Below are 61,849 nucleotides of genomic sequence, written 5' to 3'. Positions count from 1 at the left end.
TCCAATTATGAATAATCCTGAGATGAATGTTATGCCCAAAACTTTTTTCCCTATTTTATATATTTCCATCTGTCCGGATAGATGCTCAGAAGTGGAATTATTGGGTCAGTGAATACCAACGTTTATAATGTTATTGGTGCTTATTGCAAAATTGTTTTCCAGGAAAATTATTCTAATTTGCATTCCCATCTGCGTGCCTCAAAGAGACTGAGCAACATCCTTGGTGACTAAGTTGGGTTTTTTATGTCCCATAATAGTAGGTAGCGCAAGGGGCAGGCTCTAGACATCATACCTGAGTTTTGAGGGAACTGGCAAGGTAGCTCCTCCCTAGAACAAATTCTTACATTATGTTCCAGACTCAGAAATCTCTCCAGTAGTGGTGAGAACTCCTAACTTTGGTTCTAGGCTCTACTCTGTCACCTGCTGGTTATGGGACCCTGAGAAAGTCACTTCTCCTCTCTCAACCTTCCTTTACTTACCTGCAAAATGGGAACAATAATGCCTACTTCTGGGGAGGACTGTGAAGAGCAATTGAGGTCATGTATGTTCTCAGTGTGTTATAAACTGTAAGCTCCTGGGTTGACTTTGCCCTGTCTTGTCTGTGTTTGGTTGATCCACTCAGTTCCTAGAACATAAACATCTCTGAGGAAGTTGATAAGATCAAGCTTGGGAACCAAAACAGATGAAGATTCTTAAAACCAAAAAATAGCTTAGCTTAATTAGTAAAGAAGGCGGTGCTCTTTTGAAGAACTATCTGTATGGGATCAAGCTGACAACAGCAACTCCGAAAGGTTACCTAGTAAGCTTGGAGGGGCAGTGAGTTCATGTTAATGTGGGAGCAACAACTGGGAAAAGGAGGGTGAGAATGGTTGCACAACATGGAAAAAGTAATGTCACTGAATTGTACGTGTAGAAATTGTTGAATTGATCTGTTTCGCTGTGTATATTTTCAACAATTAAAAAATAAGTAATTTTTAAAAAGATGAAGACTTAACCCTAGACCCAAGGGTGACCCCAACAAAGGTCCAACACTTTATCAGTTCTGAGAACAAACACTCCAAAAGCCTGGGCCCTATGCTTCAACCCTGTTTTCTTAGTGCAGTGATTCCAACCATTGCCCACCCCAGGCCCCACCCAGGATTCTCCGATAGGGCTTGTGATTTAGTGTTGGTACCTTTCCTCCATTTCAAATTGTGCCCCCTCAAGCCTGCTGGGAATGAGGAAAATGCCACTGCTAAGCCATATGCTCTTCCTAACAGAAGCCCATCAGCCTCAGTAAGACCCAGCCGGGAGATCTAAGATGAACTCTTTTACTAGCGCTTCCCCTCTGTGGTCTTCCTCACAAAAAGCCCTAAACCTGGGCTAATCAAGGGATGAAAACATCAGACGAATCCCAGCTGAGGGACAGTCTACAAAAGAGCTGACCCGTGCTCCTCAAAACTGTCAAGGTCACCAAAACAAGGCAAGTTTGAGACACTATCACCATCTAGAAGAGCCTGAGAAGTTGCGACAACTAGATTTGGTATCCTGGATGGGATTCAGGAACAGAAAAGGGACATTAGGTCAAAACTAAGGGAAAGGGGTGCTGAGATTCTGTTAAGGATGATGAAAACATTTGGGAATGGATAGTGGTAATGGTTGCACGAAATGGTGCGTGTAATTAATGTCACTGAGTTGTACACATGAAAATGATTGAAAAAGCAAGTATCTTGAGGTATACGTATATATACATATATATCCGGGAAGTGAGAGAGCAGTGAAGGTTTCTGTGGCCAAAGAATAGGACCAAGGAGAAGCGCACCATTGTAGTCTTTTTGAAGCAGATAATGAAGGGTTATATTTGACAGCTGCAGTGTGTCCAGAAAAAAAAAAGCAATGGTAACCATGGTGACCATCATGGTGACCATCATGGGCTAAGGATATATATATAAAATAATCAGAACATGGAATGTATGAACATGTTCCTTACAAGCAAGGATGGCAAACTACGAGACTTCGTCCCACGTACTTGGAATGTGTTATCAGGAGGGACCAGTCCCCAGAGAAGGACATTATGCTTGGTAAAGCAGAGGGTCAGCGAAAAAGAGGAAGACCCTCAACAAGATGGATTGACACAGTGGCTGCAGCAACAGGATCAAGCATAAAAACGATTGTGAGGATAGGGCAGGACTGGGCAGTGTTTTGTTCTGTTGTACATAGGGTCACTAGGAGTCAGAACCGACTCCATGGTGTTAACCGGAATAAGGTTCTTGCCTCTCACCGGTCAAGAATGAGCAGGTAAGGCACATAGTTTTCCACACAAGCAAAGCTTTATTGAAGAGGCTTGCAAGTGGAAACGAGGAGGGCCTAGAGCAATGCTTACCCTCATCTCACAGAACAAAAGACGGGGCCAAGTTTTTAAAAGTTCTTGGGCAGGAAAAGATTCATGTTATTCATAGGCACAGGCGGGGATATGTTAACTAAGGTGTGTGTAGCAGCTTTCCAAGATGGCTTCTGTCCTGGAGGCCTCTGGGATCCGTAGCAGGACTTATTATGGGGTGTCGCGCCTGTGCAGTCTCTCGCTCCCTGGGTTCAATTCCCCAGCTGCCCTTGGTGGAAGGTCACATAGTGGTCACAGGTGGATGTTCTGCCCATGTCCCTAGGCCTGGTTTTCTCCAGCTGCTTCTGAAAGGCAACTTTAAAGAAGTTTGCAGGCTAATTTTTTAGATACCCTGCCCCATTGCTTTGTGGGATGGCTTTGTTTCTGTGGCCCTGGCCCATTTCTTGTTACTTTGTGTGCAGATTTGGGGGCCCCTCTGTTCCTTGTCTTACTAAGTCTCTAGGTTCCACACTCAAGCCCCTATTACCTCCCTTATAACATAGTCGATTTCTCTTTTACTTGCTTCTCCCCTAACCACACCAGTCTCTTCGCTATTTTTCAAACAGGCACCCTCTGATCTCAGGGCCTTTGCTCCCTGTCTTAATGGCACCTAACAACAATTTTATATATATATATATATATATATCATGAAAATAATTTTTTTTTAACTAAGGAAAACTGAATAAGGCATGGACTTTGGTTATAACAGTGTATCAATACTGGGTCATTAATCATGACAAATGTGCCATACTAACATGTCAACATGTAAGATGTTAACAATAGGGAAATAAATGTGGGGTATATGAGAGCTCTCTGTACTATCTTCACATCTCTGTAAATCTAAAACTATTCTAAAAAAAGAAAAAAAATTTTTTATTACCTCTTGACAGATTCAGAGCCCTGCCTGCACAGTGGTTAAGAGCTCAGCTGCTAACCAAAATGTCGGCAGTTCGAACACACCAGCCACTCCTTGGAAACCCTATGGGGCAGTTCTACTCTGTCCTGTAGGGTTGCTATGAGTCAGAATCGACTCGACAGCATCAGGTTTGGTTTTTTTGGTTTACAGATTTAGTTAAATTTCTTAGCCAAGGAAACAAGTCTTTTGGAGCAGAACTCAAGAGAAGGGAACTCAGGGTTGAGAAGGGAGAGTGTTGACATGTCACGGGGTTGTTAACCAATGTCATACAACAATGTGTGTTCTAACTGTTTGATGAGAAACTAGTTTGTTCTGTAAACCTTCATCTAAAGTTCAATTAAAAAACAAAAACTCTCAAGAGACATGTCCTTAAAAAAAAAAAAAAAAGTCCATACCTACTACTAATTCCTTTCCTCCCATCTCTCTGACATCTCCAATCAGTCTGCCCTCCACCACTGTCACATCAGTCCACTGACAGTGCGTTCTTGTCTAGGTCACCAGTGGTCTCCAGGCCACTAAACCTAACAGCCAGTTCTCAGCTGTCATCTTAGTTGACCCCTTAGCAGCATTTCCTTGATTTACTCCTTCACTTGGCTTCAGGACATCAAAATCTCTTGGTTTTTCTCTTCCTCACTGTTCATTACTCAGTCTCCTTTGCTGGTCCCTCCTCTTCTCCTCAACCAATGAATGTTGGAGGGCCCAGAGCTCAGTTCTTGGTCTTTTTCTTTCTCTTTATCCATTTTCTTTCTTTTGTGACCTCATCCAGTCTTATAGCTTTAAGTCCCAGCCAAATGCTGATGGGAGTCTCTGGGTGCTACAGTTAACACACTCAGCTGCTAACCAAAAGGTTCATAGTTGGGGTCTACCTGGATGTGCCTCAGAAGAAAGGCCTGGTGATCTACTTCTGAAAAATCGACCATGGAAAACCCAGCGGAGCACAGTTCTACTCTGACACACATGGGGTCACCACGAGTCAGAGTCGACTCAACGGCAACCGGCTTTCCTAAATGCCGATGGCTCCCTAATTTCTATCTTCAGCCCAGACCTCTCTCCTAAATTCCAAACTCATATACCCAACTCCTCCCTGAGGTCTCACCTTAGATGCCTCATACACATCTCAAACTTAATAGGACTGAAGCTGAACTCTGATCCTAGCAGCCAAGCTGTGTCATCCCCAGTGATTCCCATCTCAGCAATGACGACTTCATTCTTCCAGTCATTCAGACCTTACTTTTACACCCTCTATCCAATCCATTAGGAAATTCAACGCATTCTACCTTCTAAATATGACTATGAAATTGTGTATAAGAAGTACCTGTCACTTACTAAATTATTAATTCACAGTGGGGGAGGGGTCCACCTTTCCTTCCACCTCTTGATATTAGGATTTGACACAGACTGACCCTGGATTCCATCCCAGTGAGGGCGCTGCTCGTTCCAGGTGCAGGGCTGCAGAATATTAGCCTCCAACTCTGAAAGCTCTACCTCTACCCCACCTAGTTCCTATTTTCTCTAAGCACTGTGATTTGGCCTCCATTCCAGCCTAGGGGTCCCCCTTCCCCTCTTGCCACTGCATCCCTGCTCCTTTCCTCTGGCCAACGCTGGCTCCCTCCTATCCCCACAGTGTGCATCTCTTCCTGTATACTTCACCCCTGGTGTAGGAAGTCCCCCCAGTCGGCCCCTAGTCCCAGGTTATATGTCAATCTGGACCAGCCTCCTTGCATCCTTCCCCATTGCAGGGTCCTAGAAAATCCCTCTTAAGATCCTATAAGCCATAGAGGCAGTCCCTGTCTGTTTTCCTATCTCACTACCATTTATTGAGGCAGCACTATGAAGTGCGTTCCCAGTCCTTACCTTCATCCCTTCCTGGCCGTCTGATGGGGAAGATAACACCTACTTCATGAGCCAGGGAGCCCTGGTGGAGCAGTGGTTAAGAACTAGTCTGCTAACAATAAAGGTCAGCAGTTCAAATCCACCAGCCGCTCCTTGGAAACTCTATGGTGCAGTTCTACTCTGTCCTAGAGGGATGCTATGAGTCAGAATAGGCTTAATGGCAGTGGGGTTTATGAACTAACTCAGAGGATTAAATAACATAATGAAGGTCAAGGGCGCGGCGTGTGGCAATCACGGAATAAGCCTTCGTTATTGTTACTCCTGCTCTCTGAACCGGCTTCACATGCGTACCCTCGTTTATTCCTTGCATGTGGGGCTGACTTGCACAAATAGGGATATGCCACCATGATCTCTAGGTGACAGGGTTTGCACTAAACTACTAACCTAAGGCGGCACAGTGGGTAAGAGCTCAGCGGCTAACCAAAAGGTTGGCAGTTCGAATGAATCCACCAGACGCTCCTTGGAAGCCCTATGGGGCAGATCTACTTTGTCCTGTAGGCTCGCTATCCCTCAGAATGGACTCAACGGCAATGGGTCAACTAACCTAAAGGTTTGAAACCACCTAGCGGTGCCATGGAAGAAAGGCCTGTCGACACGCTTCCGTAAAGATTACAGCCGAGAAAACCCTATGGAGCGTTCCATTCCGTAACACTCCGGGTTTCCATGAGTCAGAACAGACTCTCCGGCAATAGGTTTGGTTTTTCTCTACTTTCTCACCCATTGTGTGTTTTCTGTGTCTGATATAAATATTTAAACAGGTAGGAGAAGGGTGGTACACACTAGGGATTCTGTAACCCTTGGCCCTGGTGCCCAGGGCCCAATTGCAGTCCCCGTCAGCGGCAATGCAAGCACATATTAGCTAGTGATTTTTTTTTAATTATTAGAGCAGTAATACAAGAACCTCTGATTACAGGTAGCCCCACCTTCCTCTCTGGAACCCACAGAAAACAAGAAAGGAAAAAAAAAGACAGCATTACATATTTAATGAAATTAGAAACAAGTGTCATTCCTGAGGCAATTGTTTTTGTTTTTATTTTTTTTTATGTGGCAGAGAAGGTGATGGGAAAAACAAAGCCCACCAGGAAGGGTTCAGTCCCAGCTTAAATGAAACCTCCCAGCACAGATCCTAGCACATCATTGGTGTTCAACGGACATTATTCATGACGGAGACTTATTTTCTCCAGAGAGAACGGCTGCTAAACCTAGCCAGGCTGGGAGCCAGTGGGACAGGGGCATGAAGAAGAACCTGCATGAAAGGCACCCACGTGCCCCGGAGGGAAGGAGTCCGGTCCAAGTCAAAGCCATGGAATCAGATCCTGAAGCAGTATCAGCCACGGGTCAGCCAGGGGTGAGTGGTCAAGGGGACCCACAGGAGGCATGGCTAATTTGGGGGTTGGCCCCTCTTCCTCTGGCATCCCCAGCCCCCAGTCCAGACCCTCTGCCTGGTACCATCCTGAGATTGGAGAGGGTGGGGCAGAGCTGCAGTTCTGACAAAGTGCCATTCTGTCTGGCGACCAAATGGTCAGAACCCCACCTCATCCCTTCTCAGCTGCAAGAGCCCCAACCAGGGGGCCGAGAGACCAGGGTCCTACCCAGCACTGTGGGTAACTCGACATCTCATCCTGGGCAAGTCACTTGCCCTCTGCAGCCCTGCATTTTCCCTGCTGTAAAATGGGAATGACCACTCCCCCTTGTCTGCCCTCTGCTGAGCTGTGAAAGATGGGAAGTTGCTTTGTGAGTCGCCCAAAGCCTGAGTCACGGTGACTATTAGTATCAGTATCGTCATTATGGTTCTTCAATTCTCACATCAACTGTCGTGGACCGCCTCTCTGCCCGTGGCCTGGAATGCAGCTGAGCTGACACGGAAAGGCTCCCCAGCACCCACTCAGTCCTTCCCCAATTCCACTCCCCACCCAGACCCTCAGTCTTTTAACAGCTGGTGTTTGAGTCAAGGGAAGGCCCCCATTTTCACCTGGAACATTCTCATTACTGACCACCCTGATGAAGTGGAAGAGCCCTGGACACAGATGTGTTTGTTCACTGGGTGACTTTGGACACATCTCTTCCCCTCTCAGACCTCAGCTGCCTCATCTATAAAATGGACGTGATAATACTAACCTCACATGGTAGTGTAGGCTAAAGAGCCCATCTCAGTATGTGAAAAAAGGATAGGCTCAGTACATATACGTGGCCTCAGTGGCCTCAAATCCCACCAGGAATGATGCTCCCTTTGGGCTAACCTTTCTTCTCTTTCAGCAAAGCTTCTTTGAAAGTAAAGTATCCCTGGGCAGGGGACATAAGAGCCACTAGTCCTTCAAGGTACTGGGGAGGCCTTGCAGATGTTTCCTCCCATTCTGAAGTGAGATGATGAAGATCAACACTGTGAGGCAGGCCTGGCTTCAGAGGAGGGGGTTGCTGAGCAGGAGGGAAGCTGGCTGGCAGGCCCGAACCCGCCCTCCACCCCAGAGTCACCTACTCCTTCCTACCTGGCCCACTGAGCTCTCTTATTCTAAAACCTTTGGCCAATCCTGCTTTGTTCAAACAGAGGCTCACACCTGGCGCTGTTAGAAGCTGTGGATTTAGGCCACGCCCCATGCAGCTGTGTGCCTGCGGAGATGGGTGGAGCCAGAGGCTGGAGTCTTAGGGCTGGACAGTAGGCTCTGAGAAGCAGGTCATTATATCTTCTGGGGAGTGTAATTGAGCTGTAGATTGCCCACATACCCATCAATTAAAAATAACACTTGCCATCAAGTAGATTCCAATTCCTGGCGACTCCATGTGTGTCAGAGTAGAACTGGGTTCCACAGGGTTTTCAATGGCCGATTTTCAGAACCAGATCACCAGGCCTTTCTTCTGAGTGACTCGACCCTCTAATCTTTTGGTTAGCAGCCAAAGGTGTTAACTGTTTATACCACCCAGGGACTCTGGGATCAGATCTGGAATCCACTTACAAGCTCTGTGGCCTTGGGCAACTGGCCTCTTTGAATCTCGCTTTTCCCTTCTGTAGGTTGAGGGGATCGAAGACGACAATGCAGTCCACAGCACACTGTAAAACCCGTTGCCATCCAGTTGATTCCAACTCATGATGACCCTGTAGGACAGAGTTGAACTGCCCCATAGGGTTTCCAAGGCTGTAATCTTTGTGGAAGCAGACTGCCACATCTTTCTCCCACGAAGTGGCTGGTGGGTTCCAACCACCGACTTTTCAGTTAGCAGTGGAGCACTTAACCACTGTGCCACCAGCGTCTTCGCTCTCTTTTCTCACTATCCTGGGTCCAAAAAGCCCTTGGAGACGGCAACTGTGCCAGCTGGAGAACAGAAGGGCCGTAACTAAAGTAGCAGGGTGGAAAGGCCAAGAGGCATGGAGAAACTGAGTCAGAAAACAGGTGAAAATCCAGAAAGGAGGTTGAGGGGATTGGCTGAGGTTACAGGCCCTCTTGGCCCTTCTCTTTCCCAAGTCCATGTCCGATACACATTACCAAGTAAAAGACACAGTTCTATGAGCGACATCTCTGCAAACCACTGCTGAAGGTATTTGCCCTTTTAATTACTCAAAATCTCCAAGAAATGAGGACTGACAGGGATTGGGGACACTACTCCCCTCTGCCTCCTCAGCCCCCTCCATGGAACCTGGAATCAAGACATCCCCTTCCCCAAAATGTAACTCCTCTGTGCCCAGTTGTGCAGAGTTCTGAAAGCCAGGTTCTCAGCATCCTTGGTGCAGGGCACCTGGGGGCTCTGGCCCAGCGTCTGTGCCCAGGCTCTGTGCCTTCTCTTGAGCAGAGCTTTCTTGGCCATGATACTCTCCTCCCACTGTTACAGAGGTTCTTACTTTCTGTTTGGGGGTTAATGGATGTTTGTTTTACTCAGTTGATGAGTACTTTGCAAGCCTTTTGTCCTTTGAAGGAGGGGTGGGGGAGTAAACAAAGAAGCAAAGACTAGCTGCCTTTAAGTAAGCCATGACTAGTGATCAGGAATTTTGTCTTACCCAAAAGGGTAAAGGGGGTAAGAGGAAAGGGGAATATATGAGAGAATCAGGGAATGGGCAAGGGAACCAGTATCTCGTCAACACCGACCCGCAGCTATTAAGTGGTAGAAAAAATATAAAACCCTGGAGCGTGCTGCCAATGCCCAGGGGCAGCAACAGCAGCTTCTAGCTTGGGATGGTAGAAGCTGCCAGAGTGTGGGGGCACAGGAAGGGGTGGGGAGGGATCTATATGGAGAAGGACCTGCCTAGCTCATCAGTCCAAGTGCCAGATGCCAAATACCAGAAATGGCTCTCTGGCATCTAGCTCCAAATCAGAGCTCCAGCGCCACCCAGTGGCTGCTACGGAGAGTGCAGGGAAAAAAGAGTAAGTGAGAAAACCAAAACCAAACCCGTTGCTGTGGAGTTGATTTCGAATTACAGTGACAGAGTACATCTGCCCCACAGGGTTTCCGAGGAGTGCCTGTAGATTCGAACTGCCGACCTTTCGGTTAGCAGCTGTAGCTCTTAATCACTATGCCACCAGGGTTTCCAAGTGAGACAGAGACCTCAAAGAAGGTGGTGCTGGTCACGCCAGGGAGAGGGAAGGGAGAAGCCTCGCCTTTGCCCTCAGTGTCCCCCAACAGCTGAGGACCCTGTTCCAGTCAGACCTCCCAGACTGATGCCCGGTCCAGCCTCTGTTTTCTCACTGTGTAATCTTGGGCAGGCAACTCTGTCCTCTTGACCTGTTTCCCAACTGTAAAATGAAGGGGTTGGGCAAAGTGAGGTCACACCAGGCACTATGAGTAACACTTTAGCTCATCTGATCCTCACGTCCAGGTAAGATCTCAGTCATTCCTGTCTCCCACACCAGTCCCTCCTGGCCACACACATTTCTGCTTCACTCACCTGTAAAGTTCCCCATCGCCACCTGCAGAAATTTCAGCCACTGTTTAAGATTTGGCTCAAAGGTCACCTCCCCTGGGATTTCTCCCTCCTTATCTGCTCTCTGCTCTATCCTCTCATCTGAAGTTCCTTCTTTCTGCTAAAGGGACAGTCAGGGGTGCCTCACCCCTCTAGCCCTGAGCTCCCCAACTCTAGAGCTTTACTTAATCAAATGTTTCTCCTTCATCAAGGTGCAAGACATGGAAGTGCTTAAGCGGGCCTGCTCTAAAGTCAGTCGCTCAGGCTTCAAACCCTGTGTGGTACAGAATCACGGCCCCCCAAATATGTCCATGTCCTAATCCCTGGAACCTGCAGGTGTATTACCTCACATGACCAAGGGACTTTGACTGTGTGATCAAGGATCCTGAGATGGAGAGATTATCCTGGGTTATCCCAGTCAGCCTTATATAATCACAAGGGTCCTTATAAGAGCCATACAGTAGCAACAGAACCTGAGAAGGAACTGTGACCATGGAAGCAGAGGTGGGAGTGATGCAGGACCACGAGCCAAGGGATTCAGGCAGCCTCTAGACAGTGGAAAAGGCAAAGAAGTGGAATCTCCCCTAAAGCCTCCAGAAGGAATGCAACCCTGCCAACCCATTAGAGATCTCTGACCTCCAGAACTGTAAAATAAATCTGTGTTGTTTTAAGCTGCTACATCTGTAGTACTTTGTTATGGCAGCTATAAGAAACCCAAACCCGTTGCCATCGAGTCAACTCCCAGCGACCCTATAGGACTGAGTAGAACTGCCCCATAGGATTTCCAAGGCTGTAATCTTTATAGAGGAGCCCTGCTGGCATAGTGATTAACAGCTAGGCTGTTAACCAAAAGGTTGGCAGTTTGAATCCACCAGCCGCTCCTTAGAAGCCCTACGAGGCACTTCTACTCTGTTCTATAGGGTCACCCTGAGTTGGAATCGACTTGATGGCAATGAGTTTGATTTTGGTTTTTAATCTTCACAGAAACAGATTGCCACACCTTTCTCCTGAGGAGTGGCTGGTGGGTTCAAACCACTGACCTTTGGGTTAGCAGCCAAGTGCTTGACCACTGTGTAACCAACAGGGTTAAACTGTTCCCCCTCCTCCCATCACACTCAGGGTCTGTGAGTTCCTGATAAGGCACTCCGTGTAACAGTCCAAGGTCATCTTACCGTTCCCCTGCTCAAGGCCACTCACTACCCACTGCCACCTTCCCCTCCATTCGGACACAAGCAATAAGCCACAAAGCTGTCCTCAGATAAACTCCATGAGTCATACCCCTAAAAAACACACGCCCCCAGCCACCGTACTGCATCCCCCCACTGCACCCCCATACATGTTAATTAGTTCTTGAAATTGCCTTCATATTCCCAGAAACTTCATGAATTGTGCTTAAGTTCCCTATCCAAACCCTATAACTGCCCTGGAATCCCCAACCTCAGGGAGCTTGATTTGAGATCCGTGCTTGACGTGCTTGCAACAAAGTCTACTTTCTCTTTCTCAAAGGCCTGGTGTCTCTCAAATGACTCAGGTCAGGCAAGGCAGGACCCACCCTCATCGGATTACAACCACATCACCAGGGGCTCCTTACAGCAGCCATAGGAAGCTAATATTACACCCTGGTTCAGCTACATACTAGTTATGTGTCTTTGGAAAACTTACTTAAATCTCTCTATGCCTCAGTTTCCTCATCTGTAAAATGGAGGTGAAAAAGAAAGCAATTTCTATCTCACAAGGCTGTTGTAAGGATAAAATGAGAATGTCTGTAAATCACTTAGAATAAAGTTGAAGGCTAAATAAATATTAGCTATTGTTTTAAGAATAATTAATAAACCAAAAACCAAACCCACTGCCTCAAGTCAATTCCAACTCACAGCGACCCTACAGGACAGAGCAGAACCTCCCCATAGGGTTTCCAAGGTTGTAAATCTTTACAAAAGCAGACTGCCACATCTTTCTCCCCAGTAGCGGCAGTGGGTTCCAACCACCGACCTTTCGGTTAGCAGCCGAGGACTTAACCATTGTACCATCAGGACTCCATCCATTATTTTTTTTAATAATAGCTACCATGAATTGATGTACCATTAATATGTACCAGACAGTGTCAGATGCGTTAGAACAATTTCCTCAATTCTCACCATCATTCTTTGAAGTAACAATTTCAATTACCATTTTACAAGTGAGGAAACAGAGCCATAGAGTAATTTGCCCAATATCACTCTAGGATGGGAAGCATTTTAATTTGCAGTTTCTTGCAGACACCTAGGAAATAGAAGGGGCTTGTGTTCTCTGTTGATGAGTTTCTGGGGAGAGGGGAAGAGGTGGCCGAGGGAGGGGCACAGTCTGGGCAGGTAGAGACCCTTTGGGGTAGAGGTCCTGGCTGATATACCGTCTTCCCTTAGAGAGAAAATCCACGCGAAACTCACCAGCCCACGACCCCCATCCTCCATATAGGTGTTCAATTACTGCCTCCCATCTCCTGGCCAACTCCCCCCGCCCAGTTCTAGCAGCTTTTGAGCTAGGTTCAGGGGCACCAGGAAATAGGCATGGCTAGAAACTGAAGTGTTAAATTCGCTAAGCGGAGTGCGGGGCGCAGACTTGCTCAGACCCCCAAGGGGTCCTGTTGAGCCCCCTTCCTTCCAGCATCCTGCATAAGGAGCCATCTGTTTTCGGCTGAATAAACAAGGAGAGAGAAGCAGCGCCCAGGCCCCCTGTCCCCTCATCTCCCCCACCCACAGCGGGACCCCAGTACAAAGCGCCTTTCTCCGCGAAGACGCCGCCGGGCGCCGCCGGAGTGCGCTCCGTCTAGCCTCCCCTCCCCCTGGCGACACAGCAAGATCCACAACCCAACCAAGGAAACCAGAATTTTTTTTTTTAAGAAAAAGAAACCCAACAAAGATCTTAGCGCAGCACGCGGCGAGGGCTTGCGGATCTAGCACTCCGCTCCTTTCCCCCCACGCCCACGCCCCGAATCCCTCGGTCCCCCGAAGTCCGGCTTGCGGACCAGGCGAGGCCAGCTCGAGCGCAGCGCCGCGAGCCCGCCAGCGCCTCCTCCCGACAGCCCAAGCCCGCGGGCCAGGCTCCGCTGGGCCTGGGCGCCCCGACGGCGCACGAGGGTACACGGTCCACGAGGCTGTGCCCAGCCTGGCTCCGGGCCACCCGCGGCTCTCACTTCTGGTTGGCCAGCTGGTTCTCCAGGTCCTCCAGGCGCGCGGTCAGCTGGGCCAGTGTGCGATTAAGGAAGCTGTTGGGATTCGCAAGGTCTCTCGCCTTCCCTCCAGCCCGCGCCCCCGGCCACAAAGGATATGGTTCTGGGTCAGACTGTCGAGCGCTCCTAGCGTGCGGCCCTGGAACTCCATGAGGCTTTCGCAGTCACACGGGCTCCGCAGCTCCGTCCCGGCGCTGATGCCCTCCTCTGCAAGCCAGGCATAGAGTCAACCCGTTGCCATCGAGCAGATTCTGACTCATAGCGACCCTACAGGACAGAGTGGAACTGCCCCATAGGGTTTCGAAGGAGCGCCTGTTGGATTCGAACTGCCGATCTGTTCGTTGGCAGCCAAGCTCTTCACCACTACGCCACCAGGCATAGAGTCCGGAGAACAGGAAATTGAGAAGGCGGCCAGCCCAGCCCTGGCAGGGCCATGATACACCCCACCCGCCTGTGGTTGAGTATGTGGGCTTTGGATTCGACAGACCTGGGCTGAGTCACAGCTCTGTTGTTGGAAAACTCACTTAACCTTTTTAACCCCAGTTTCCTCATCTGTAAAATGGATGCAATGAGAGTACCTATTCATTAAGGAGGTCACTATGAGTCAGAACTGACTCCATGGCATCTGGTTTGGTTTTGTTTGGTGGCACAACGTTTAATCTGTGGGCTGCTTTTCAGTTGGCAGTTTTATCCCACCCAGCAGCTGCACCGGAGAAAGGCCTGGTGAGCTGCTCCTGTAAAAATTAAAACCTAGAAAGCCCCATGGGGCAGTTCACCTCTGTCACACGGGTTGCTATCAGTCGAGAATCGACAGCACCTAACGAGAACCACCTATTCGTTGGGTTGTTGTGAGATTTTATTGTGTACGTGTGCATACACATCTCAGAAGTGTTTCCCAAACTTTAATGCTCACTGAAAGCACGGGGAAATCTTGTTAAAACAGAGATTCTGACTCAGAATGAGGCAGGAGCTGAGCGTCCTTGTTTCTAATAAGCCCCTGAGTGACGTTCATGCTGCTGATCCACGGGCCACATTTTGAGTCATAGGAGTCCAGAGTCACACTCTCCAAACGAAACCTTCTGCAGCGGTAGAAACATTCTATGCATGCAACATGCAACATCGTGGCCACTAGTCACATGTGGCTATTTAACACTTGAAATGTGGCTAATGCAAGTAAGGAACTAAATTCTTGTATTTTAATTAATATAAATTTAAATAGCCACAGGTGGCTAGCAGATAGCTGTTTGGATAGCACAGCTGTACAGCAGAGCCTTGCACACGTAAACCACTACATAGTGTATTTCAACTAGTGGTTCTCAAAGTGTGGTCCCCAGACCAGCAGTATCAGCATCACCTGGGAATTTATTAGAGATGCAAACTACCAGGCCCCACTCCAGTCCTACTGAATCAGAAACTCTGGGGTTGGAGATCAATAGCCTGTTTTAACAAACCCTCCAAGTGATTGTAGTGCACACTAATCCTTAAGAACCACTGATGCATGTCTATTTCTCCCCACATTTCAAACATCACCTTACAATTAAATTTGGCACAATTAAATCTAACTACAGATTTCTTTTCTTAGCAATATATAAAATAATGGTGCATTTTACAATGGTTGGTATATCAGATTCACTGAAATGCTGTAAATTTGTGCCACTTTTAATACTACAGGTAGTGAAGCACAAGGCATGGAAATGAGCCTTCCATAAAAAGCTGCTGTTATGATTTTAGAGTTATTTCTTAGCCTTGTATGTACCCTTAGCAAGCTGCTGTATGTACGGCTGGGTATAATAGCACTGGTAACAGTCCTGCAATGATCCCTAGTTTTACAGATGGGGAAACCAAGGGCCAGAGAGGGGGAGGATCTGCCCAAGGTCATGCAGCCAGTTGATGATGATTCAATGACAGAGCCCAGATTACTTCAGAATTCTCAAGCTAGAGGCAACCTTGAGCAGCCAACACCCTCCCTTTAGAGAAGACAAAAGTTAAGGTAGGGGTAGAGTTTAAATGTCTTGTCTGATGTCTGATGTCCTACATCAGAGTAAGACAAGAAGGGCCCAGAAAAGAGCTGCTAATCTAGTGCCTCCACAATTCCCTGGCTAATTACTAGAATTAGCCTATTTCTGTTGTTCTAACAACAGATTCCTCAGGCCCCAGCCCAGCCCAGCCCAGCCCAGCCCTACTGAACCTATCTCTGGAGATGGAGCCTGGTAATCAGAAAGAAGCATCGTATCTTAAACCTGGGTTAGAGTCTAAAGAATCCATGGTAAAAATTATCCTCGAGAAAGTCCCTCTATCACCTACCATGTACACACAACTCAGCAGCCCGTTTCTCCTGCAGAGAGAGAGTTGGTCCCTATTTCCTCAGCTGAGCACCCGATGAAGACAATGGACTGAATTTATGGGTTACGTTCTCCGAAACATACATGTCTTTGTGTATTTGAACCACACTCAGCCCCACCACTTTGCCAAGTCCTTAAAGCTGAATTCTAGCAAGTTAAAGGGACATAGGATGTGATTTCGCTGACGAATGAGGGGTTTGGTGTGCCTTTGAAAAAGTTCCCCCAAGTAATTCTGAACACCCACTAATTTGGGAGATAGCCTAGTCTAGTGCTTCTAAGGGAAACCCTAGTGGCGTAGTGGTTCAGAGCCATGGCTGCTAACCAAAAGGTTGACAGTTCATATCCACCAGGTGCTCCTTGGAAACTCTATGGGGACAGTTCTACTCTGTCCCATAGGGTTGCTACAGGGTCACTAAGAGTCGGAATAGACTCGATGGCAGCGGCTGGGTTGGCTGGAGTGCTTCTAACACTTTAATATGCATAGGAATCACCTAAGGGTAAAATCCTGATGCTTTTGGTCTGGAGTTCCAACAAGCTACAGGTGATGGCCGTTCTGCTGTTCCGCAGACCACACTGATTAACAAGGCTGTCCAGAATCTATTCCCTGGCTGTAACTCCACAAACGCAGTGTGGGTGAACTGGAAGAGATGCACTTGGTGGGGTAGGATGGAAAGGCAGGGGTCCCGAGACAGATGTGCTCACCCGGACAGATGCTGCCTTTGAGGTTCTCCAGCAGGTGCGCCATGGTGCTGAAGTCCGGGGAGTAGGACACATGCAGCTCCGATGGCTCCGAGGCGATCTCCCGCAGCTCCTCCTCCACCGCCTTGCCCACGCCCACGGCGTACATGACAATGCCTGCGGGGTCCAGGGATTCAGGAGGCGCCCTGGCCCTGTGCGAAGCCGCCTCCCCGCGCCCAACCAACTCCAGCCCGGTGCGTCCCGCGCCAAGCTCACCTTCCTCCTTGGCGCGCGCCGCCCACAAGGAGATGTCGTCCTGGGAGCGGCCATCCGTAAAGACCAGGCCGACGCGAGGCACGTTGAGGGCGCGGGGCCGTGCACCCTGCGCTTCGGAGAAGCTGTGCTCCACCAGGTGGCGCAGCGCCATGCCGGTCATAGTGCCGCGCTCCATGTACTCTATCGCCAGCACCGCCTGCTTCACCTCCGCCGCCGTCCCGTAGCGGCCCAAAGGGAACTCGGTGCGCACGCGGCTAGAGAACTGCACCAGCCCCACGCGCGTGCCCTCGGGGGACACGTCCAGGAAGTCCACGATCTGGTTCACGAAGCGCTTCACCAGCTCGAAGTTCTGCGGGCGCACGCTCTTGGAGCCATCGACGAGCAGAACCAGGTCCACATGGCCTTCCCGGCACCCTGCACGGCGAGGAGAAGGGCTTGGAGGCCGGGAGGTGATGGAGAAGAGGCCAGATCCTTGGCTGGCAGCAGCCATGTATCCATCTAGTCATTCATTCGGCAAACATTTATTATATGAGACACCATTATTGAATCCTGTTGTTCCAGGCACTGTGCTGAACACTTGATGATGATGCCAGGCACTGTGCTAAGTGTGTGCTATTATTATAACTGTTATTATTACTACTACTATTATCACCATCATCTGTCATCGTGATAAACCAAAAAAACCCACTGCTGTCAGTAGATTCTGATTCATAGCGACCCTATGAAGGGCGGCTGGTGGGTTCCAACCACCAACATTTTGGTAAGTGCCAAGCTCTTTTAATCACTGCACCACCAGGGCTCCTAGTCATCATTATAGCCTTTGCTATTTACTGAGTGTTTTTAAAAACTATTTTTTAAAATAATAATAATAGCCACCACAATAGCTGTATCATTTATTGACCATCTGCTATGTACCCGGATAAAGTTCTAAGCACTTTGCCAGTATTAGCAATGACAACAGCAACATTGTTTATTGACAGCTTACCATGTGCCAGGCACTGGGCTAGGTGATTTACAGATGTTTTCTCAGTACCCTTGGTATTATTCCCATTTCATAGAATCTGAGGTCCTGCAGGCAGAGGCATAGCTAAGGTATGGCAGGTGGGATGCATGCCCTGGGCGCCACTTGAGAAGGGGTGATAATGAGCAGCTTCTATTGGCCATGGACGTTTCCATCCACAGCTGTGAGAGATCATTCAGCAATTTAAAACTAATTGCCGTAGACACTATTTTCCATAGATAGGCCCCTGCCTGAAGTATAAAGTGATTTGCTCCAGATTTCATGGCTAGTAGTGGCTAAGACAGGATTTGAAGCCAGGTCTGTCTGACCCCAAAACCCGTACTTCCTAATTACTCCACAATGTTGCCGTCCCTATCCTGAGCCAGGGACTGTGCTTGGATCTGAAGGGGGCATAACAATAAAGAAAACATAATCCCGATCTATGAGAACTCAGGAGAGAGAGGAGCAGTCAGACGTGCCACATGCTTCAGTTGTGGAAAGTGCTTTATAAAACAGAGGGACATGCAGAGGTACATGGGAGCCCAAAACGGGAGTAATTCGTTCTTCCTGGAGAAGTCAAGGAAGACTGCATGGTGGTGGTGACATTGGATTTGGTCTTGAAGGGTGAGTAGGAGTTCTCCAAGGCAGAGAGGAACATTCTAGGATAGTGGGAGGCAGCATGTGCAAAGGCATGGAAGCTGGAAATCTCTCAACACCTTCAGGAACAGCGAGGCCAGTGTGGCTAAAATGTTAGAGTGTGGTGGCAGGAGACAGGCTGATGGGCTGGCCAAAGCAACATTGTAAGGAACTAAGGTCATGTGTTCAAACTTTTTTTTTTTTATCTCAATCAACAGTAAAGATAATAATAACAGTAAAAATACATCATCACTCATTTCACACACTCATATTAAAAAAAAACAGTCTTGCAAAACAATCCTTACTCTTTCCATTTGCAGTAAATTCTATTTTCTCTTTCATTATTATTTTTTTTACTGCTGGTTGTAACCCACTAATCTGATTTCATTATCAACTAATCGGTTACCACTTGCCATGAAGTCAGTTCTGACTCCTGGCAACCCCACATGCATCCGAGTAGAAATATGCTCCACAGAGTTTCCAATGTCTGAATTTTTGGATCACCAGGGCTTTCTTCCAAGGTGCATCTGGGTAGACTCAAACCTTCAACCTTTTGGTTAGCAGCCAAGCACCTTAGCCATTTGCACCACCCAGGGACTCCCATTATCCACTAAGTGTGGCTGAAACCCACAATTTGGCATTACTTGGTCTTTATTCTATAGGCATTGGTGAGCCACGGAAGATATCCGAGCAAGGAAGGAATATGATCAAATATGTATTTTTGAAATTAACCCTGGCAGCAGGGTAGAGGATTAAGGGAAAAGAGAAGGAGGCAGGGCAGAACACACTCTGTAACCCTCTACCCCAAACACACATAAAGACACTCACATCACAGGCTCAGGCCACAGCACGGGCAAAGCCAAAGGCACTGAGAATGTCAGCAGTGGCAGACAGAACACCCTCCCACCAATAACTCACGGCTGCAACTCTTGCCATCTGCCTGGAGCTGCCGCCCCTCAGGGCACAGGCAGCGATAGGAGAGGCCATCACTCACACACCGGAATTCACAGCCATGGTCCACACCATTGCAAAGGTCCCGGGCTAAAAGGAGAGAGAGGTCAGGACAAGTGAGAGTGGGCCCTATCAGCTTAGGTCCCCCACCCCTCCGCACAAATGCAGGAGACCTCTCCTCACCCTGACAGCGCCTCCCATCGGACAGCAAATCATGGCCCTCTCTGCAGTGGCACCGTGGCCCACTGAGGGTGCTGACACACTCGTGCTGGCAGCTGTGATTCCCGAAGCTGCAGTGGTCGATAGCTGGTAGAAGCAAGAGAGAATGAGGTGTCACCTCTGATTGGAGACAGGGTTCAGGGTGCTAGGTGAGGAGGCTCACTCACCTCTGCAGCTCCTTTGGTCCCGCTGGAGCACAAAGCCAGCTCGGCAGCGACAGGAATAGGAGCCCGGGGAGCTGACACAGTGGTGTGCACATCCGTGGGTCCCTTGGGCGCACAGGTCAACAGCTGAGGGAGAGGTGAGCTCAGCATATGCCCTGGAGCTGCTCTTCTCAGCTCTGACCACACAGCCACCTGAGAGCTTTTAAACAATACCTGTGCTGCCAGACACCCTTTAGGCTCAGTAATGAAGGCACTCCTGAGGTTCCCCCCTCAGCCAAAGATTACACAGGCCCATAAAACAAGACTGAAAGGGCACACCAGCCCTGGGGCAAGGACTAGAAGGCAGGAGGGGACAGGACAGTTGGTAATAGGGAACCCAAGGTTGAGAAGGGAGAGTGTTGACATGTCGTGGGATGGTTAACCAATGTCATAAAACAATATGTGTACTAACTGTTTAATGAGAAACTATTTGTTCTGTAAACCTTCATCTAAAGTACAATAAAAATTTAAAAAATACCTGTGCCCGGGCCCCAACTCCAGAGATCCTAATTTAATTAGCCTGGGGTTGTACCCAGTTTTGCTGTTAGGTGCCATGAAGTCGGTTTCTACTCCTAGCAACCTCATGTGACAGAGTTGAACTGTCCATAGGGTTTCTTATACGAGTTTCTTATTCGACTCGACGGCAACAGGTTAATCTTTACAGGAGCAGATTGCCAGGTGTTTCTCCCGTGGAGCTGCCAGTGAGTTCAAACCACCACCCTTTTGGTTAGCAGCCAAGAGCTGATCATTGTGCCACCAGGGCTCCTTGGGCAGTACCCAAGTATCTGCAATTTCTACATGCATAGACCTCCTTCCTACTGGGCCAGCTGACCCTCCCAAATCAAGCCGTAGGTGTATCCCAGACCCAGCGTGCCCATTACTGAGCCAGGCACAAGGAGAATCCACAGTTATATAAGACAAGACCCTGTTCTTGACGTGTTCATTGACTTACAGAGGAGGACCAGGCTCTGCCACTTTACTTGTCTGAGCCTCCATTTCCCCATCTGAAAAATGGGAATACAGTGAAAGACAGCAATTGCTATTCATAACTTCCTTGTGAGGAAGCAGGAGACCTGCTCCCCTGCCCAGCATTTTGCTGGTTTGAATGTGCAAGGATGACCTGAAGCTGAGAGAGGTGAAGTGTCCTGCATAAAAAAGTGAGAATAATTCTGGGTTCCTGGGAGAGAGATGAGGGATGGAGACAGGAAAAAAGAAGAGAGATGGTAGGAGGATTAGTAAACTGTGTGGGTGGAGGCTGCCAGTGAAAAATCCCCTTAACGGGGTGGCTGAGGACTTAAGAACAAGGGTGTCTGTGACACAATTATGATTAATGAGTTTTTCTCTTTAGTGTATATGTATGTATGCATGTTTGACTTTTCCTAGATGTAACTCATGCCCCTGTCCACCCCATCTTTAGCAAAATGAACATATGCACAGTTACATACACACACACACGCCCTAGTGTGCACAAATGTGTAAACCATGGAAGGGGCTCATTTACATGCATGGAACACCAACAGCCTGCGTGTGACTGCGAAATTGAAAGAGGATTCATAAACTGAACGAATTCAGCAGAATCTTGGAGCTAGAGGTGAGCACCAGAATGTAAGCCCTTGAGGAAGTCCCAGAGGCCATGGCAAGGCTTTGAATGTCCACAGGTCACCAAATGGGAGTTCAAGCCAATCTTTTCTAAGTTTCTAGACACAGGACGACCCCAGCTGCCATCTGGATTAGAGGAATAACAGTACCTTTTCTCCCAGGTTGTTGTGAGGCTGACTGATAATGTATGTAACTAGCACAACGTTTGATATTCATCTGGGACTCAGTAAATGCTAGCTATAGGAACCCTGGTGGCACAGTGGTTAAGCACTGGGCTGCTAAATGAAAGGTCAGCAGTTCAAACCCAGCAGCCACTCCACGGGAGAAAGATGTGGCAGTCTGCTTCTATAAAGACTTACAGCCTTGGAAACCCTATGGGGCAGCTCTACTCTGTCCTATAGGGTCACTATGAGTCAGAAACGACTCAATGGGAACAGGTTTCATTTGTTTGTTTGTTTTGGGGGGGTTAAATGGTAGCTGGAATTACAACCACTGGGGACGGATAAACATACACCTGAAAAAGAAAAACCCAGTTGTATAAGCAAGGCACTGTATGTCATAGCTTCTCAGAGTCAAAAATGAAGAACTAGGCCTTGAAAGACTCAGAAAGGCAAAGAAGAACAGCCAGGGCAGCAGGTAAGGAGCAGAGGGGTGGAGACAGGGCTGAGCAGCATGGGGAGAGGGGCCTATACTGTACGTAGACCCACCAAACTGAAGGCCCCAGCAGAGTCTAAGTACCAGAAACTGTAGGAATGAGCCAGTGAGAAGACACAAACAAGTGTGAGCAGTCGACTGGAGTCGGGTGGGAGACTGGCCTGAAAGAGCAGAGAAAGTGAGTGTAGAAACAGGCCTAACTAGGGGTCAAGGTTTCTAGCCCTGGTCCCACCAAAGACAATGTAACCCCATGCAATCTCTTCTCTTTCTTAGGCCTGTAAAGTGAGAGAGCTGGGCTTTTACTTCCAAAGCCCCTTCTAAACTCGTTGGTTCAATATCGGGGCAATGGGGAGCCACAGAAGGCTCTGGAGCAGCAGGACTGTAGGGCAGGGGAAGCTCTCACCCAAACAGCTCTTGTTATCTGCTGCTAGCTGGTAGCCGGGGTTGCAGGTGCAGTGGTACATGTCCAGGGCGCTGACACATTGGTGTTGGCATCCATGTCCCCCCTCTGCACATAGATCCTTCCCTGAGGACACAACAGGACTAGAATCACCAGGGGACAGATGGGCAGGGCCCTTCAACAAAAGAGAGTTGGATAAGGATGGGTTCAGAGGCAGGCCTAGTCCTCAAGTTAGGATAAGACTTACTTGTGGGGGATGTGGGGGACAAATTCAGGTGGGAGCATTTAGGGAAAGAATAGGGCTTGAGTAGCTGGAAGGTATGTCACCAGTATTTCAAATACCAGCAGGATCACCCATGGTGGACAGGTTTCAGCAGCGCTTCTAAACTAAGACAGACTAGGAAAAAAGGCCTGGCGATCTACCTTGGAAAATTAGCCAGCGAAACCTCATGGATCACAACAGAATACTGCCCAATATTGTGCTGGACTGCGGTGTAGGACTGGGCAATGTTTCCTTCTGTTACACGTAAGGTTGCCACAAGTCAGAGCCAACTCAACGGGCAACTAATGAAAACAACAGCAGCCCCTGTGAACAGGTCACCGCAAGCGTGCGTGGAGCTAGATGTGCCAATAGGATACAGGGGCGGAGTGGAGGTGCTAAACCCCGGTGGTGGGGAGAGGGGAAACCTGAAGACTGACTAGAACAGATCTTCAGCATTGTGGGAGGAGCTAAAATGACAATAGCAGGAGCCATACCCATGTGTCATGACTCTTGGGAGTAGATTCTTGCTCTCAGGTTTGAGGGGTGGTGCTTGTGGGTGGAGCCTGGGCTGCGTTGGAACTTGAGCCCAGTCTTACGGCAAACCAAAACAGCCACAAGCTAAATTTTGCTCCTTGTGGGAGGAGCCTAAGCAAAAATGGACAGAGCTGCAATTCGACACATACCAAAAAAAAAGAAAAAAAAGACCATTTGCCATGGAGTCAATTCCAGCTCATCGCTATCCCATGTGCGTCTGAGTAGAACTGTGCGCCATAGGGTTTTCAATGGCTGACTTTTCAGAAGTAGATCACCAGGCCTTTTTTCGGAGGTGCCTCTGGGTAGGTTCCAACACCAACCTTAGGGTTAGTTGCTGAGTGCTAAACCATTTACACGACCCAGGGAATTTGACAGAAGCCTGTGAGTGTGGTAAAACGCTAACAACTCGATTCCATCTGGTGGGCGGGGCTGAAGCTGGAATAGGCGGGGCCACACTGGGAAGGGATGGAATTTACTGTCGCGGGAACCCGAATCCAAGCCACTGGAGAGTTCCAGGCTCGCTCCAGAGCTCCCCTGACTCACCGCACAGCCGGCCCTGGAACTGCAGCCCAAACTCTTGGATAAGATCGAAGGACTCGACAAGGAAGACATGCTCATTCAGCGGAGGCGACGCCATGGCGCGCAACGAGCCCACGTCGGCGCGCTGCACCCCTACAGCATAGATCTCAATGCCGCGGGCGCGCGCCTGAGCCGCCACCTCGGCCACGCGGTCCTGGGGCCGCCCGTCGGTCACGATGACGGCGACGCGCGGCACACGCGCCTCTGGGGGGCGCGCGCCCTCGGCCACGCTGAAGGCCACATTCATGGCGTACTGGATTGCCAGCCCAGTCATGGTGCCCTGCGCCAGCGGCACCAGGGCACGGATGGCGCGCTCCATGTCTTCGTGGCGGGAGAAGGCGCCAAGAGGGAAGACGCTCTGCACTTGACTCGAATACTGGATCACACCGACGCGCGTGGCGTTGGGCCCCACATCCAAGCCGCGCAGCAGGCCCACCAGGAACTGCCTCATGGTCTCGAACTCAAAAGGGCGTACGCTCCGGGAGCTGTCAATCACGAACACCAAATCTAGGGGGCCAGATCTGCACTTGGGACCTGCGGAGAGACCAGGGCAGGCGTCTTTCCTAGGTCAGCAAAGCCTCACCTCCCAGGACACCCCCAGGGAAACTCGGGGGGGAATGCTGCTATCCCCAGCATCACAGCGCCCATCACGGGCTTAACGGAGCAAATGCAGGTTAGATGCACTCAATTTATCCAGTGTTGGCTGAGGATAAATGAATTCTCTATCCCCCACCTCTGAGGGCTATTCTGAGGGGGCATTATCCATGGGAGGGGGGACTCAAATGCCTATAGGGGCCTAGCCAAAAAATACATATATATATATTTATATTTATATTTATATTTATATTTATATTTATATTTATATTTATATTTATAGCTGTGGAGTTGATTCCAACTAATGGCTACCCCATATGTTACGGAGTAGAACTGCTCCATAGAGTTTTCTTGGCTGTAATCTTTACAGAAACAGATCGACAGGCCTTTGTTTCGCAGCACTGCTGGGTGGGTTCAAGCTGCCAGCCTTTTAGGTTAGCAGTCCAGTGCAGACTGTTTTCGCCACCCAGGGACCTCTAGGGGGCCAGGCAGGCAACACAGGTGAGTGAATTGGTTGGGTTAGGACAGTGGACACCCAGAGAGCCCACTACCCTCCCAAAGTGGGCAGCTCCAGCTAAGTGTTGCCATGTGGGTATGCGGACCCGGTGTCAGCAGATCTGTAGATTCTTTAAGACAAGTCCCAAATCAGGATTTTTATATGAAGTCTCCAGATTTTTTAATGTTTTCTACTAATTTTTAAACAGTAAATGCCAAATAGGCATGAGCCCCACTTTGTGACATCTAAGCCACATCCTGGAGCCCTGGTGGCACAGTGGTTAAGAATTGACTGCTTACCAAAAGATTGGCAGTTTGAATCCACCAGTCCCCCCTTGGAAACTCTATGGGGCAGTTCTACTCTGTCCTCTCCGATGGCAACGGGTTTGGTTTCTATTTGTTGTTGTTTTTTTTTTTTTTTGGTTAAGCCACATTCGACAGATGGGGAAACTGAGGCCTAGCCAAGTGAAGCAGTGATCTAGAACCCAGCCCGGCATGATTGCAAAGCCTTTGCTTTTCTGTCTCCAGCAGGCCTAGCTGGCTGCAGCTGGAGAAGCTGCTTCGGCTCCCCTTCTCCAACTGGGAGGGGCTCACCTGTGAACTGGAGCTGAGTTTCCCAGGGCAGGAGGAGCATGAACAGCAAGGGCAGTGGTGAGCACAGAAGGCCCCTCATGGCGCTGGGGGAACGGAGAACAGGTGTGTCAGAGCCTAGAGGGAGGAAGGGGAGTGGTAAAGCAATAGTATTTAAAGACTTCTTATTCTGGGTGATGGGCACTCAGGAGTTTATTTATTATTTGATTAGGGGTTTATTTTACTAATCTCTGCTTTTGTGTATATCTGAATTTTCTTCATGGTAAAAAAAGTTTCATCGCAGTATGATTGCTGGGAAACACAAGGAATTCCATTTTGTAGTACTGCAGAATATGCAAATAAGTAAAATTGATATAGAGGTATACAAAATTTACAAAGAAAAGGGCCTTTACTATGTGCCAGCCAAAGTGTGAAAAGCTTTTCATGGAGTTTGGCGTTTCTAATTCTCTCAACAATTCAATGAGACTGAGACTGTTTTTGTCCCTACTGTACAGATGGGGAAATTGAAGCTCAGAGAAGTTAAGCGCTGGTACCCAAGTTCATACAGCGAGGAACTGCCTGTTCCGGTCTGAGGACAAGGCGAGGCTGTCAGAGCCCGCTTCTCGATCCAGGCAAACCTCTGCAGACCTCAGCCCTACTAGCCTCCCCACACAAGTCCCCTCTGTGGGCCTGTTTTTACGACCACCCCCATCCCCATCCCCACACACACACCCCGCCCAAACACGGGCGGCCAGGCAGGGCCGCTCCCTTTCCCGGGGCTGAGTGAGGCTGGCCCGGGCCAGGGCCGGCTCTCAAGAGAGGCCGCCAGGGGGCGCTGCCCGGCTCTGGTAGCCTGGGAAGCCCACAGCTGCCCAGCAGGTGCCCCTGCCCAGAGCAAACAAAATGCCGGGAGCCCCAGGGCCTTGGAGATAAGGCCCCGGGCAGGATATATCCGGCGCAGGGGCCGAGGTGCAAGGGTTCTGGGAACGGCGGCACTGGCCAGAGGGCAGCGAGCAAGCGGCCAGGGCCTGGGAGCGCGGCCATGGACCCTGTGGGGGCAGCAGGTGAGCGCTCACCCTCCCGCGGCCCCCAGAGACGCCCCCTCAAAGTCACGAAGGACCCCCATTGTACGGATGGGAAAACTGAGGCTCAAGAAGGAGGAGCTCAGAGCTGTAAAGGCAGAACTAGGACCTGGAACTCTTGGCTCCCCTACTTTTCCCTCCTTAGTTACGTGGCGCCTGTTGTTACGTGCGGTCGAGTTGAGTTTCGACTCAGAACAACCCATGTGTTAGAGAGTACAACTGCCCTATAGGGTTTTTTTGGCCGTAATCTTTAGGAAAGCAGATCACCAGGTCTTTCTCCCGCAGCGCCGCTGGGTGGGTACGCTCTGCCAACCTTTTGGTTAGCAGCCAAGCGCTTAACCGTTGCAACACTAACCCTCTTTTCCTTCCATTCACTCCCTCCCTCCCACCTCACTACACTCCCTCGTCCCCTTTCCCCACCCCAGCCTCCACCCTGAGGCTGCTTTAGCCATTTTCCTGCTGCAGTTTCTTGGCAGAAGGGGCCCACCGCCCCTAACCCAACCGCAGCCGCGCCCCACCCCCAACTCCGTGAATGGGCCTATTCTGAGCAGGGTCGGGCCTGCAGCTCACTCCAGGCGGCCTTCCCGTCTGGGTTCTGCTCCACCTCTTTTGTCTTCCAGGCCTAGTCCAGGGACAAAAATCCCTCTGGGCAGGCTGAGGGCGACTGAAGGCAGATGTGCCAGCTGCTGGGAACACCTTCTCCAGCTTGGACCAGAGCCGAGGCCAGCACCCCCAGGAGCATGGGGGTCAAGGCACAGGGGTCTTTCACACTGCCCCATCATCTCCCACCTGCAGAAGCCTCTGAGCCCCCAGACCTCTTGGCCTGAGCCAACATCACGCCTGGCGCCGCACCCCACCCTAGGAATCCTAGAAAGTCAAAATACCAACTGCCTCAAAGGGCATCACTTTCCAATCCCCTTATTCTACAGAGGAGGAAACTAGGTCCAGAAAGGGAGTGTCTCAGCCAAGGTCACACAGCGACTTGGTGGCAAGGCTGAAAAGAGACCCGGGGGCTCCTCTGAGGGGTTAATCCTGGCATTAAAGTGAAAGACTTAGAGATGTCCTTAGGGTGGAGGGGAGGTCCTTAGGGAGGGAGGGAAGGGGAGGTCTGTAACTAATTCCTCAAGAGTTGTCCGAGCAATAAACTCCTTGGAGACGTTCTAGGGGTTCCTAGAGGGACGAGATTAGGGAAGGAGCCCCCAATTTGGGCGGCCTTGCTGGTGGGGACTCAATGTGGAAAGGTCCTTACAGAAGTGGGAAAAGCGCTACAGCGAATGAGGGCACCGTAAATACGGTCACCAGGTCTGGCTTGACGCCTGATCCACCACAGGTCCTCCAGCGCCCCCCGGCCCTTTGACTCACCTGAACCTGCCTGACAGCTCCGAGGCGCGGCCGCAGAGCGGGGCCGACGGGCGGAGCCTCCCGGGCACTTGGACCAGGTAACGGCGCGGGCGGCGGACCCGGGGTGGAGACTGCCAGGCAGCTGGAGCGGGCGGAGGCAGCGGCCGCATTTAACCCAGGCTGGCGGATGAGGAGGGGGAGCGCGGGACTGCGACCCCTCCCACTGCAGGGAGCGACCCCCGCCCTTCCTCGGAGGCCCGGGGCGGAGCGAGCACCGTGGCCCTGGCTCGCCACCCTCCGGGCAGCAGACACGCGTCGCGCGGCCGGAATCCAGCTGCAGCGCGAGGCTGGGGCGGCGACACTTTCTGCAGCCGGAATGCGCTGGAAGCCTCGGAGGCGCTTCCCTGAGGAGAGCCCCAAGGGGCGGAGCAGGGTCTGGCTCCGGCGCCCGCCGCCTGGCCCCGACTCCCAGGGAGCGCGCAGCTCTGGCTGCAGCTGCCCCCTCCAGGAGTGAGGAGGGGGCCCGGGCCCGGGTGTGGGTCTTGCCAAGGCAGCCTTGAGGTTCCAGGCTGTCCCCGGGCCCACCTGCTGGTCCCCTCAGTCTCTCCCATCACAGACTCCTTACATGTTTTCTGCAGTGACTTAGGCCTTGAGCCCACTGGATCCCACCCATCAAAACCTCCAAGCTGAGACGCCACCAGCCCTAGGCTCTTGCCTGGTTCAGTCCGCCCGGCCGGAGGAGGCCCCACGGCCAAGGGAAGCAGAGCCGACACAGCAAATGGCTCCTTCTCATCGAGGGAGGGGGACTCTTAGACCCCCAAACCAAAACCAAACCAATTGCTGTCAAGTCTGTTCCGATTCACAGCGGCCCTATAGGGCGGAATAGAACTTGCCCCACAGGGTTTTCAAGGAGCGGCTGGTGGATTTAACTGCTGACCTTCTGGTTAACAGCCGTAGCACTTCACCACTGTGCCACCAGGGCTCCTCTTTGACCCCAGAAGGGCTCAAATGTTCGGGGACCCTCCAGGTTTAGAGGCATTTGCCAGAGGCGAGCGCGCGCTGGGCTGGGCGTCCTGCCAAGGCGCTTCCCGCCCTGAGTCAAGACTTTTCAGGGGTGAAGTTTAACCTCCAACAACCCTGTACCTTCAAGGTGTAAGGATATCGTGTGCCCTCACATACCCCGCCCCATCCGAGGCTCCCATCCCTCCACAAGTGCGGCCTTTGTACCCTGAGCCAGGCTGTAACTGGCTCGGAGCCAGACCCACGGGGAGGCACCTGGGTGGTCCAGGTGGGCTCCATGCAGGCCTCACTGAGCCCCGCGCAGCCCAAATATTTAGAACATGACTTGCCACCCAAGTCCCCTGCCTTGCTTACACTTCCTCTTACTGCCCCTGCGGGAGCAGAAAATAGAGCATCCCACCGCCCCCAGCTTCATTTCATTCAACCCCTGCGCTTAGGACGCGGTGCCTCCTCGCCCCTGACGCTCCTGTGCCCACTCCCAGGTCATCCCCAGAGCATGCCACTGTCCTGCGGGAAGGCGTGCGTCGATGCCTGCAACAACAGTGTGAGCAGACAGTGCGGATCCTGCACGCCAAGGTAGCCCAGAAATCGTACGGAAACGAGAAGCGGTAGGTGCCTGGGACCCCCCTCCCAGGTCCGCAGCCCCCAGCCCTATGCCTCCTGGGTGTTCAGTGCCTTTTAGACCGCAGGAGTGCCTGGGGACCAAGGCCTTAGCTACTGGCCTTTCTGATCATCACCTCTAGCCCTCCCCACTTTGGTCTATAATAGAACCTCCCTGTGAATCTCTAGTCCGCATTCACTCATTCATTTGTTCATTCCTTCATTCAACAACTACTCACTGGGTGCTTATGATGTACAGGCACTGTGGACACTTTGGGGCACAGTGGGTATAGCTGAGCAAAACAGACACAGTGCCCACTCATAAGAGCACTTTAATTTTAGTGTGGGAGAAACAGACAAGAAACTCCCCACAAATGGTACCCAAGGAGCCCTGGTGGCACATGGTTAAGCACTCGCTGCTAACCAAAAGGTCAGTGGTTTGAACCCTTCCAGAGGCTCCAAGGGACAAGACCCGGCAATCTGCTCCCGTAAAGGTTTCAGACTAGGAAACCCTATGGGGCAGTTCTATTCTGTTCTATAAGTTGGAATCGGCTTGACAGCAAGCAACAACAACAACAAATTAGTAAACGAGAAACTTGCAAAGTGTGACGAGAGCTAGAAAGGAAACAGAAGAGGGAAATGTGATAGAAACCTGGGGGGCAGGGGGACATAGGTTAGCTAGAAAAGTCACCTTTTAGGAGGTGACATTTGAGCTGAGACTTGAAAGTTAAAATAGAGCCAGATATGGAGAAATCTGGGGAGTGTTCCAAGCAGAAGAGACAGAAAATCCAAAGACCTTGAGGTTGTCCCAGCTTGGCCTGCTTGAGGTACCAAAAAAGTCAGGGTGGCTGGAATTGATGAAAAGGGATGAGTTGTAGGAAATGAATTTGGAGAAGTAAGCAGGGGTCGGACTTTGAATTTTAAGCCATTGGAGGATTTTAGGAAGGAGAACAGGATTTGATTTGTGCTTTTAAAAGGCATTCTGACTGCTACATGAAAAATAGATGGAGGGAGGAAGGACAAATAGTGTATGGTTCCTCTTATACAAAATAGCTAGGACAGGCAAATGTGTAGAGACCAAAGTTTATTAGTGGTCACCAGGGGTAGTAGGGAGGCAGAAAGACAGTCGCTGCTTAGGGTGCACTGAGCTGCTGTTGAGGGCGAAAGAAACATTTGGAAAGGGACAGCGGTGATGGCTGCACAACATAATGAATGATATTACTGTCTCTGAATTACACATGTAAAAAATGTATACATTTGTTTGTTGCTGTTAATTGCCAGCGGAGGCAGTTGTAACTTATGGCAACCCCATGTGTTACAGAGTAGAATTGCTCCATTGGGTTCTCCTGGCTGTAATCTTATTGGAAGCAAAACGCGAGGCCTTTTCTTCCGCTTTTTACTGGGTGGGTTCGAACAGCCCACCTTTAGGTTAGCAGTGGAGCACAGTTTGTGCCACCTAGGGCTATCTATCTATCTACCTATATTTACTATTAAAAAAAAAAAGGTTAAGAAAAAGGTGATGGAGATTCTGAGACAGGGGTGTGAAGAAGCCAATGGATTCTGAATACATTTTGATTGTGGAGCGGGCAGGACTTACCAATGGGCTGAATGAGAGGTGTGAAAAACTCTCGGTGAATATGAGTGGGGTTTACTATCTTAGAGAAGCCTGGTGGTGGGAGTAAAAGGGGAATCCAGGGTTCTGCTGGGCTCTGCTACCTTTGAGATGCTTGCAAGACAGCCAGGTGAAGATGGATACTTGAGTCCAGTGCTCACCTGTCTCCGCAGGTTCTTCTGCCCCCCGCCCTGTGTCTACCTCTCAGGTCCCGGCTGGAGGGTGAAGCCAGGGCAAGGCCAAGGTGAGGGCAGAAGGAGCCTGAAGTGCTGCCGGCCTCCTCCCTCTGTAGGGAGACCCACGCACTCAGGCCTGGGAGCCGGGCGGTTCGCAGGCGCAGGCTCGAGCGCCCTCTGGTGGGCAGAACTACGCTTTGCTGACACCTGCGTCCTCTGAGCCAGCTGGTGTCCCTTTCCAGCCCAGCAGGCAGGGGAAACCGGGCCCACGGTCTGCGGGTACATGGGGCTGGATGGTGCGTCAGGCAGCGCCGCCGAGACCCAGAAGTTGAATTTCGAGGAGCAGCCGGACTCCAGGGTGAGAGCGCCTGGGACCCATGTCTCTCCCTTCAATGGGAGGGTCAAGAGATGATAGAAAGAGAGAAGTAGCGAGGCTTAGGTCGCGGCGCTTCTTGTCACCTTCGATGGAACGGACGTCAGCTCACCGGGGGAGGTTGGTTCACCCTCCGGGGGGGGGCTGGAATGAGCCGGCCTCTCCCCCCGAGCCCAATAGGAATTCGGCTGCGCCAAGACCCTGTTCATCTCGGACGCCGACAAGAGGAAGCACTTCCGGCTGGTGTTGCGGCTGGTGCTCCGAGGGGGCCGGGAGCTGGGCACTTTCCACAGCCGCCTCATCAAGGTCATCTCCAAGCCCTCGCAGAAGAAACAGTCGCTGAAGAACACGGACCGTGAGCGGGGGCGGGGGCGGGGCGCTGGACTCAGACCCGGGCCTTCAAGTTTGGAAGGGGGGGAAGGTCTGGGCCGTGGGGTGGGGTCCAGGAGAGCTGGCACGAGGCTGAGCCCAGGGAGAGGCCGAGACTGGTGAGGGTGTATGGGACTTGAGGGTGGGAATTTGGGGGCCCAGAGCAGACAAAACGGCTGGCAGGTAGTGGGCTAGGGACAGATTTAGAAGTGATGACAAGAGGGCAGGGGAAATTCCGTGTAAACTATTTATTAAGTGCCTCCTATATGCCTGGCTCTGTGCTAGGCGCTGGCTCGTATAAAATAGGAGCAGGTGTCTGTTCTAGAGGAGCGGACAGCCCAGCCGGGGAGAGAGACACACCTAACTGATCAGAGACAGTCTGCGATAAGTACTGTTCTGATTGTCAAGTGGCAAATCCCAAGGCTTGGAGCTTTAAGAATGCACAAAAAGAAATATGTCAGAATAACAAGGACAACCTCACCACTGCCATCACTGGGGGTGGGAGGAGGGTGCTCTCCTGTCAGACACATAACATGCACTGTCCTATATGATGTTCACCATGTCTATGTCTAGGTACTAGATACTAGCATTGTGCTTATTTTATAGATGAGGAAAGTGAGGTTCGGGACCTCCATCCATTCATTTAAGAAACATTTATTGAGTGCCTATCACATTCTGGAAGCCTTGCCTAGGATTGCCTAGGTAGGAAGTGGCCAAGCCAGGATGTGAACTTGGGTGATGGGCTTCTGGAGCCCAGCTTCTTCCCCTCCACCACACTTACTTTCTGTCTATTAAAAGCCCGTTATAGAATGCCTCTGATCCAGGCAGTGCTCTCACTGGCCCTTGGTGTCAATGCGATGGTTCGGAGTGCAGATGCCAGAGCCAGGCGGCCTGGGTTTGAGTCCTGGCTCTGCCACTTGCTAGCTGTGTGATCTTGAGCAAGTTGACCCCTGTTTAGCAGGGCTAATATTATCTATCTCAGAGGGTTGTTGAGCAAATCAAATGAGTTAATACATAGAAAGCATTTGAAACAGTACCTGGCACACAATAAATGTTAGCAATCGTTATTCAGTGGATGGGAACTTGGCTAAGCATGAGTTGAGCACCTATAGTATGACTAGCACAATGAGGGGAGAGAGGGAGAAAACCCAGTGCTTTCTCCCCAAGTGATCACAGTATAATCAGAAAACTAAACTGTGGCTGTGAGTATGCATGATAGACTGGAAGAGAGACAAACGTCAAGCCTGAGTAATATTGTACTGCTGTTTCACACTGCCTGCCTACTCTCTTCCGTAACTCCTTACCAACTTCATGACTCAGCTGAATCACCTCCTCCAGGAAGCCCTCCTAGGTTATCAGCCCTTATCACATCATATTGAAATTTTATATTTATGTTCCTATCTCCCTCCAAGACAGTAAACTCTTCCAGAGAAAAGCTGGGTCTAATTCACCCTTTGGTGCTCAGTATCCAGGTCAATGCCTGCCACAAAGTAGGCACTTAGCGAATACTTGATAAAAGGCTGTTTGTTGAACTGAAGGATACCCAGGGAGCCAAAAGGAACAGACAAAGGTATGGAAGCAGGGTTGCAAACGTACCGAATAAATAGCTTTGGAATATGAGTGCCCAGTGGGTCTAGGCCAGTTAGGACTATTAGCCAGGCTGACCCAGAGAATCAGAAATTGTCTGGCGAGTTCAAGGGACCAAGCCAGCCAGGGGCACTGATTCTGCTTCCCTTCACAGTGTGCATCTCCTCGGGCTCTAAGGTCTCCCTCTTCAACCGCCTGCGTTCCCAGACGGTCTCCACACGCTACCTCTCGGTAGAGGATGGGGCCTTTGTGGCCAGTGCACGCCAGTGGGCTGCCTTCACACTGCACCTGGGTAATGGTAGCAGCAGGCGCTGGACAGGGCGCCTTAGCCTTACCTGCATTAGCTTATTTAATCTTCACCACAACTCCTCAAGGAAGGTAAACTTGGCCCCATGTGACTGAGGCTCAGCAATGCAAACAGACTGGCCAAAGGTCCAGGGCAGCCAGTGACTGACTCCAACAGCCGTGCCCTGTCCCCTACTCTCAACTCAGCTGCCTGTCCCCAGCCCCCCTCCAAAAGGCAGACATTTATGGGGATGGCCATAAATGACCTCTCCAGGATTATTAGAACCTTCAGTGCTAGCTTCTTCTCTGCGTGCCAGACCTAAGCAGAAGGCCAATGTGTGTGTGATGTATGTGGGCCCAGAGGCAGGAGGGGCCGAGTTTAGAGCAGAAGCCTGGGCCCTCTGGAATCCTCCTCCCCTCCTTTCTTTCATTCTCAGCTGATGAGAACTATCCCCAAGGGGACTTCCCGCCTCGAGAGGGCTACGTCCGCTATGGCTCCCTGGTGCAGCTCGTCTGCACTGTCACTGGCGTCACACTACCTCCTATGGTATGGGAAGAGGGGTTGTCCTGGGAGGCTCCTCCAGATTCACGCCCCACATGGGCAAGACTGGAGGGTAGGGACCCAAGGCAAGAAGACACCTTAACACTCTGGGGATACTCAGGGCTTTGTGGGGCTGGGTGGAGGAAGAGGGGCAGGGGGATTCGCCCAGTGCCTGAAAAGCTATCAGAGTAGCAGAGAGCTGGCTGGGAGGGCAGCCTGTGGGCACCTGGACCCCTTGGTACTACGCTTCCTGCAACCTTTCTGTGCAGATCGTCCGCAAAGTAGCCAAACAGTGTGCACTCCTCGATGTGGACGAGCCCATCTCCCAACTGCATAAGTGTGCATTCCAGTTCCCAGGGGGTCCTTCAGGAGGGGCGGGCACCTACCTATGCCTCGCCACAGAGAAGGTGGTGCAATTCCAGGTGAGAAACAGAACGTCAGCACCAAGCATCTTAGAAAATCAGACCGCAGGGAGAACCATAGAACCTCAGGTCCGCAACACATCAACATAGCTGCTACTTACTGGGCCATACTGCCTCCCGTGGAGTGTTGGGATCATAGACTCTAGGGACAGAATTGTAGCATGTAGAAAAAATAGTGATAATTAATATGATCGAGCAATATGCCTCTCCAGAGAATATTAGAATGTTGGAACATAGAATTGTAGAGTGTAAATAAAAATAACAATAAGTAGTATTATTGAGTAAAGAATATTAGGTTAGCATCATAGAATGTTAGGACATAGAACTGTAGAATGTAGAAAATAATTATAATTATTGAGCAATATGTCTCCCCAAAGAATAGGGAGTCACAGAATGTTAAGAGAAAGAATCATAATATATAGAAAATAAAAATTATTATTGGGCAGTAGTCCTTCCCAAAGAAAATTAAAATTGTAGAATGTTAAGAGGTAGAATTGGGCAATGTTAAAAATAGAACTCTAAAATCCAAAGAAAATAGGCCCTTCAGAAACCTGCTCCTGCAGCCAGCTTGTTTGACTTAGAGTCAAAGAAATTAAGCTGCTAAATTGGCTCCCCCACCCACCGCTGATGGCCACCACCTGAAGCTTCTGCCCCATCCCCTTGGGTCTCCTCCCAGGCCTCCCCCTGCCCCAAGGAGGCAAACCGAGAGCTGCTCAATGACAGCTCCTGCTGGACCATCATCGGTACCGAATCGGTAGAATTCTCCTTCAGCACCAGCCTGGCCTGCACGCGGGAGCCTGTCACTCCGGTGCCCCTCATCAGCACCCTCGAGGTGAATCTGGGCGCTAGGGGGTGTGGGCCCTGCCAATGCTGGGGGCGCGGGTGCCGGTGAGGGAGGCCAGCGGGCTTCTGGCCCTACCCTTCCCCCCTCCCCCGACCATGTGGCACTTCTTCCCCAGCTGAGCGGCGGGGGCGATGTGGCCACGCTGGAGCTCCAGGGTGAGAACTTCCACGCGGGGCTGAAGGTGTGGTTCGGGGATGTGGAGGCTGAAACTATGTACAGGTATAGGGGTGGGTGGCAGCCTACCTTGTCCCCGGGGGCAAGGGTCTTACATGTCGCCAGGGGATCACTGCAGCCCTAACCCCGTGCCCAACCCCCAGGAGCCCAAGGTCCCTGGTGTGCGTGGTGCCCGACGTGGCCGCCTTCGGAAGTGACTGGCGCTGGCTGCGCACGCCCATCACAGTGCCGGTGAGCCTGGTGCGCGCAGACAGGCTCTTCTATGGCAGCGCCTTCTCCTTCACCTACACCCCCGAGTACAGCGCGGGGCCCCCGGGCGCCCCCGAGCCGGACGCTGACGCAGATGCGCTCCTGGAGAGCATCCACCACGAGTTCACGCGCACCAACTTCCACCTCTTCATCCAGACCTAGGCGGCCTGGACGCCCCACTGCCCGCCCCGCTGAAGCCTGTGCCCAGGCCTGTGTAGGGTGGCGTTTCTGGGTCTTAGGCTTAGCGCACTGCCCGTTTGTTGTCCAGGTGAAGCCAGAAGCCTGGGCAGAAGAAGACTCCCCCCATAGAAAGCAGGCCCTGCTGGTCCTACACAGTCACTCTCTCTTCCCCTTATACAGAGGCCAAGACACAGGCTCAAGATGCTCTTTGTGTCCAGTGTGGTGGCGCTCCCATTTTGACTCTGCCTCACTTTCTCTCTCTCACCTCTCTTTCTGCCTCAGTAACTTTGTAACTCTCTTTCTGTTTCTGTGTCTGTCACTGCTCCTCCATCTTTGTCTATCTCTGTCTCTCCCTGTGTCTTACACACTATTTCACACACATTGAGGAGCCATGCCTGGGACATTGACTCTGAGGCATGTGTTGGTTCCCACATGCCATCATGAAGCACAGGCTGGGACACATGGCTGGCATGGCCTGGAGTGCCAGGTCCTACCTAGACACTGGGTCCCACCTGGAGCACTGGGTCCTGCTGGGAGCACTAGGTCTTGCCTGGAGCATTGGTTCTCCCCTAGAGTAGCAGGTGCCACCTGGGACACCGTGTGGCGTACTGGGTCCCTCTTGCAGCACGGGGGTCTTTCCCTGGAGCACAAGACCCACCTCACCCTGCACTCCCTCTGGCTGGAGCCAGCACAGTGTCCTGTATCTACGTTTGCTCTCTGGCCCACAGTTTTGGTGGCTGGGCAGGTGGCTGGGACAGTGGTCAGGTCTTGCTGTCTAACTATCCACCAGGCACTTTTCCCCCAGGCCCATAGACTGCCAGACTGAGGATCAGGGATACCTCTGGTGACTGCACTCAACCCCATCCAAGGCAGTAGCTAACCTGTGTGGCCCCCATCCTCAAGGAGAGTGGTTCCCCAGCACACACCTCCCCACCCTCTCTACCATCCCCCGCTCACCCCTCCTCCCCCAGAGAAAAACGGACCACAAGTCTATGGAGCAGAGAACCTACCTTTTCAATTTTTCAACTCCTTCTGGAGGAGGAAGCAGGTTCAGAACCAGCTAGCGTCCCTGAGCCTCTGTTCCTGCCCTTGGGGCCACCTGTCAGCTCTGGGAGTGAGTTAGCCCACCAGCTCCCCCTCCATCCCAAGCAGGGATGTACCCCAGGCCCAGAGGCCAACCCAAGACTCCTTCAGAACAAAGCTTCCCCAGGACAATCCCAGGCAAAAACCCTGGGATTAACTGGGCGACAGCCTGGCTGAGAGAAGGGCTTCTCTGCATGGGACCCAGGTATGGGGTCACAATCCTCCCTGCCTAGACTGCTTTACGGGGCAGCAAAGAAATCCACAAGGTCCTGGCTTGGGTTGCTGGAAACAAGATTATGCTGCCGCTGGTGCCAGCTGCCTGTACCAGCCCCTGGAGCTGCTGTACGGAAGGAGCTGGTCTGAAATGTGGAGTCAGCGCTTTAGCCCCCTGGGCCTTCCTTGACCTCTGAGGAAGGGCTCATTTCCTGTAAATCTCCTCCCTCAGAACACGGAAAGCCCCACGACAAAGAGGAAGCTGATGTTTCCCAGAAGGGATGAAATGCGGTTTGCTCTTTAGGTTCCCCAAAGTCTCAACTCAGTTCTGTCACCTGCCATCAGCAGGCTGAAAGCCAAGGCGAGGGGTAAGGGAGAGCCTTGTTCAAAGGCCCTCATGCCCCTGAAGGTGGATTCTGGCTGAAGAATGAAGCAAACGAGTTGAGAAATGTCCCCCAAATGAGTGCCTACCACAGGAGAGCATGAGCCCACTGTCCCCTGGTAGTGTTCGAGCAAGGAACCACTTGTAGGGAAGCTAGAGGGGTTTCCTAGCACATCATATGGAGAGCTGGGAACTCAGAGCCCCATTTAGCCCTGCCCTCAAGAAGCTCCTCTGCCATTGTACAGGGCGGGAGTCCTGGACACCAAGAGCCTGGCCTGGCACCAAAGCCTAGGCCCATCTGTGCAGCTCTGTTTCCTTCTGCATGCCCTCAGAGGACCCTACACCCTTGGCCAGAGGAGAGGACCTAGGTGTACATTCCTAGTCCCTTCCTATGCACCCACCTGCAAGCCTGTGACCCCAGAGCCCCAACCCTAGCCTTTCTCCTGAGTTCCAGCTGCTGGACCTGCTCTTGGTCATCCTCCTTGCATCTTGGCCTGAGTCCACCTAATGTCAAGGCCATCTTCTCCCCTCTCCTCTCTACCCCTTCCTTCACAGCACCTGATCTAGCTCCTTCCCTCCACCACTCAGTCACCATGACCTGAGCACCCCTCTCCTCCTTCTGCACTGGGATGTGTTGCTTCCTCTCCTCTCCCTCCACCACTGCCTCGCCTTCCACACCTGATCAGATGTCACCTCCTCCAAGATTTCCCCAACTACCCCAGGCGGGACCGGCTATGTAGTTTTTGGGGGCCAGTGCAAAATGAAAATGCAGGGTCCCTCGTTCAAAATTTACTAGGAATTTCAAGATAGCAACAGCAGAGCATTAAACCAAGTGTGGGGTCCTTCTGAACATAGGGCGCAAATGACCGCTCAGATCGCCCATGAAGCTGGCCAGGCCCCAGGCTCCCACCCTGTGTTCCCTGGGACCATGTCACGGCCTACCTGGATCACAGGACTTTATGTACATGCCCATTGTCCCCTCTAGACTGTGTGCTCCAGGTGGAAAGAAGCTGTCACCTCTGCATGTCCTAGACCACCCATCACAATGCCTTGCACATTGAGTTGGCATTCAAAAAATAACACATTGCATTCCATCTGCAGATACTTGGATATTGCAAATGCAAAGTGAAACCAGCAGGTGGCACTCTTCCCTTCCCAATAATTGGGTTTTCAGTTTATTTATTTATAATATATATTTGGAGCCCTGGTGGCACAATGTTAACCAGAGCTTGGCTGCTAACCAAAAAGATCAGCAGTTCGAATACACCAGCTGCTCCTTGGAAACCTCATGGGGGCAGTTCTACTCTGTCTGTAGGGTCATTTATTTAGAAGCGAGAATGGCAATTTGTCTCAAGTACTTTGGACTTGTTATCAGGAGGGACCAGTCTCTGAAGAAGGACATTGTGCTTGGTAAAGTAGAGGGTCAGCAAAAAAGAAGACCCTCAACAAGATGGATTGACACGGTGGCTGCAAAAGTGGGCCCAAACGTAGCAACAATTGTGAGCATGGTGCAGGAGCAGGCAGTGTTTCATTCTGTTGTACGCAGGGTGGCCGTGAGCCAGAACCGACTCGACAGCACCTAGCAACAATAACAACATTTATTTTAAAGAATTGCTAGCGCTTTTAAAGAGAATCATAACTTTTTTTATGGTCTCAGGGTTTACAAACACAATTTGTATATTTCCAGGGAGTTTCAAACACTCTAAAGCCCCATGTATGGGCTAGTTTAGTCCTCTTCTTTCTAGAATCATCTGCCAGTTACCAGCTGTCCTCGAGTCAGTTCTGACTTATGACAACCCTACTCATGTCAGAATTGAACTATGCTCCATAGGGTTTTCAACTACTGATCTTTTGGCAGGAGATTGCCAGGCCTTTCTTCCACAGCACCTCCGGGTGAACTCATGCCTCCAGCGTTTTGGTTAGCAGCCTTGCACTTAAGCCCTGGGACTCCAGAATCACTCACGGAGGTATAAAAATTACAAATATTCAGGCCATAGATTGGATTAGACTCTGAGGGAGGAACCCAGTGCCTGTATTGTTTGGAAACTCTCCCAAGTGATTCCAACAAGCAGCCAGGGTTGAGAATCCATTGCTCTAGTTCATATTCCTCCTCATCTTACAGAAGGGAAACTGAGGCTCAGGGAGGGGCAGGGACTAGGCTAGGTCTCACATCCAGTTGATGGCAGAGCCAGATTAGGTTTTTTTTTTAATTGAACTTTAGATGAAGGTTTACAACCCCACGACTTGTCAACACTCTCCCTTCTCAACCCTGGGTTCCCTATTACTAGCTGTCCTGATCCCTCCTACCTTCCAGTCCCTGCCCCAGGGCTGGTGTAGTCCTTTAGTCTTGTTTTGTTCCATGGAATTGTTCAATCTTTGGCTGAAGGGTGAACCTCAGGAGTGGCCTCATTACTGAGCTGAAAGGGTGTCCGGGGGCCATACTCTCAGGGTTTCTCCTGTCTCTGTCAGGCCAGCAAGTCTGGTCTTTCTTTCTGAGTTAGAATTTTGTTCTACATGTTTCTCCAGCTCTGTCTGGGACCTTCTATTGTGATCCCTGTCAGAGCAGTCAGTGGTGGTAGCCGGTCACCATCTAGATGTACTGGACTCAGTCTGGTGGAGGCTGTGGTAGATGTGGTCCGTTAGTCCTCTGGACTAATCTTTCCCTTGTATCTTTACTTTTCTTCATTCTTTCTTGCTCCCGAAGGGGTGAGACCAGTCGAGTATCTTAGATGGCCGCTCACAGGCTTTTAAAACCCCAGACGCTACCCACCAAAGTAGAATGTAGAACATATCTTTATAAACTCTGTTATGCCAATTGAGCTAGATGTTCCCTGAGACCATGGTCCCCCACAGCCCCCAGCCCAGCAATTTAGTCCCTCAGGTCCATGTGTCTATGGAGCTACCATGGCCTTGCCTTGAACAGGTTGTGCTGGCTTCCCCAGTATTGTGTACTGTCTTACCCTTCACCAAAGTTACCACTTATCTATTGACTATTAAGTGTTTTTGCATCCCCACCCCCCCCATAACCATCAAATATTGTTTCTTTTTGTATGTAAACTTCTTCATGAGTCTTTACGGTAGTGGTCTCATACAATTTTTGTCCTTTTGTGACTGACTTATTTCACTCAGCATAATGCCCTCCAGATGCATCCATGTTATGAGATGCTTCACAGATTCATTGTTGTTCTTCAGCATTGCGTAATGCTCCATAGTGTGTATGTACCACAGTTTGTTTATCCATTCATCTGTTGATGAGCATCTAGGCTGTTTTCATCTTTTGCTATTGTGAACAATGCACCCATGAACATGGGTATACATATATCTATTCAGGTGATGACTCTTATTTCTCTAGGTTATATTCCTAGGACTGGGATCGCTGAATCAAATGGTATTTCTATTTCTAGCTTTCTAAGGAAGCTCCATATCATTTTCCAAAAATGTTGTATCATTTTGCGTTCCCACCAGCAGTGCAAAGAGTGCCAGTAATGCCGAGAGTGATATGGTGTCTCGTTGTGGTCTTGATTTGCATTTCTCTGATGGCTAGAGATCGTGAGCATTTCCTCATGTGTCTGTTGGCCACCTGACTGTCTTCTTTGGTGAAGTGTCTGTTCATTCCTTTGCCTGTTTTTTAATTGGATTATTTGTCTTTTTGTTGTAGAGGTGTTGGATTTTCTTGTAAATTTTAGAGATTAGACCTTTGTCGGATTTGTAAGAGCCAAAATTATTCCCCAGTCTCTAGATTCTCTTTTTACTCTTTTGGCGAAGCCTCTTGATGAGTGTAAGTGTTCAATTTTTAGAAGATCCCAGTTATCTACCTTATCCTCTGGAGCTTCTGTTTGTCGGTTGTGATTTGTATCCTGTTAATACCGTGTATTAGGGCCTCTAGTGTTGATCCTAGTTTTTCTTCTAAGAACTTCATGGTTTCTGGCTTTATACTTAGGTGCAGAGCCAGCTTTGAATCCTGTGCTCTTGCCGCCAGGTCTGAGCCTCTCAGAGCTCTTTTAATCGCATTGCCACACTGAGTGTCGGTGGAGTGTGTGTTTTGGGAAGCGGGTCCATAACGAAGATAAGGCCGAAATCTGCTTCCAAATCTCCCCGTCCGCCTGCTCTCACGCTGCCCGCAATGCCAACCTTAACAAGCTAGTCTTCAGGTTTCAGCGTTAAGCTTTGGTTTCTCTCACTCTTTTTTCTCTTAAGTTCCTTTATAAAGAGAAGCTGGTTATAACCACAGCGTGGGTAAAATTCTCAGACACCTCCCTGGGGAGGGCTCAGACAGCTGCAGGCACCGGCTGTGAAGACGGCAGGGGAGAAGAAGTTGCTTCGAGGGAAGTGAAGCCAATGAGTTAATGTCTACAAAGTTTACACAGGGACGACGCTAACCGTACTCACCTAAAGCAGCCCCCCGCCCCGTCAGGCTTGGCTCTGTGCCCAATCACAAAGGACAAAGGCAGGTGGGGCAGGGGTGGCACCATAATGCTTTCCATGAATAAGGCGGTGAACACCTGCTGTAGTTGGCCGCTGGCCACCGGGATATGGGGTGGGGGGACTGGAGGGGCAGGCAAAGTTCTGGAGAAATCAGAGCCTTTGACCAAGTTCTCTTTAACCAGACACACCCTGGTTAAAGAGTGTTGAACCTGTCTGATTCAAAAACATCCACTTCGCCAACCCCGGCTGATGTCTGAAATTTCACTACTAGCGCCTCTCTCTGGGTGGGAGTATTGCAGACTTGGCTTCAGTCCTGGTTCGGTCACTTACTGACTGTTTGACCTGAGGCAAGTCATATCACCTTTGTTGTTATTGTTGGGTCCTGTTGAGCCGATTCTAACTCATACAGACCCCATGTGATTGAGTAGAACTGCCCCGTAGGGTTTTCTAGGTGGTAATCGTTACAGGAGCAGGTGGCCAGATCTTTCTCCCACAGAGCCTCTGGATGGATTTTAACTGCCAACCTTTCGGTCAGCAGCTGAACGCTTAACGTGCCACCAGGGTTCCTTACATCACTTGTAAGCTTCAATTGCCCTGTATCTAAAATGGGCATTATCATAAAACACTACACATATATTCTAATAATGATGAACATAAATGGTCCAATTTTGTCAGAACCCATTTTGCATCCCCCATAATTTTATCTCCTTAGAAATAATCAGACTAAATCAAATTCCACTGAGTTAGCTCACCAGATAAATTAACCCATGTCCAGGGTTGGCTGGTAATAGGGCTATAGTAAGCTTCTAGGCCTCTAAGATGGATTCCAATGAGCCTTGCCTTCTGGTATTCCTGCCCTTGTGTAGTCCCCTCTCACGATGAGTAGGGCAGACCTCTGTGACAAATAGGATGTTGCGAAAGTGAAGATATGTAACTTCCGAGGCTAGATCTTAAAAAGCATTGTAACTTCCACTTTGTTCTCTTGGGTCCCTTACTCTCTCGAAGAAGTCGGTCGCCATGTCATGACACTGAAATAACCCTATGGGCGTCCACGTGGTAAGGAACTGAGGCCTTCGGCCAACAGCCAGCATCAACCTGCCAGACATGTGAGTGAGCCTTCTGGAAGGAGACCTTCCACCCCAGTCAAGCTTACAGATGACTTCAGCCCCAGCCGATATCTTGACTGCACACATCTAAGACCCCTAGCCAGAACCACTTACATGAGCTGCTCCCAAATTCCTGACCCACAGAAACTGTGATAATAAATATTTATGTCTTTATAAGCCCCTAAGTTTGGGGGTAATTTTACACAGCAATAGATAACTAATATAGGACCGTCTGGAGCTAATACCTTACCCAAAAGATGGTGCTACTGATAAGAATGAAGTACCATTTATTTAGCACTTACTATGTGCCAGGCAGAGCCCTGGTAGCATAGTAGTTAAGCGCTTGGCTGCTAACCAAAGGTAGGCAGTTTGAATCTACCAGCCATTCCTTGGAAGCCCTATGGTGGAGTTTCTACTTTGTCCCATAGGCTGTTGTTGGAGCACAAGGTAGAAGTTAAAGGTGAGATCAGAATCCACAGGTCCTGACCCATCTCACACCATTCACTAATAGAAACTTCTAATAGAAGTTTATGTGATAATGAAAATGTTCTGTATCTATGCTGCCTAATCACAGTAGCCACTAATCACATGTGGGCATTGAGCACTTGAAATGTGGCTAGCGTGACTAAAGAACTGAATTTTCATTTCTATTTTAACTAATTTAAATTTGAATAGCCACATGTGGTTAGTAGCTACTATGTTTGATAGCACAGCTCTAATAGATGTGAGAACCTTCTGCAAGTCACAATTTATGAGGAACAGAAACCCACTCAAGGCTCCTGGAACTCAGCAAAAATGCAGAAAGGACCTTGGTAGGGATTTGAGCTAAGAGACTAGACTTGCCACTTCACGGTAGCCCCCAGAGAAGGGGAGACAGTCAGTGTGGTTATGAGCAGACTCTGAAGCCTGACTTCCTGGGTTCAAAGTCCCCTCTATTGCTTGTAAACTGTGTAGTTTTAGGCAAGTTATTTAATCTCTTAGCTGCAGCCTCCCCATCTGTAAAATGGGAATACTGATAGCACCTGTAGGTAATGGTGATTCAGTGGTTGAATTTTCACCTTCCATTCAGGAAACCTAGGTTCGGTTCCCAGCCAATGCACCTCGTGTGTAGCCACCACCCATCTGTCAATGGGGCTCAAATGTTGCTATGATGCTGAACAAGCTTCAGCAGAGCTCCCAGGCTAAGATAGACTAAGAAGAAAATCTCAGATAACTACTTCCAAAAATCAGCCCATGAAAACCCTATTGATCACAATGGCTTGATCCACAGCTGATCATGGGGATGGGGCAGGACCTGGTGGCGTTTGGTTCCATTGGACACAGGGTTGCCACAAGTCAGGGGGCAACTCGATGGCAGCTAATGATAGCACCTACTTCGTAGAGTTGTTTTGATGATTAAATGGGTTCACGTGTAAAGCATTTGAAATGGGTTCCTGGCCCACGGGGTGACGTGAGAGTTTGCTGTGACAACTACCAACTCTTTTGTGTCTTTCTCTCCACCCCAGTGAAGCACTGGGTAACACGGTGCCAAGCAAGAACCACCAAAGTCCAAGGACCTGGGATTTAGGTTCAACTCTGCACAGACAAGCTGTGGGTAGATAGGCTGGCCTTACTCACTCACAGGTTTGTTTTTAGAACAAGAGAACCCATCAGTGTTGCCTGCAAGCTACAGTGTCTGCAGAGGCCAAGCAGACAAACAGGAGGGAAGCAGGAGATGGAGACTGTGGAAAGGCAGAGTCCCTGTCTTGATGGGCCACCGCCTCTCAGCAACTCTCACAGGTGGCTGTTGAGCACATGTATTATTGTCATGGCCCTAGGTGGTTCAGTTTGCGCTCAATTGCTAACCTAAAGGTTAGCAGTTTAAACCCAGCCAGTGGCCCCACGAAAGAAAGGCCTGGAGATCTGCTTCTATAAAGCTTACAGTCAAGAAAACCCTACAGAGCAGCTCTACTCTGACTCACATGGGGCCACCATGAGTCAGAATCGACTTGATGGCAACAGGTTTTTTTGTTTCGTTTCGGTTTTATTGTTGATATGTGGTACTGTGGTTAGGAGACTGGCTGCAGACCTTTCAACAGCTGTTCTTTGGAAACCCTATGGGGCAGTTCTGCTCTGTCCTCCAGGGTCCCCATGAGTCCGAATTGACTCAACAGCACCAGGTTTTGGTTTTTTTTTTTTTGTATGCAGACTCTAGGGCACCTAACGACAATGCAGGCCAAGAGCTGCCAGATCTTATTTTCTGTTTTTCCTAAGTGGAGATTCTGGATTCTTTCGAGAAATGTACTGACTTTTATAGTTGGCAACTCATTCAAAGATTTTTGTTTTATAAACAGTGCAAGCTAAACAGAACACTGAGGTAGGCACGATACGCCCCCAGGCCACCAGTGTGCACGTTCTGACTTCTCCCCATCCTCTCTTAGCTGCCTAGATCCCTTGCCCCCACCCCCTGGAGGCGGTTTGGTGGGGGGAATCCTATTCTGCTCCACTGAGATCAAGGGGTACAGAGTCTGCAGAGGATGACTTGTTATGAGTCTTAAAATGACAGAGGCACTTAGCTTAATTAGTACTGAATGCCTGCCTCGAGCATTATGCTCTTTTAAAGAACTGTATGGGAGCAAACTGACAATAGCAACTGAGATCAGATGGGAAGCTTGGGGGACTGAGTGTGTGTCACTCACAATTCAGAAAACAAGGGTGAGAAGGGTTGCACAACTTGAAGAATGTCATCCATGTCACTGATTGTACATGAAGAAACAGTTGAATTCATGTATGTTTTGCTGTGTATATTTTCAACAACAAAAAAGATGAAAAAAAAGAGGCAATCTAGAAAGTATCAGGTTTTATTATCTTTTTATCAAAAAATCAGTAACAGACAAGTATGAAAGGTGGCTGCAGAAAAGGTATTTGCACCCACAATCGCCCAAGGGAAAGGGCCTGGGGGGCGGAAGGGGACCCAGCCAGCTGGGACTCTGGGTTGGGGCAGTGAAGGAGCTCATTAATGGCCACTGGGTGTGTGTGTGTGGGGAGCGGGGGCAGTAAGGTGATCCCCTGACTCCAGCCAGTGGGGTCAAGGAAAGACATGGTCTGCCCAGGCCAGGCCACCAGGCCTCTCCTCTCCGAGAAGGAGGATCCCAGATGATGGGCTCCAGCTGGAGCCTAATCAGTCCCCCGCCTCAAACCCCGCACCCTCCACCCTTGCCCAGGGAGACAAGGGTCATCCAGGGAACGCCAGAGCTGTGACTTGTTAAGCCAGCTTAGTCTTCTAAGCAGCGCTGTCCAATAGGTGGAAGTGTTCCATCTGCACATCCAGTGCAGTAGACACTGGCCCCATGTGGCGACTGAGCACATGAAATGTAGCTAGTGTGGCCAAGGAATGAATCTTGAACTTCAAGCAATTTTAATTTATTTAAATTTAAATAGCCACATGTGGCCCAGGGTTACCATATTGGACAGTGCAGTCTAGAGCTGGGAGAAAGGAACACCAGCTGGACCCAAAGCAGAAAATACAAAGAGGAGAGGAACCATCGACTCTCAACTGTTCCAGCCCAATCAAAAAAATGCACGAGAAACGGGCAAGAGTAACAGGCAAAAACCCACCCAGCCACACAGAAGCCACTCACTCAACACCCAGCCAACTTTCAACTGGAACGATCTCACTATTTCCTGAAAAAATATATTTATCTATTTTTCTAGAACCCAGGAAGAATAATAATATATTACAAGAGACACAAATATCCCACTATCCTCTGCATTATATTTTGGGATCTGCTGGAAAATTATATTTTAGCAAAAGCTACTTCTTAGAAGAAGCAGCCTCAGAAAGGGCCGAGGTCATAGATGGGAGAATGTCAAAAAAAAAAAAAAAAAAAAAAAAAAGATGGGAGAGAAAATTTAGAGAGAAGGAGAGGCCCTATCTGAAGCTATAAATAATAAAAAAAATATTAATAAAAATCATATCTCCGGCTCTTTTTCAAGAAACAAACAAAAACAAAACACCATTAAATAAAGACTCAGCACACTCTTGCCCAGGCAGAAAGAGACTCTGCGTGAAGGAATGAACCGTTTAAAAAACAAACAAACCCCACTAAAAATAGGTTTACAACTATTCTACAAATCCATGTCAGTATGAAATTTCGGCTCTTCCTCCTCACCCTCCCTCCCTCCCCTCCCCCAGTAAAAAATGCTGATTTCCAGAAGTCACTTGAAAGAGCCCAGAACAGCCTAAGATATACCACAGAGAATCCTGTAGTGTGATGGAGACCTTCCCATGGACAGACACATCTCAGGGCGCAGTTGGTTCTGGTTCCTTCTCCCAATTCCTGGCAGAGACGGGCTGTGAAAGGGAGTAACTGGGTGGCAGACCTCCAGCCAGGATCCAAGCAACCCCCCTTGGACCCTTGGTTTCTGAGGGCTCTGGGTGGGGTATGATTCAGGCTAGGTTCTAAGCTGGTCTTAGGTCCTAGGCTCTAAGCTGGAAGGTTAAGAAATGATCCAGTCCTCAGGCTGCCTTCAGAAAGGGCAAGTTGAACCCCCATTTTTCTGCTGGGGCAACTGAGGCCCAGAGAATCGAGAAGAGCCAGGCAAGAACAATAGAAGATGATGTCTCATCTTCTGACATTTAAACATGGTCAGAGCTGGAGATACTGATAGGTCAGTATTGGGTTGCCCTCCCCCGACAGCCCAAGCCTGTGCCCGTGGGAAGTTTCACGCGTAGAACTCGTTGGTGGGGGCTTTTTTGTAGATGGGCTTCTTGCCCAGGTCGTAGCTCCCTTCGTCCTTCTTCTTCATGCGGTACACCAGCAGCAGGACCAGGAACGTGGCAAAGAGGATCCCCACGACACCGCCCACAATCAGAGCTGGAGAGGAGAGAGGGGAGGTGAGCGTGAAAGCCGTTTAGTGGGACCCTGGGCACCCCATCATGGACTGAATTGCATCCCCCAAAATACACGTTGTAAATCTCAACCCCTACAGCCAGAAACTCACAGGCTGTGGAAATGCCTCTAGACATACTTATCCTGCAGACCTTAGCAGCGTGGTGCCCTCTGTGTGCATACATACCCAATGCAGGCCTTCGCTTCTATATATACACAGGCATACGCTACCATACACATATATAGCATACTAATATATACATGCTACGTTACTGTGCTAAAGATGGAGTCCCTGGGTGGTGGTGCCAATGGTTAACGTACTCAGCTGCTAAGTCCACCCAGAGGTGCCTTGAAAAAAAGACCTGGCAAGGTACTTCTGAAAAATCAGCTATTGAAAACTCTCTGGAACACAGTTCTATCTGGTACACATGGGGTCACCATGAGTCAGAATCACTCAATGGCAACCGTGTTTGATATCATAGATAATGATATACAGTGGTTCACATTCCCACATATAGCTCTGCAGCTAAGGTCTAGTTTTATCCATCCCCTCCGCCCCCCCAGCCCCCACCTTATTGACTGTGATCTTGGGCAAGTTCCTTCAGCTCTCTCATTGTGAAATGGAAATATCTATTCTCATAGGCTTAAGGATGAAACAAGTGAATCCATTTAAAGTACTCAGCATAGTCCCCACCGCATAGCATATGCTCATTCATTGTAAACCTCTGTAGTTTATCTGTGTTCCTAGCACCCTGAAAGGAGCCCTGGTGGTACGATGGTTAAGCACTCAGCTGTTAACCTAAAGCTCAGCAGTTAGAACCCACCCAGCAGTTCTGCTAAAGAAAGATATGACCATCCGCTCCCATAAATATTACAGCCTAGAAAACCCTATGGGGCAATTCTACTCTAGTCATACGGGGTCGCTATGAGCCGGAATCAACTCAACAGCACCCAGCAACAATAACAGCACCCTGAATTGGGCTTGGCACAACAGCTATTGCTTAATAAAACACTAACAATTGGGCTCAGAGGAGCACCGTCCAAGGGCACCAGCTAGTGTGGGGCAGATGTGGGCTTCTAATCTCAGATGTCTTTAGCACAACATCTATTCCCTCTCTATTATGGCAGGTGGCCTGAATGGCTCACTCCTGTGTGTTGAGGGGGCAGGGATGTCTCACAGGATCCTTTCTGTGGCAGACTGAGTCCCCTAATACGGTCTTACTCAGGCTAAGAAGATTATTTTTCCAGCCCTGCACACATTCCAAATCTATATACAGAATGGGGGCAGACTGGCACAAAGGAGCCAGGAAGGTTCCTTCTGGCCTACAAGTCCTATGAAGAAGCAGCAACCAAGGGCCCCTGAAGTGCCCCCAGGAGTTGCTAGTAAAAGCACAGGGAACATCAGGCCTCACCTCCATTCCTGTTTCCATCCCCTTCCGCTCCTTGGCAACCCCAGCTCCTCTGTTAGGCCCTTGGTCTGTGCTGGGATTGCCTAGAGGGTCCGGGTGAAAGCGCAGCCTCAGAGTGACCCTGGTCCTAGGTTCAGACACCAGGTCTACCATGTCCTGGCTTTGTGACCTTGGTCAAGTTATTTATTCAGCTTCCTTATCTATAAGAGCATAGATAACCATACCCACCTGATAAGGTTGTTGTGGGGACCTGATAACACGCAAGCACCTGATAACTCCCAGGTGCTGTTTAGAAGCTAGTGGAATGGAGGCCCCACTTCAGCTGGCTCAGGATACAACTTTTCACTTGAGGACCTTATATTTGTATAATTCTCAACCAGGAAGATCGAAGCAATGACCCGGCTAAATTCAGGGCAGATTTTCCAAGAAGCAAGGTACACAGAGGTCCAATTGTGCCCTCCCACCAACCCGCAGGGCACATTTTCACCCGTCCTACAGCACGTGAAAGATGTGGTGACGCCCATGCGAAATTGCTCACCACGGATTAGCAAGTAAACACAATTAAGCCCATCTGTACCTTGCTCACTCGTTAATCCGACCTTGCCTGGCTTCCATTCTGCCTCCTGCTATGTGACTCACAGCAAGTGGTTTGCTTTCTCTGGGCCTCAGTCTCCCTGTTACAAGGAACAGTTGCTTAGACTAGATCAATGGTTTTTAAATTTTCCTTTAAAAGCAGCAGAAACACTTCTTGGTTGAAGCAAAACCTCGTGCAAATCCCAAATATGCCAGCTAACAGCAAGACTATGGTTGAAGAAAGACAGGAATGGCTTTACCCCTAGGAGACCTTGTAGGTTTGAAACCTACAAGACTTGTTGTTAGGTGCTGAGTCAGTTTCGACTCATGGTGAACCTATGCGACAGAGGAGAACTGCTCACAGGGTTTTCCTGGCTGTCATCTTTACAGAAGCAGATTGCCAGGTCTTTCTTCTGCTGAGACACTGGGTGGGTTTGAACTGCCGATCTTTCGGTTAGCTGTCAAGCACTGAACAATGTGCACCACCAGGACTCCTACCTACAAGACTATATGGTCTCGCTGACACAGTCGGGGATTTGCAACCAATGTCACGAAACAAGCTGTGTATAAACCGTTGATTGGGAAACTAATTTGATCTGTAAGTTTTTACCTAAACCACAATATAATGTACCCCCGCTCCCGGCAAAAAAAAAAAAACTATATGGCCTCTAAGAGTCTCTCCAGGTCTGACAGCACCCCCACCCCACCCCACACTGCACAAGTAGTGAAGGAAGAAGAAAGCCAAAAAGAACACTGGCTCATGTTCTGGAGGCTGGGTTCAAGGTTGAACTGGGCATGTGTCACTTGGGGCCAAAATCCCAGTAAGCCTCATTGGCAAGAAGCAGACAAGATCCTTTATCTGTCTTGGCTGAAGGTTAGTTAGCACAGGGCTCTCTCCCTACATCTCTCAGCAGCTCCTCCAGCTGCTGGTTCAGCTGGTTCCCAGGGCTCATGATACACACCCACTAGGCCAGTTTATCCGGACAGGCCAGCTGTGGTGCGCCCGTAAAACCTGGCCAGGAAGGGAGCTCCCTGTGACAACCCCCAGCCTTGGAGGCCACACCCACCTCTAGGGCTGCCAGAGCCAGTCACCGCCTCAGCTAAAGTCCCCCCAGCCAGGCTGGACCAAGCTGCTCCTGACAGAGCTTTCCCCTGGTATAAAACGATCAATAGCACTGGGGCCAAACATTTAACCTCTTTTTAACATTCAATTTCTTAATCTGTCACATGAAGATACCCTGCGACCCAGCTACAAAGGTCAACAAGGATTAAATGACAGATACTAGCAAATCAAAGCAGCCCTTTATGGTTTGGAAAGCTGTCTCACATTCTATTTTTCATGGAGTTATGATATCAACCAAGGAAGGTATCACTGTACCCATTTTACAGATGAGGAAACAGAGGCCCATGGAGATCAAAAGGCTCTCAGCCAAGGTCACAAGGCTAGCAAGTGATAGAGACTGCTAACCCATTGCCACTGAGTCGATTCTGACTCATAGTGACCCTATAGGACAGAGTAGAACTGGCCCGTAGGGTTTGCAAGGAGCACCTGGTGGACTTGAACTGCCGACCTTTTGGATAGCAGCCAAACTCTTAACCACTATGCCACCAGGGTTTCCGAGAGCCTGCTAGGGGAAGCCAACTCTATCTTAAGGAACCTCCAGGCTTTCAAAGGAAGTTACTTTTCATGATTAACTTCCCGGATGCCAAACCCAGCCTGAGAAAGTGCTTTGAAAAACAAGCAAAAAAGGCTTAATGCAAGTGAGGGGCTCCTGCCTAGTCTTTAGAAGCTTTTTGATTTGCGATTCTTTCTCCTCCTCCACCAGGCTGCACCCAGCCAGTTGTTGTTGCCCTTAAGTTGGTTCTGACTCTTGGCAACCTCTTATGTGCAGAGTGGAACTGCTCCACAGCAGTGGAGTACTTAACTGTTCGCCCCACCCAGGGACTCAGAATCTAATCAGCCTGAGCTACCCCATCAGAGTGGTTATAGTCCTTGACCGCCCCAGCGTGCCCCGACAGGGGGTGAAGGTGGCTGCATCAAAGGGAAGGGGCAAGAAGGAGCCTTATGGGCCAGGGCCATCTCTGCCAAGGGGCATCACCCCCACAGCCCTCTTCCCCCTTCAAGGTAATGGAACAGGACCTTACCTGCCAGGACCTCTGTCCTCTCAAAGATGCCACTGCCCTGGGTAGTGCTGGACATGGACACCCTGTTGGACACGTCCTCATTCCCTTCAAAGGGCGAGATCCTCTTGGGGATGACCTCATTCTCCTCCAGCTCCTTGGGCTCGGAAGGGACCCGGTTCACAGGCCCTGCCCTCTCAGGAATGTGGTTATCTAGAGGCACCTGGATGGAGCAAAGGAGGAGAGCAGATAAACCCTGAGCCCAGTTTGGGGAGTAACTCATGGCAGGGGACAGGGACTTTCAGCCAGGTGGAGAAACTACCATCTCTCGGGCTAAGCCATGTGGTCCTAGAGTAGAAACCAAAAACCACCTCTCAAAAATTATGCTGTCAAATCCTTAACCTGAACTGTTCGAGTAAATCTCCCCCAAATGGGCAATGAACAGTGTGAGCCAGGGTTCAGAGGTTCCCGCTCACTGTTGGTCAATGGGTATCCCAGAGAAACCACTTGGGAGGGCAGTGTGGCAAAACCCTCAAACTTGCTTCTCTTTCAGGCAGCAATTTTGCTTCTGGGATACTGTCCTAAGCAGTTAATCAGAGATATATGTGTAAAAGATGCTTGCTGCTGTGTTATAATTTTAAAATGTCAAAAAAACTATAAAAAACACTTCCACCAATAAGGTGAACTAAATGTAGCCTATAAAAATGAATAAAAACATTTAATAATGTGAGGAAATCCTTATGGGCACATTAAGTGAAGAATATAGTACACAGAACTATATATACAATTTGTTATCAATGCTGGGAAATAGCTACAAATACTCAGATAAGGGGCTGGATGCCTATCCCTGGGGGGTGGGCAGCGAGGAGGGGAACAGACTACCTCTGACCTGCAGCATGCCCACCCCAAAATGAGCCCAGAGTCACAGACAAAAGCTTTCATGCTGAGTGGGGTCAGATCCCCATGTACTCTACCTATATGGGGGCTGTATTTCCTGCCTCTCTCAACAGGTGTGTTATAGTGGAGCAAGGGGATAGAGGAGGCAAAAGCATGTAGCTACTTACTAAGGGATGGATGACTTCAGGGAAGATCCTGGGGTCCTCCGAGTCATCTGCAGGGTCAAAAAGGCTGTGTGTCAGGTCGGTTACCCCAGATGACGACTCCTTCAGCCATGGCTGGGGTGAACCAACCCCCAAATGCTCAATGTTCAGTGAGAGACCATTCCCACCCCAAACCAGCCTCAGTTGCAGTGGCATCATTAGGGTTGGTGTCACCCAGTAGAGTACTCATGGTGTCAACCCCACTCCACCCCCACAGACCTCCTCCCGTACCAGACCCTACAGACTCCTTAATAATGTTTTTTGTACTAATGCTACTCATCAATTATAATTCCCGTGTATCACTCTTTCTTTCCTTTTAATTAGTGTCCTGATGGCACAGTGGTTAAGAGCTCGGCTACAAACCAAAAGGTTGGCAGTTCAATCCACCAGCTGTTCCTTGAAAACCCTATGGGGTAGTTCTACTCCATCCTATAGGTATGAGTTGGTCGGAATCAATTCGCTGGGAATGGGTTTTCCTTTAATTACTACTTCGTTCTCAAAAAATTATACTAATTACCACAATACTGTAGCTAAAAAAAACACCAGAAACGGACAAAACTGATGACTATAAAAACATTGGCAGCCATGAGAGCAACAGCGCATGCTTGTAGCACCTGCAGACGAAACCACGTGATTTGAAGCATCATTATAATTGGGTAATGACAGCTCTGACCAGAAAGCATTACCAGAAAAACCAAACCCATTGCCGTTAGTCGATTTTGACTCGTAGCAACCCTATAGGACAGAGTAGAACTGCCCCATAGAGTTTCCAAGGGGCACCTGGTGGATTTGAATTGCCAACCTGTTGATTAGCAGCCATAGCACTTAACCACTACACCACAGGTTTTCCCAGAATGCATTAGAAGGTTCAAAAAGTAAATTAGCATAGAGTTTTAACTCTGTAGGTATATTGTAGGTATAACTCTGTAGGTATACCTATCTCCAGGGATCAGTCCCTGGAGAAGGACATCACGCTTGGCAGAGTACAGGGTCAGCGGAAAAGAGGAAGACCCTCGACAAGGTGGATGGACACAGTGGCTGCAACAATGACCTCAAGCTTAACTATTGTAAGGATGGCACAGGACGGGGCAGTGTTTCGTTCTGTTGTGCACAGAGTCACTATGAGTCGGAACCAACTCGATGGCACCTAACAACAACAACAGATATATTGATACATGTAAGCTAGGCTTAAAAAAATGTTTTTGTTGTTATAACTACAGGGATATTTTTATAAAAAATAATGTCTGTTGAAACAATGCAAAAAAATTTTAGTCATTTTGGTGTCACCTTCTCTGACGGTGTCACCCAGTGTGCCTGCACCCCCCTAGTGATGCCACTGCTCAGTTGCTTCATTAGTAAAACAGGGCTCCTATGACTTGCCTCTGTGGCTCTTTTAGGGAAAGGGAATCTGTAAGCTGGTAGTGGGGCAGCTGTTTTGCCAACTCCACACACTCCCGCTCTATAGTGGATCCAGTATCATAGTATCACTGGGCGCTGGTTAGAAATGTAGAATTTCAGGGTCTACTGAATCATAATCTGCGTTAAGAAGACCCCCAAATGGATTGAAGTTTGAGAAGCACGGCTTTAAATTACCATCATTATTTTAAAACATTTACTGTGTGTTTGGTATGTGCTGAGAGCTTTAACTCAGTTCAGACCACACCACACTGATGGTACTATCATTATTATTCCCGTTTTATAGATTAGGAAACTGAGGCTCAGCAGTCACAGGAGCAGAGGTTTGAACTCAGGACTGTGTCACTCCAAATCTGAAACTCTGAACCATTACACCACTCTGCCCATGGGAGGCAGATTCTCAGTAGCTCTTTCTGGCCATAAAACCAGGGACAGGCAGTCACAGAAAGACCTAGAAAGGTCCCTTCCCCCAGGTCTGGCCTACCCTCACCTCCTACTGAAGCAGGGGATGGCTCTTCGTTCCCCACCCCCACCACTGCCCACACACACCCCCTGGCTCCTCAGCTGGTTCCTCCAAAGGCAGAAAACAATACCCTCATCCTGTCCTCCCACCCCACCTTGTTCTCAAGCCAAAACAAGGAGGCTACCAGGCCAGGTTCAGGCTGATGCTCGAAAACCCCAGAGCTACAAACCAACCCAAAACAAACAACTTGACCTGGGAGGGTCTCAAGAATAGAAAATGTTAATCCAGTTCCTTTGGTTTCCCCTTGTTTGGAGGAAAATCCCCACCTTAAGTCTCAAGGTGTGAACACCCTCCTAGGAGGTGAGGATACCATTCCTCCAGCCCTGTGCCCTGCCCATACACCCTCTCCATACCCAGATCTCCAGAGCCAGACAGCTCAAAGTCATCGAGGTCTTCCCCGGGGCCCCCCACATCCTCATCGTCCGGCAGAGCTCCAGAAAAGTATCGGCCTGCTAGGAGGTCCTGGGGGTTAATGACTTCTGTCTCTCGGATCTAGGGGTGAAAAAAGAGACACATCAGCCAACAGCCCTCTGATTTCTACAACATCCCCTGAACCCCAAAAGGGAGTGGAGCAGGCAAGCTGGAGATAACCCAGGGTGGTAGAAGGTGAACCTAGAGTGGAAGACAGCCAGGGCAGAATCCATAGGCCTGGGCCCTGACCTGGCTCTGCCCCTAACTTGCTGTATGACCTAAGGCAGTATCTTTCTTCCCATTTGAGGCTAATTAAAGATAATCAAAACCAAAACCAAAGCCACAGTGACCCTATAGAACAGAGTAGAACTGCCCCATAGGACTTCCAAGGCTGTAAATCTTTGCAAAAGCAGACTGCCTCGTCTTTCTCCCCAGGAGTGGCTGGTGAGTTCAAACTGCCAACTTTTTGGTTGGAAGCTGAGAGCTTTAACCACTGCACCACCAGGTCTCCCCAATAAAAATAACTGAGATGGTAATAATCAAAATCATGAAGATGGTAATAATCAAAAATATTGATATGACTAGGTACTATTTATTGAGCACTTGCTATGTGCCAGCCTCTAAATAACTCTGAAGGTGTTTAACCCTATTTACGGCCAAGGAAACTGGGCATTAAATACATGACATCGTATTGGTGACACAACTAGAAAACACAGGAACAAGTACCTGGGGCTGCCTGACTCCAGAGCCACACAGGCCAGCTTGAGGAACGACACTCAAGGGTTCTATGCTGCGGTCACAATTGATTCTTACACAGCAGGCAGAGGGCTGCTGACTTCGGCCTTGCCGAGCCCAGGACACCTGTCCCGGCTGAGTCAGACTGGGATGGGACAGAAAGGGCTAGCTCACCCACGTTCCAGGACAACCCCAGGTCAGGGTGGGGCCCAAGCCTGGTGACTCAAGAGTGCCTAAGCACACCGTGGATCAAAACAAATTATGGATAACAATATGAAGAACGGGAATTCCAGAACACTTAATGGTGTTCATGTGGAAGCTGTACGTAGATGAAAGAGGAAGTCATTCGAACAGAACAGGGGGATACTGCGTGGTTTAAAATCAGGAAAGGCGTGTCAGGGTTGTATCCTTTCACCACACTTATTCAATCTGTATGCTAAACAAATAATCTGAAAAACTGGACTATATGAAGAAGAACGTGGCATCAGAATTGGAAAAAGACTCGTTAACAACCTGCGTTATACAGATGACACAACCTTGCTTGCTGAAAGTGAGGAGGACCTGAAGCACTTACTGATGAAGATCAAAGACCACAGCCTTCAGTATGGATTACACCTCAACATAAGGAAAACAAAAATGCTCACAACTGGGCCAATAAGCAACTCATGATAAACAGGGAAAAGATAGAATTGTCAAGGATTTCATTTTACTTGGATCCACAATCAAGGACGGTGGATGCGGCAGTCAAGAAGTCAAATAACATTGCATTGGGCAAATCTGCTGCAGAAGACTTCCTTAAGTGTTAAAAAGCAAAGATGTCACTTTGAGGACTAAGGTGCTTCTGACCCAAACCATGGTATTTTCAATAGCCTTGTACGCATACAAAAGCTAGACAATGAAAAAGGAGGACCGAAGAAGAATTGATGCCTTTGAATTGTGGTGCTGGTGAAGAATATTGAATATACCGTGGACTGCCAGAAGAACATATCTGTCTCGGAAGAAGTACAGCCAGAATGCTGCTTAGAAGCGAGCACGGTGAGACTTCAAGGACGGTGAGACTTCGTCTCAGGTACTTTGGACGTGTTATCAGGAGGGACCAGTCCCTGGAGAATGACATCATGCTTGATAAAGTAGAGGGTCATTGAAACAAAAAGAGGAAGATCTTCAATGAGATGGATTGACACAATGGCTGCAATAATGGGCTTAAGCACAGAAATGACTGTGAGGACGGAGCTGGGCTGGGCAGTGTTTCGTTCTGTTGTACACAGGTTCACTGTGAGTCGGAACCTACTCAACGGCACCTAACACACACGCACACGAGCACACTCTGGTAATGCAGTCTTTTGAACATCTATTCAAACATGGACAAGTCACAGAGCAAGTTAGCCACACAGCTAAAGTCAAAAGAGCCTGGGTCTCCGTTTCTGACTAGCCCTGTGTCTGACACTCATGTGCCTGCCAGTGTGATGGGGGGAGTCTAGAAGAAATACCTGTTCCTAGGACAAAGTTATCATTGTGGGAGAGGCCCAGGAAAGGCCACTTCCGGGCCAGGTTCCTCCTGCACTACCCCGCCCCTGACTTCCGGGGAGAGGGGGCTGACGAAACCTGACTATCTTGCCCTCTTCCACCTCCAGGAGGGCAGGATGCTGGATTCCTGGAAGGGAGCGGGAAGGCAGTGGGCAGTACCCCCCTGCCCCTGGGCCGGGGAAATCTGCTGAAAGCTTGGCACCCGTAGGGGTGTGGAGCCAGCAGGGGTTAAGGCCCAGTTAGGGATGACTTCACAACTCGGGAATCAGGAGCTGTTGGGCTGCTGGCGCTGGAATTCCAGCCCCCGCACACAGCCTGTATCTGTGGCTTTGGTTTGGCAGCATGGAAGGAAGGCTCTTCCGTGGTTGCGTAATCTGAGTTACCTAGGGCGGGGTCCCTAGGCTCTGACCCCATCTCCTGCTGCAGAGTCCCTCGGGGCCCAGAATCTAAAACTGCAGGACCTCTGTGGCTTTCCAAGCACTTAGCACTAAGTAAAAAACCCACTAAGTAGGAACTCTTAACAGACCTGTTTTGTAGAGGTAGAGTGTGCCCTGCTGGCACAGTGGCTAAATACTGGGCTGCTAACTGAAAATCTGGCAGTTCGAACTCACCCAGTGGCTCCATGAAAGAAAGACCTGGAGATCTGCTCCTTTAAAAATTCCAAAAAAAAGCAAAACAAAATCCATCGCGGTCGAGTTGATTCCGGCTCATAAACAACCTTTTAGGACAGAGTAGAACTGCTCCATAAGGTTTCCAAAGAGTGGCTGGTGGGTTTGAACCACTGACCTTTTGGTTAACAGCCATAGTTCTTAAGCACTGTGACACCCACCCCCACCTTCCCTGTAAAGACTGCTGCCTAGAAAATCCTATGGGGCAGTTCTACTCTGTCACAATCAACTGAAGGCACCTAACAACAATGTAAGTGTTGGAAAGGCTCAGAAAGGTCAAGTCACTTGCCCAAGGTCACACAGGAGGTAGAAAGTGGCCATGCTGGACCAGAACTCAAGCCTGGGTCACCCCTGTGCTTTTAACCGCATGCACATAAATCCATGCATGAGCACTTGTACCCAGGGCTGCCATCCTGCCCCAGGCCCTGTTCAGTGGAGTTGCGTCCAGCTGAGAGGGAAAGTAGAAACTCTGGCCACTTGTTGGCCAGGCCTACAGACCAGACTGCTGTAGGAGTCAGAGCTCAAAGTTCTCAAGGCAGGGGCTAGGGTTCCAGCACTGGGTTCTTCTCAGAAGAGACCGTCCCCACCTGTCCCTGTCCCCAGGAGCCTGGAATGTTGTTTGCAAATCCTGCCTCTTTTAGTGTGTGAAAGTGATAAGGGATGTTTCAAAAAGACTGATTGGCTGATTGTAATTACCTCCCTTTCAGGTCAGTGAAATGAGGGCTCAGAAAGGAAGAGCCTTGTGAAGAGCAAGCAGCCAAGTCAGTAGCAACATGGAAACCGAAACCAAGATTTTTATATGGGGTTCATCAGAGAGGACAAATGACTTGTTTAAGGTCTCACTGGGGGCCAGAGGCATGGCCAGGATTAGATCTCCATCAGACAACCATTCCAGGGCTCTAAAGGACCAAAAAACGATACAGACACACACACACAAAAAAACCCATTGCTGTCGAGCTGATACCGACTCATGGCAACCTCATGTGTTACAGCGTACGAATACCCCTACGGAAGCAGATCACCAAGGCTTTCTTCCGCAGCACCGCTGGGTGGGTTTGAACCGCTAACCTTTAGGTTAGTAGTGGAGTGCAAACCTAGGAACCTTCTAAAAGGCCTACTTCAAAGGTTGTGTTATCTGTGCCTAGGAGGTTTACCCAGAAGACTTGGAAGAAGTTTTGTGAGGCAGTGCTGATGGCGGGACATAGGAAATTAAATCTTTCCTGAGCTCCAGGGGTACCCTCTCTGCCCACAATCCCTGCCAAGAGAGGAAACTCTTAAGTGAGTAGGAGCCCTTTAAGACTAGGCCAGCAAGACAGGGCCAAGCCCCATGGGATTATGGGAATGCATCCCTTTTTGTAAGAGAAGGCCAGTAGCCCTCCCCTCCCTCGCCCTCTTCAGACAAGGCCCATTCAGTCTGGGGTGGCTTTGAAGAGCCAGGCCACCCAGCAGCCAGACCCAGTCCTGACCAGGGAGGGATCCCACCCTGCTCCTGGCTAAGGATGTGGTCTGTTCTCAGTTCACCCCACCCCTGCCTGGGCACGTGTGTTCACATATGTGTGCACACCCAGGCACCTTATCTGGGCCCTCAGGTCTCCCTGTATCTTTGTCCTTTGCACAGACACATGACAGAAATCACCAGCTAAATAAGGCAGTGGGCCTGAGTCCCATAGACCCTGCCGACCCCCATGGCTGGTGGGCACCTGGGATTGGTACCTGGGAGGTCAGTGATTCTGGATGCTTCCTGAACTAGCAAGAAGTAGGTGCTGTTTTGTTCCATGGGGACTAACACCTGCCAAAAGAAGGTATCTGAGGCCAGAGAGCCCAGCCCTCTCGTTTTATAACCGAACAGACTACACAAGGGACTTTGCCAAGGTCACCCAACGGCTGGCTGCAGAGCTGGACTTGGAACCTAGGTCTCCTGGCTCCTAGGCTGGAACTGTCTTCCCTCCCCTTCAAGGGTCTTGGCTGCCCCTAAGGGTCCTAACAAATACACAGGCAGCAGCCCTCACTCTAAACACACTCCCCCATCTAGTCCTTAGATTATATGAATGGAACTGGGAAGAGGTTACCAACCCTACCCCGAAGTCCTACAGCTCGGTCACCCCAGGAAAGTATGGGGGTTGGGGTGACCAACACAAGTATCCATTGTCTTGGTCTCTTTCTCCATATGAGCTCATTTAATTGGCTTAATAGCCTCGGAAAGAGCTCTCACCATTTGCAGATGAGGAAACTGAGGCTCAGTTGAGTCACTCACCCAAAGTGTCCCAGGTAGAAGGCAACAGAGCTGGAATTCAAAGCTACATCTTTCTCAAGTGCACACGCTGACCACAACCAGGGTTCTCACTGCCGCTCACTCTTCACCTCCCCACCCTACTAACCCCACAGCGCACAACACTCACTGCCAGGGCTCCAGGGCACCCTTTCCCCTGGCCTAGGAGTAAACCTAGGTTAAACGAGTATTGAGTATTGTGTAAACAAAGGAACAGAAACTTGGCTGAGGCACCAGAGTTCAGGGTCAGGGCTTGATTGACTGTGAACTGGTGGGAGGAGAGGAGGGAGAGGGCAAGAGAGCCTTCCCCCAAGCTGGCTCCTCTCCAGGGGAGGTAGGGTCAAGGACACATTTGACTCTGGCTTCTTTCAGGAGGGGACACTTGCAGGGTAACTGGGCAAGGCAAACAGGTGGGGACAGGGGTATAAATACTCTGGGTTCCCACTGCTGAACTCACCAGAGTGATTCTAGAAGGAGATCACCAACAGGAGCCACTGGCATAATCATCCTTCTTCCCTACTTCCCTTCTCAAGGGTCAGACTTCCCCCATAATGAGTAAAAACTAGGGCCCATACATCTGGTGGGAAATGAAGCTTCCACCACCACAGTGTTTCCGTATAAATGCAGATCCACACGCAAACCAGTCCTGCCACTTCCTAACCATAACCTGTTGCCTTCGAGTAAATTCTGACTCATAGCGACCCTATAGGATGGAGGAGAACTGCCCCATAGGGTTTCCAAGGCTGTAAATCTTTATGGAAGCAGACTGCCACATCTTTCTCCCCAGTGCGGCTGGTGGGTTTGAAATGCTGACCCTTTGGGTTAGCAGCTGAGCGCTTAACCACTGCATCCCCAGAGCTCCTTACCTAAGAATAGAAGCCTGGGAATTTATTTCACATCCTGAAG

General features: G+C 49.8%; 3 protein-coding genes across 7 annotated transcripts in view; 1 reads left to right on the top strand and 2 right to left on the bottom strand.

Moving 5' to 3' along the window:
- Nucleotides 1-2,561: 2,561 nt before the first annotated feature.
- Nucleotides 2,562-28,039, bottom strand: MATN4 (matrilin 4). 5 transcript variants are annotated; one of them, XM_049869604.1, is made up of 11 exons: nucleotides 27,701-28,039; nucleotides 25,281-25,363; nucleotides 23,562-24,131; nucleotides 22,226-22,348; nucleotides 19,534-19,656; nucleotides 19,331-19,453; nucleotides 19,115-19,237; nucleotides 16,561-16,974; nucleotides 16,309-16,461; nucleotides 13,365-13,471; nucleotides 12,910-13,284 (listed from the first exon to the last, which is right to left on the bottom strand). In XM_049869604.1, exons 1-11 carry the CDS (start codon nucleotides 27,847-27,849, stop codon nucleotides 13,225-13,227), a joined length of 2,028 nt encoding a protein of 675 aa, XP_049725561.1. In that variant the 5' UTR covers nucleotides 27,850-28,039; the 3' UTR covers nucleotides 12,910-13,224. The 5 variants fall into 5 exon arrangements, with proteins under 5 accessions (XP_049725562.1, XP_049725561.1, XP_049725563.1 ...); XM_049869606.1 differs by having other exon boundaries at nucleotides 25,281-25,394; nucleotides 27,701-27,780; XM_049869605.1 differs by lacking the exons at nucleotides 12,910-13,284; nucleotides 13,365-13,471 and adding an exon at nucleotides 2,562-2,675.
- Nucleotides 28,040-30,932: 2,893 nt separating this feature from the next.
- RBPJL (recombination signal binding protein for immunoglobulin kappa J region like) lies at nucleotides 30,933-36,995 on the top strand. The gene is made up of 9 exons (XM_049869609.1): nucleotides 30,933-31,155; nucleotides 31,330-31,445; nucleotides 31,641-31,815; nucleotides 33,571-33,708; nucleotides 34,139-34,248; nucleotides 34,512-34,664; nucleotides 35,341-35,496; nucleotides 35,624-35,727; nucleotides 35,826-36,995. The coding sequence occupies exons 1-9, from the start codon at nucleotides 31,023-31,025 to the stop codon at nucleotides 36,091-36,093; spliced, it is 1,353 nt and encodes a 450-aa protein (XP_049725566.1). The 5' UTR covers nucleotides 30,933-31,022; the 3' UTR covers nucleotides 36,094-36,995.
- A 10,175-nt stretch (nucleotides 36,996-47,170) lies between these two features.
- SDC4 (syndecan 4) overlaps nucleotides 47,171-61,849 on the bottom strand; it is a 23,698-nt gene continuing 9,019 nt past the window's right edge. The window contains exons 2-5 of the mRNA XM_049869351.1: nucleotides 55,687-55,825; nucleotides 53,359-53,405; nucleotides 52,319-52,517; nucleotides 47,171-48,176 (exon numbers count right to left, since the gene is read on the bottom strand). Coding sequence (XP_049725308.1) covers nucleotides 48,025-48,176; nucleotides 52,319-52,517; nucleotides 53,359-53,405; nucleotides 55,687-55,825 — 537 coding nt within the window. The 3' untranslated portion in view covers nucleotides 47,171-48,024. The remainder of the gene's footprint in view (nucleotides 48,177-52,318; nucleotides 52,518-53,358; nucleotides 53,406-55,686; nucleotides 55,826-61,849) is intronic.

This window comes from Elephas maximus, chromosome 25 (assembly GCF_024166365.1).
Source record: "Elephas maximus indicus isolate mEleMax1 chromosome 25, mEleMax1 primary haplotype, whole genome shotgun sequence".
Classification (NCBI taxonomy): Eukaryota; Metazoa; Chordata; class Mammalia; order Proboscidea; family Elephantidae; genus Elephas; species Elephas maximus.
The sequence above is the reverse complement of the archived record's forward strand: the minus strand, read 5'-3'. Positions and strand labels throughout refer to the sequence as shown.

Excerpts from the sequence above, each read along its gene's own strand:
- RBPJL (XM_049869609.1), top strand. The coding sequence starts at position 31,023 with ATGCTTGCAAGACAGCCAGGTGAAGATGGATACTTGAGTCCAGTGCTC. Across the intron at positions 34,665-35,340 it reads AGAAGGTGGTGCAATTCCAG|GCCTCCCCCTGCCCCAAGGA; the intron begins GTGAGAAACAGA and ends GTCTCCTCCCAG. Across the intron at positions 35,728-35,825 it reads GAGGCTGAAACTATGTACAG|GAGCCCAAGGTCCCTGGTGT; the intron begins GTATAGGGGTGG and ends CCCAACCCCCAG.
- MATN4 (XM_049869604.1), bottom strand. The coding sequence starts at position 27,849 with ATGCGGCCGCTGCCTCCGCCCGCTCCAGCTGCCTGGCAGTCTCCACCC. Across the intron at positions 24,132-25,280 it reads AACTCAGCTCCAGTTCACAG|GTCCCAAGTGCAGATCTGGC; the intron begins GTGAGCCCCTCC and ends GTCTCTCCGCAG. Across the intron at positions 19,238-19,330 it reads CGATGGGAGGCGCTGTCAGG|CCCGGGACCTTTGCAATGGT; the intron begins GTGAGGAGAGGT and ends CTCTCCTTTTAG.